Source organism: Ranitomeya imitator, chromosome 2 (assembly GCF_032444005.1).
Source record: "Ranitomeya imitator isolate aRanImi1 chromosome 2, aRanImi1.pri, whole genome shotgun sequence".
Classification (NCBI taxonomy): Eukaryota; Metazoa; Chordata; class Amphibia; order Anura; family Dendrobatidae; genus Ranitomeya; species Ranitomeya imitator.
The window spans coordinates 311,845,649-311,917,737 of record NC_091283.1 but is presented as its reverse complement, the minus strand read 5'-3'; the positions used below and the strand labels follow the sequence as shown (position 1 = coordinate 311,917,737).

The 72,089-nt window shown below is 44.4% G+C and overlaps 2 protein-coding genes across 2 annotated transcripts; both read left to right on the top strand.

Annotated features, from left to right (window-relative positions):
- The first annotated feature begins 23,365 nt into the window (after window positions 1–23,365).
- On the top strand, window positions 23,366–26,549 carry LOC138666461 (oocyte zinc finger protein XlCOF7.2-like). Its single transcript, XM_069754684.1, has 4 exons — window positions 23,366–23,612; window positions 23,695–23,818; window positions 23,894–23,991; window positions 26,514–26,549. The coding sequence occupies exons 1-4, from the start codon at window positions 23,391–23,393 to the stop codon at window positions 26,547–26,549; spliced, it is 480 nt and encodes a 159-aa protein (XP_069610785.1). The 5' UTR covers window positions 23,366–23,390.
- Window positions 26,550–42,455: 15,906 nt separating this feature from the next.
- Window positions 42,456–68,015, top strand: LOC138666460 (gastrula zinc finger protein XlCGF57.1-like). The gene is made up of 2 exons (XM_069754683.1): window positions 42,456–42,588; window positions 61,371–68,015. Exons 1-2 carry the CDS (start codon window positions 42,456–42,458, stop codon window positions 62,633–62,635), a joined length of 1,398 nt encoding a protein of 465 aa, XP_069610784.1. The 3' UTR covers window positions 62,636–68,015.
- The last annotated feature ends 4,074 nt before the right edge of the window (window positions 68,016–72,089 follow it).

Sequence of the window (72,089 nt, the reverse complement as noted above, 5' to 3'; positions counted from 1 at the left end):
CAGCCATTGTCTGCTCAGGGAACTCTCCTGGAAGAGGTGGCAGACGAAGAGGAGGAGGAGGAGGATGATGGGGGTGAATATTTATGGGAGGATTCTTCTCAGGGGGCATTACAAACTGGTGGCGTGCAAGGTCAGGTACAGGGTTTTTGTGGGAGACAAGTGACGTTGATTTGCAAGAAAGTGCTCCTCAACCCAGCACAAGCAGTGAATTGACACCTGGAACATTGGCCCACATGGCTGATTATGCCTTGCGTATCCTAAAAAGGGACCCCCGCATTATAAAAATGATGACCGATGACGATTACTGGTTGGCCTGCCTCCTGGATCCACGATATAAAGGGAAATTACAAAATATCATGCCACATGAGAACCTTGAGCAAATATTGGTTACAAAACAAGCAACTCTTGTAGACCGTTTGGTTCAGGCATTCCCAGCACACAGCGGCGGTGATGGTTCTCACACGAGCTGTAGGGGGCAACATGGCAGAGGCGTTAGAGGTGCACAAATCAGAAGTGGTGTTGGACAGAGGGGTTTTATGACCAGGTTGTGGAGTGATTTCTCAATGACCGCAGACACGACAGGTACTGCTGCATCGATTCAAAGTGACAGGAGATAGCATTTGTCCAGTATGGTTATGAACTATTTTTCCTCCCTTATCGATCTCCCTCACAGGTCATTCCCCTTTGATTACTGGGCATCTAAAATAGACACCTGGCCTGAATTGGCAGAATATTACAGGAGCTCGCTTGCCCAGCTGCTAGTGTGCTATCAGAAAGAGTCTTCAGTGATGCTGGTTCAATACTGACGGGAAAAAAGGACTTGTCTGGCTACCCAGAATGTTGATGATCTAACCTTCATTAAAATGAACCAATCATGGATTTCAAATTATTTTGCCCCACCTTCCCCTGCTGACACGTAGCTTGCCTGAAAAAATGTCTTGCTTTTGGCCTCCTCTTACTGAGTGCTCCAATTCCTCCATTTGCAGCTGCTGAATGTCCACCATAGGCCATTTTTATACCTCCCTAAATGTAAAGACACGGAATACAAAACAGGCACAATCTAGCATCCCCTCTACACATGATGTATCAACCAAATATACGTGAGTGGTAACTAGCGCCTGTATACGGAATGTCACAGGACACACCTACACTAGCAGAAGCAACAAACCACAAAAGAAAAGGTGCACAAAATGTCCAAAATAGACAAAATCTTTATTGAATATATGCATATTAAAACAAGGAATGCAAAAGCAGTGGGTAAAAAATAGCAGCAGATGTCATGTACAAAACGCATGGAGCAAGACCACAGAACCCCCACAAATCAGCACTAAACTACCTCCCTAAATGGGCTGACTCCCCCACAGAGCCGTGGTCACCACTTGGCGCAAGCACCCGTGTGAGTGCCGTTTGCCTGGACAGGTGGGTGAGCCCTGGCACAGGGTCCCTCATAGTACAATGAAGTGTCTCTGACGGTGGTGGTGCACACCCAACGTCAGACACACCGTCGTAATATGAGGGGCCCTGTGCCAGTACCCCCGCCCACGAGAGAGTGTTCCCCCCCAAGCTCGATCAGTGCTCTACCACTTGCAATACTTACCTCTCCCTGCTCCACCACTGTGTAGTCTGTGCTGTTAAATCCTTCAATGGCACTGCCAATACAAATATGTTGAAATGATAGATGATAGTTAAAATATACAGAGGCCCTGGCCTCCATTTAGACCAGTTAATACTTTGCGCCTACCACCACTGTCTGCTACTCAGCAGAGGAGCCCACCCCAGTACCTAGCTATGCCGCTTGTTTAGTCCTGTTACCAATTTTGAACTGGTTTTAGCCTACTTTTATATTTTAGGCCTACTAAAGTCAGTCTGCGCTACTCAATACAGCTGTACTCCATTGAACAAAGCTAAGCCACCTGTTTACTCTTGTTACCAATTTTGAACTACTTTGAGCCTACTTTTTTATTTTAGGCCTACTAAGTCTGTCTGCGCCACTCATTATAGCTGTCCTCCATTGAACAAAGCTAAGCCGCCTGTTTACTCCAGTTACCAATTTTGAACTGCATTTAGCCTACTTACTTATTTAGGCCTACTAACTGTGTCTGCCTCCCATTACAGTTGTCCTCCACTGAACAAAGCTGAGCCGCCAGTTTACTCCTGTTTCAAATATTAAACTGCATTTGGCGTACTTGTTTGGTTGGACCTACTAGCGGTGTCTGACGCTCCTTGCTTTTCTCCTCCACTGAACAAAGGTGAGCCTCAATTTTCATCCTGTTTCAGATATTAAACTGCATTTGGCCTTCTTGTTTGGTTGGGCCTACTAACGGTGTCTGCCGCTCCTTGCTTTTCTCCTCCACTGAACAAAGGTGAGCCTCAATTTTCATCCTGTTTCGGATATTAAACTGCATGTAGCCTACTTGTTTGGTTGGGCCTACTAACGGTGTCTGCCGCTGCTTGTTGTTCTCCTCCACTGTACAAAGCTGAGCCTCAATTTTCATCCTCTTTCAGATATTAAACTGCATTTGGCCTTCTTGTTTAGTTGGGCCTACTAACAGTGCCTGCAGCTCCTTGCTCAGTGGGCCCCCCCTGCTTGCTCAGGATCGCAGCACTTGCAAAGTTGAAATACTTACCTCTCCCTGCTCCACCGCCGTGACGTATTCCGCTTTTCCCGGGCCCACGAAAATCTTGAGCCAGCCCTACCCCCCCACAACTTTAGCCAAATGAGCCCCTGTTTTCAATGCCTAACTATTATTATAAAGTAAATTAAGATTGACAAGCTTCAGTAATACGAATTGATGTTTTTGGCATTAAAATGGACACTGTAGGTGTTTTCCTGTCCTCCACTCACTGCCAACTTTGATTCCCCATTGACTTGCATTGGGTTTCGTGTTTTGGCCGACCCCCGACTTTTCGCAATAATCGGCCGATTTCACCCGACCCGACTTTTGAGAAAGTCGGGTTTCGCGAAACCCAAAACGATCCTAAAAAAGTAAAAGTCGCTCAACTCTAGTGCACAGCTTTACACCACTATACCTGTGACTGCAGAAACTTACTGATCACCAGTTCACATCTCATATAGGAAACTACTGACACAACCAAGTAAAAACATTTATAAATGATTTATTAAATGGTAAGAACTTTTTCATTCATTTCACATACATGTTTATTCATTCATTTAGGTGACCTCCCTTAACTCGTAGGTACTTTTTAATATAATTAATGTACCGTATATACTCGAGTATAAGCCGACCCGAGTATATGCCGACCCCCCTAATTTTGCCACAAAAAACTGGGAAAACTTATTGACTCGAGTATAAGCCTAGGGTGGAAATGCAGCATTTACCGGTGAATTTCAAAAATAAAAATAGATCATTATTTCCCCATAGCTGTGCCATATAGTGCTCTGCACCGTTCATTATTGCCCCATAGCTGTGCCCCATATAGTGCTCTGCACCGTTCATGATTGTCCCATAGCTGTGCCCCATACAGTGCTCTGCACCGTTCATAGTTCCCTATAGCTGTGCCCCATATAGTGCTCTGCACCGTTCATTATTTCCCTATAGCTGTGCCCCGTAGAGTGCTCTGCACCGTTCATTATTTCCCTATAGCTGTGCCCCATATAGTGCTCTGCACCGTACATAGTTCCCTATAGCTGTGCCCCATATAGTGCTCTGCACCATTCATAGTTCCCTATAGCTGTGCCTCATATAGTGCTCTGCACCGTTCATAGTTCTCCCTATGGGAGGTGGAGCCGCCTATTCATTTCTCTAATGAGCGGTCCCACGTGACCGCTGAAGAGGGGAAGAAGCTGCAGCACCGAAGACCGTGGGACGGCAGGGGGAGCGCCAGGATCGCTGGGACTAGGTAAGTATGCCTCAGCGCCCTCACCCCCTCACCCGCTGACCCTCCCACCACCTTGACTCGAGTATAAGCCGAGAGGGGCACTTTCAGCCCAAAAATTTGGGCTGAAAATCTCGGCTTATACTTGAGTATATACGGTAAGTGTTTTTTGTCTTTTTATAAACCATAATTTATCTTTGTTTAGTGGACTTTCTCATGAACTTTGACATATCGTGCTTTGTTGAGCTTTTTTTTTTTTTTTCAAAAAGACTGCATATAAAATGATCCAATGCAGAAGCTAAATGTCCTGAGCACTGGATCTGCTGTACCACAAATTGACATTTTTCCAGTTTAGCAAATAAATGGCTGTCGGGTGGCACCTGGAGAACCTGTCTGACATACTCAGAGTGCTCCTCCAGAGTATGTGAGTAACTCAATATATCATCCAGGTAAATTACCAAAAATCTACCCACCAGTTTAATTAATTCAATTTTCAAAGACTGCCAAAGCATTGGGTAATCCGAATAGCATCACCAAATTTTCGATATGACCCTCAGGTGTATTGAATGCGGTTTTCCATTCGTCACCATGGCATTATATGCCTCTCTCACATTGAGTTTGTAAAATCCTTTATATGTAGATAATTGGTTAAACAGGTCAGGTATAAGGGGTAAAGGATAGGGATTGTGAACCGTGCTTGTAGTAATCTCTCTAAAATCCAAGCATGGACGCGGCCCTCCATCCTTTTAACACAATAAAACCTCTCGGTGAGTGGAGAGGTGGATGGTCGTATATGAGCCGGACTCTGGGGTTAAATAAATGAGATTTTGGCATTTTAGCTCCTGGTATGGAGTCGATAGCACAATCATATGCCGCCATATAGTAGACGTCCGGTAACTGGTGATAATTCCCTCATGTGTGGGGTCTCTTTGTCTCCAGAGAAATCACACGTTACAGTCTACACATAACACTGTGTAGAGAAGGCGGCGCGGGGTAATTGTGCCAGTAGTGAGGGGAAATAATGGCGGAAACGTCACTGACTGAGGAGAAGTTTCCATGTAGGGTCTACACTGCAGATATCATTCACTGAGGCCCCTGATCATGTGACCCCTGACTCCTCCCCTCCCGTGACCTCATCACAGGTCCTGTGCGCACAGAGCAGCCATATATGTGGAGTGCGGCTCTGCAGGTGGAGGTAGGTGCTGGAAGCTCCCCAGTAGTGTATCATCCAAACTGTAGCCCACTCGGTCGCTATGATGCCCATGAATTGAGAGGGCTCATGGGATTTGGTATTGGTCACCCTCTCCTTCCCATCATCACAATTTCAGCGATATCCACATTCCCATGACGGTGATACCGCTGAATAGATTAGTGAAGCAGAGAGTCAAAAGCTCCTGATCCACCATTCAGCCTTCACTTGTGAGTCTGAGACTCCGTGCACTGCAGGCACAATGATGTTATTACATCACACCTGTAGTGTGGAGAATCAGTACTCACACTGCACAGACTGGAGCAGCGCTCCTCAGGAACAGGGTTGGGTGAGTAGTGTGAGTGTTTGGGCTCTCATACTGAATGTATGGCTGGTAGGGGCCATTATACTTAGTAAGGGGCTGTGCTGGACTGTACATGCCTCCATACTGACTGGGGGTCCTTATTTTCTGTAGCAGGTTGTGGGGGCCGTCATACTGTGTGGGGGCCATCATACTGTGTGGGAGACCTCATACTAAGGCTAGGTTCACATTGCGTTAGTGCAATCCGTTTAGCGCATACGCTAACGGAATGCGCTAGCGCAATGTACAAAAAGGGATTGCGTTTAGCGATCCCTCTAGCGCAGATGCCCGATCTGCGCTAACGAGAAACGGACCTCGAACGCAGCAAGCAGCGTTCGGGGTCCATCAGAAAATAACGGGACATCTCTAACGAATGCCAAAAGTGGCATACCTTAGCGATGCGTTAGATACATTGCGGTCAATGGGTGCGCTAACAGATTCGTTACATAGCGTTAATTGCGCCATGTAACGGATTCCGTCAGCGGACACCCACTAACGCAATGTGAACCCAGCCTAAGGCTAGGTTCACATTGTGTTAGGGCATCCATGCAAGCAGCGTCCGAGGTCCGTCACAAAAGAGCGGCACATCGCCAGTGCGTGCCGAAAATGGCATGCGCTAGCGATGCGCTACAGGCAGAAATCACATTGCTGTCAATGGGTGTGCTAACGGACCCGTTGCACGGCGTTAATTGCGACATTTTCGCCGTGCAACGTAATCCGTTAGCCTTAACCCATTAACACAATGTGAACCCAGCCTAAGCTACATGGGCACACTTAGAACAAATTCCTTATGATGAGATAGGGATAAATAAGTGAGAAGTTCAGACCTTTGGTCTATATGATTGCCATTCTCCTGAATTGATATGGCGTTGTGTGCCAGGAGGGAGACATCAGATAGTACGTTCTGAAGGTAGGCAAAGATATAATGGCAGTGAGAATCTGGACTCCGGGCAGGGAGCCTAGCGGAAACAACGAGTAGGAAGAGGTCCTTAGCTCAGGTTTGCTGGACTATTGTGGCTTGTAACAAAAGTTATGTACCGTCACATGTAACCAGAAAGTTCCTGACTCTGCATAATGCAGAAAAATCATTCATGCAGTGTTGTGCCTGGTATCTGATGTATATACCTCTCATCAAGTTCTTATTAAGCAAAGGAAAGTTTATTTTTGGACTTTGGTCTCAGTTATTCATCTCCATAACATCTGGTCCGGACCTGACAAGTACAACAGAAGCATGCAATCTGCAGAGTCAGGAGATATGACGCCGCCAAATGTGTGTGTGTATACAGTGGGGCAAAAAAGTATTTAGTCAGTCAGCAATAGTGCAAGTTCCACCACTTAAAAAGATGAGAGGCATCTGTAATTTACATCATAGGTAGACCTCAACTATGGGAGACACACTGAGAAAAAAAAATCCAGAAAATCACATTGTCTGTTTTTTTATCATTTTATTTGCATATTATGGTGGAAAATAAGTATTTGGTCAGAAACAAACAATCAAGATTTCTGGCTCTCACAGACCTGTAACTTCTTCTTTAAGAGGCTCCTCTTTCCTCCACTCATTACCTGTAGTAATGGCACCTGTTTAAACTTGTTATCAGTATAAAAAGACACCTGTGCACACCCTCAAACAGTCTGACTCCAAACTCCACTATGGTGAATACCAAAGAGCTGTCAAAGGACACCAGAAACAAAATTGTAGCCCTGCACCAGGCTGGGAAGACTGAATCTGCAATAGCCAACCAGCTTGGAGTGAAGAAATCAACAGTGGGAGCAATAATTAGAAAATGGAAGACATACAAGACCACTGATAATCTCCCTCGATCTGGGGCTCCACGCAAAATCCCACCCCGTAGGGTCAGAATGATCACAAGAATGGTGAGCAAAAATCCCAGAACCACGCGGGGGGGACCTAGTGAATGAACTGCAGAGAGCTAGGACCAATGTAACAAGGCCTACCATAAGTAACACACTACGCCACCATGGACTCAGATCCTGCAGTGCCAGACGTGTCCCACTGCTTAAGCCAGTACATGTCCGGGCCCGTCTGCAGTTTGCTAGAGAGCATTTGGATGATCCAGAGGAGTTTTGGGAGAATGTCCTATGGTCTCATGAAACCAAACTGGAACTGTTTGGTAGAAACACAACTTGTCGTGTTTGGAGGAAAAAGAATACTGAGTTGCATCCATCAAACACCATACCTACTATAAAGCATGGTGGTGGAAACATCATGCTTTGGGGCTGTTTCTCTGCAAAGGGGCCAGGATGACTGATCCGGGTACATGAAAGAATGAATGGGGCCATGTATCGTGAGATTTTCAGTGCAAACCTCCTTCCATCAGCAAGGGCATTGAAGATGAAACGTGGCTGGGTCTTTCAACATGACAATGATCCAAAGCACACCGCCAGGGCAACGAAGGAGTGGCTTCGTAAGAAGCATTTCAAGGTCCTGGAGTGGCCTAGCCAGTCTCCAGAGCTCAACCCTATAGAAAACCTTTGGAGGGAGTTGAAAGTCCGTGTTGCCAAGCGAAAAGCCAAAAACATCACTGCTCTAGAAGAGATCTGCATGGAGGAATGGGCCAACATACCAACAACAGTGTGTGGCAACCTTGTGAAGACTTACAGAAAACGTTTGACCTCTGTCATTGCCAACATAGGATATGTTACAAAGTATTGAGATGAAATTTTGTTTCTGACCAAATACTTATTTTCCACCATAATATGCAAATAAAATGTTAAAAAAACAGACAATGTGATTTTCCGGATTTTTTTTTCTCAGTGTGTCTCCCATAGTTGAGGTCTACCTATGATGTAAATTACAGACGCCTCTCATCTTTTTAAGTGGTGGAACTTGCACTATTGCTGACTGACTAAATACTTTTTTGCCCCACTGTGTGTATATATATATATATATATATATATATATATATATATATATATACACACACACACACATTTGGCGGCGTCATATCTATATATATATTTTTTTTACTTTTCCTTTAAGTTGTAGGGCCCAATTACATCTATTGCTGTCAGACCTGTGATTTCTGTCTAATAGAGTACAATAAATATGTTAGGGATTAGACTTAACTAACATTGTACAGTGACTCTGTTTTCCATATAGTGATGGATATTTCTTGTAGCTGTGATATTTTTTTTCACTTTAAACTTTTTTTTAACCCTTTGATGGACGCCAATACGTCTTTTAACAGTGGCAGTTAAGGGTCCTTATTCCTCAGCACTGCTTTTTAATGGCGCTGAGAAATAAGTGTAGAGCGCCCCCCAGCACCAGAAAACCCCCTGCTACCTACCCGGATCTTCCTGCTCTATTATTATTATTATTATTGTTATTATTATTTATTTATATAGCACCATTAATTCCATGGTTCTGTACATGAGAAGGGGTTACATCAAAATACAAATATCACTTACAGTAAACAAAACTAACAATGACAGACTGATATAGAGGAAAGAGGACCCTGCCCTTGCGGGCTTACATTCTACAGGATTGTGGGGAAGGAGACAGTAGGTCGATGGTTGCAGTAGCTCCAATGGTGTTGAGGTGGCCGTGTGGTCTTACAGGCTGTAAGCTTCCTTGAAGAGGTGGGTTTTCGGGTTTCTTTTGAAGGATTCAAAAGTAGTGGATAACCAGATGTGTTGGGGCACTGAATTCCAGAGGATGGGTGATATGCGGGAGAAGTTTTGGAGGCGATTGAGTGAGGAGCGAATAAGCATGGAGGAAAGGAGGAGGTCTTGGGAGGACTGGAGATTACGTGAGGGAAGATATTGAGAGATTAGTGTGGAAATACACGAAGGAGAAAGGTTATGGATGGCTTTGTAGGTCAGTGTTAGTAATTTAAACTGGATACACTGGGAAATTGGGAGCCAGTGAAGAGATGTGCAAAGAGGTGAAGCAGGAGTGTAGCGAGGAGAGAGATTAATTAGTCAGGCAGCAGAGTTAAGGATGGACTGGAGGTGTGCGAGAGTGTTAGAAGGTAGGTCACAGAGGAGGATGTTGCAGTAGTCGAGGCGGGAAATGATTAGGGCATGCACGAGCATTTTGGTAGAGTGTGGGTTGAGGAAAGGACGTATTCTGGAAATATTTTTGAGCTGGAGGCGACAGGAGGTGGTGAGAGCTTGGATGTGCGGTTTGAAGGACAGGGCGGAGTCAAGGGTTACTCCGATGCAGCGGATTTTGGGGACAGGGGAAAGTGTGATTTCATTTATTTTGATAGATAGATCAGGTAGGGAAGATATGCGTGATGGAGGAAAGATAATGAGTTCAGATTTCTCCACATTGAGCTTGAGGAAGCGAGAGGAGAAGAAGGAGGATATGGCCGATAGACACTCTGGGATTCTGGAGAGCAGAGAGGTGACATCTGGGCCAGAGAGGTAGATCTGATTGTCATCGGCATATAGATGGTACTGGAAGCCATAGGACCTTATGAGTTGTCCCAGGCCGAGTGCATAGATTGAGAAGAGTAAGGGTCCTAAGACAGAGCCTTGGGGGACTCCAACAGAGCCCCCTGCGAGATGAAGAGGTAGTATGGGAGTCGGAAACGCTAAATGTGCAGTTGGCAAGGTATGAGGAGATCCAAGATAGGGCAACGTCTTTGACCCCAAAAGAAGAGAGGATCTGTAGTCGGAGGCAGTGGTCAACTGTGTCGAAGGCAGAGGACAGGTCTAGGAGGAGGAGTATAGAGAATTGTCTGTTAGCTTTGGCTGTAAGTAAGTCGTTAGTAATTTTGGTCAGGGCAGTTTCAGTGGAATGGTGGGGACAGAAGCCATATTGTAGGTTGTCGAAGAGAGAGTTAGATGCAAAGTGAGAGGAAAGTTCAGCATGGACATGCTGCTTAAGGAGTTTGGAAGCAAATGGGAGCAAAGATATGGGGCCATAGCTGGACATAGCGCTTGGGTCAAGGGATGGCTTTTTGAGGATAGGTGTGATTGTGGCATGTTTGAAGGCAGAAGGGAAGGTACCAGAAGTTAGTGAAAGATTGAAGAGATGGATTAGGGATGGGATTAGTGTGGTGGTGAGGTTGGGGAGGAGGTGGGATGGGATGGGGTCAAGTGCACAAGTGGTGAGGTGTGATTTGGAGAGAAGATGAGCAAGCTCCCCTTCAGAGATTTTGGAGAGTGAAGTTATGGGGTTTGGGCATTGGTCTGGCATACAAAGGGGTTGTGGTGGTTGGACAACAAAGACTTGCCTTGTTTGGTCTATCTTATTTTTTAAGTGCGTGGCAAAGTCCTCTATCCCCTGGCCCTCCATGTCATCTTCCTGGAAGAAAATGGCAGGCGCATGCGCAGTGCCCCTACCAAGATCTGCCGGTAGATACCCAGCAACAATAGGTGATTTTTCTATTTGTTCATTTTGATCCCTGTGATAAGATCTCTCACAGTGATAAAAGAGTAAATCAAACCCCCTTAGTTAGATAAAAATAATAAAATAAAAAAATTGAAATTTTTTCCATTCTTTGCAGTTAGGGTTAGGGATAGGGTTGGGGTTAGAGCTGGGGTTAGGGTTGTGTTGGGGTTAAGGTTGGGTTGTGGTTGTGGTTAGAGCTAGGGGTGCGTTTGGGTTAGGGTCAGAGTTAGAATTCGGATGTTTCCACTGTTTAGGCCCATCCGGGGGTCTCCAAACGCGACATGGTGCCCGCCATCGATTCCAGCCAATTTTGCGTTCAAAAAGTCAAACGGTGCTCCCTTCTAAGCATTGCCATGAGCCAAAACTGTGGATTTCCCCCACATATGCAGTATTGGTGTACTCGGGAGAAATTGCAAAACAAATTTTGGGGTCTATTTTCTCCTGATTCCTGTGTTAAATGTTAATTTTTTCCTTACACATTGCTTTGTTCTAAAAACGTTAATAAACTTCTTCAATGGGGTTTTGAGCACCTTGAGGGGTGAAGTTTTTAGAATGGTGTCACTTTGGCGTATTTTCTGTCATATTATCCACTCAAAGTCACTTCAAATGTGATGTGGCCTCTACAAAAAAATGGTTTTGCAAATTTTGTTTGAAAAATGAGAAATTGCTGGTTAACTATTAACCCTTATGACTTCCTAGCAAAATTAATTATGTTTCCAAAATTGTGCTGATGTAAAGTAGACATGTGGGAAATATTATTTCTTAACAATTTTGTGTGACATGACTATGATTTAAGAGCACAAAAATTAAAATTTTAAAAATTGCTAAATTTTTGCCAAAAGTTTGTTTTTTCAATAAATTAATGCAAGTCATATAGAAGAAATTTTACCACTAACATGAAGTACAATAAATCATGAAAAAACATTTTCAGAATTAGTGGGATACATTAACCCCTTAATGACAGCCAATACGTCTTTTAACTGACCTGAGATATAAGAGAATAGCCTCCCCATACAGGTGACTATCCAGCAGCTGTCGGCTGTACACTATAGCTGACAACTTGCTTTATCAGCCCCGATCACTGTTTGCCCCATCCAAATCTGTTTAACCCCTTAGATGCTGCTATCAATAGTGACTACATCATTATAAATGGATAACAGAGTGTGGGGGCTTCCTCTTTATCCAAATTGGTGCCCTCAGATCATGATTGCATGGTCCTGATGTTTGCCATGGCAATACATGACCAAATTGTGGCCTTAGAGTCTGCCGGCTCTAGTAATCTGTTCAGAAGTTAGAGGCATTTAGGTGGTAAAAACACACATTTTCATTTCTGTCATACCACTTTGCATTAATTCCTGTAAAGCACCTGAAGGGTTAATAAACTACTTGACTGCCGTTTTCAATATGTCAGGGGTACTGTTTTTAAAATGGTATCATGTTTGGGGGTTTCCCAATATATGAGACCCCTAAAGTCACTTCAAACATGGATAAGTCCCTAAAGAAATACATTTTGTAAATTTCCTTGAAAAAAATTAAAAATTACTGCTACATTTTTAAACTTCCTAAAATGCTAACAAAATAAAATAACATTTTACAAATAGTCCTGATGTAAAGCCGGCAAGTGGGAAATGTTATTTATTAATGGCTTGCTGTGGTATGACCATCTGAATTAAAGGGATAATCATTCAAATTTAGAAAATTGCAAATTTTTTAACATTTTTCTCCCATTTTTTATAAATAAACACAAAACATATTGACCTAAATTTACCATTATCATAAAGTATAATGTGCCACGAAAAAACAAATCTCAAAATCACTGGGATTTGTTGAAGGGTTGCAGAGTAATTACCACATCAATTGACACTGGTCAGATTTCAAAAATGTGGCTCCGTCACTAAGGGGTTAAAGTGTTCCAGAGTTATTACCTCATAAAGTGACAGTGGTCAGAATTGTAAAAAATGGCTTAGTCATTAAGGTCAAAATTGATTTGGTCACTAAAGGGTTAAACACCTATGATTAGCGTGATCACACAACATCCAAGCCTCTGACGGCTCCGGTGATGCCCTGTACTACTGTAGCGCCGGGTATCATCACTGCCTGTCAATGTAATACTAACGGCCCCATACACATGAGGTAAGTGTTGGCAGAACGGTCATTTGGCAGACGGCTATCTCTCCCGACTCCCCCATACACACAAATATTCCAGCTTTCCTGTGGTCTGTATGAGAGAGTCGCCTCCAGACTCCTCTAGCGGAGGATTATCTACAGGAAGAACAAATGGATTAGCCTCTGAAATTCAGTATGCCAGATCCTTCTCTGCCCTGACATCATCTGTAGGGAGGCCCCAAAATACATTATATGGTCTGCCAAACCCCCGAAATCAGTGCTTTCATGGAACTTTAGTCTAATGCGTTTGGGGGCATTAAAAGGTAACTTATTGGACGCTGCCTCTGGCCCGGCCTAATAGACCTTCATACATTGCAGCTCAGACACCATTATTAGGCATGTAAGTATCGTAGTAACTAGGCCGCCCCATACTATCGAGTACTTGGGGGCGAAGGGGCATTCAGCCGAACTCTCACACCTTAGATGCCATGCTTGCTTTTGACAGCCGCAAGTGGTTAAACTGCCAGGGTTTTTGTTGCAGCTGAACCTGTGCTGTCCCTGCGGTTTACATCTATTCTCTGGTACCAAAAAGAGTTAGTTTTTTTAAATAAATGTTTAATATGTTATAAAATGACAAAATGTGTCTTCTGCTTTTTGTATGTTATTTCCTTTTTACAATAATTGTTGATGCCAATTTTCTTTTGAAACATTTTAATATCTGATTCTTTGCTGTTTTTTTCCTGTAATATACAGTAGGAAAGCCTAAGGCCAGAAATAAACCCCATAAAACACTGTACATGGAGACTTTGGTATCAGATCATTTCTGTCCGCGGTGTTTGTGGAAACAAAAGATCTTTTATAAAAGCCTCAAACTTCTGTGTGTGAATCAGACCTGAGATCTAACGCGATAGAAGATTACAGTGCGGGGAAGATGGGAAACCTTCATATAGACGGCTGGTGGTGATGGAGTCAGTGACGGACTCTGGAGAAATCTGTTTCTAGAGCCGTAGTAGAAGATGAAGATGTCGTCCTCATCATGAAGTAGTTATTTCTCCTGTCACGTGTAATGAATATCTCCTGCAGTATTGCTAATGCCGATTCCAGTGTCGGTAAATGAGACGAGAATTAGCGTTATGGAAGATGAGTCTATGAGGAACGTATTCAGCTGCCGACTCCGAGGAAGAAACTGCTTGTTGTCTGTGGCCTAAAATATATAGGTTTTATTAGTAGATGTAAAGAAGGAAACTAAATAATGTAAAATAATAAATCTCCTCATATGTTTCCCTTGTTATCTTCAGAAATTATATTATTACACAGGATTTTTATGATGTTACATCGGCTCATCTTCTCATTCAGGTCTCTACAATATCAGATCGTCTCAGTGAAGATCTACATAAATTTTTTTTCTTATTTACCCATCAAGGATTGATATGGACAGAGACAAGATGGCGGAGAGGATATTACACCTCACCCTAGAGATCATCTTCCGGCTTACTGGAGAGGTGAGAGATTCTGATGACGTCACATTACATCATTCTTATCTATGGGAATAACAGATGGACAGAACTGGAGAGGTGAGGACTAGGGTTGAGCGAAACGGATCGGTCATTTTCATAAGTCGCCGACTTTTGGCAAAGTCGGGTTTCATGAAACCTGACCCAATCCCTGTGTGGGGTCGGCCACGCGGTTGGCGACCTTCGCGCCAAAGTCACGTTTCATATGACGCGTTCAGCGCCATTTCTCAGCCAATGAAGGTGGACGCAGAGTGTGGACAGCGTGATGACATAGTTCTCGGTCCCCACCATCTTAGAGAAGGGCATGGCAGTGATTGGCTTGCTTTCTGCGGCGTCACAGGCTATAAAGGGGCGTTCCCGCCGACCGCCATCTTACTGCTGCTGATCTGAGCATAGGGAGAGGTTGCTGCCGCTTTGTCAGCAGCAGGGATAGCGTTAGGCAGGGAATATAAACCCCCAAACCGCTTGTGCTGTAGCGATTTCCACTGTCCAACACCACCTTTTCCTTGCAGGGACAGTGGAAGCTAGATTTCTGTGCATCAGCTCTGTAGCTTATAAGGCTGCCTTATAAGGCTCCCTGATAGCTGCATTGCTGTGTGTACGCCGCTGTGCAAACCAACTGCTTTTTTCAAAGCACAAATCCTGTTGTTCCTTCCTTTCTGCACAGCTATCTTGTTTGTTTGTCCACACTTTTGTGTGCAGCAGTCCTTTTTATTGTTGCCTGCCATACTTTTCTGAGATTACTGTAGAGAGATAGTAATTGTAGTACAGTCCCTTTTTTATATACTGTATATATATCTTCAAGCCACTTTCTGCCCCTGAAACTGTATAGTGTGAAACAGTGGGCCTGTATTTTTTCTGCACTGTCCCACACCTAAAAAGGGAGATTTATATTGCCAATCAGTGCATCTGTGCCAGTCCAGTCTGTTGTATCTGTCAATCATTTTCTGCCACAGAAATAATACTGTAAAACAGTGGGCCAGATTTATTCACTAGTCTTCCATATAAAAACAAAAAGGGGAGATTAATATTGGCAAATCTGTGCATCTGTGCCAGTCCAGTCTGTGGTATCGGTCTGTCATTTTGTGCCACTGAAACAATACTGTAAAACAGTGGGCCAGATTTATTCACTAGTCTCCCATCACCAAAAAAAAGAAGGGGAGATTAATATTGGCAAATCTGTGCCAGTCCAGTCTGTGGTATCGGTCTGTCATTTTGTGCCACTGAAGCAATACTGTAAAACAGTGGGCCAGATTTATTCACTAGTCTCCCATAAAAAAAAAAAAATAAGGGGAGATTTTTATTTCCAGTGTGTGCATCTGCGTCAGTCCTGTTGTTAGTGGCATATCTGTCAGCCACTGTCTGCCACTGAAACTGTGTACTGTAATACAGTGGGCCTGATTTTCCCTGCAGTCTCACACACCTATAAAGGGAGATTTAAATTCACAACAATTTTGCGTCCACCTTGTAACTGGCTTTACAGTACCAAATACCGTTTGTTAGTTTGGTTACATATTTCCAAGAATGAGGAAGTCTGGTGGAAGAGGTCGTGGCCGTGGGCGGTCATTGCCAGCTGGTAATGATGATAGTGGTGGTGGAGCATCAGGTGGTCATGGGAAAAGAAATATAGCACCTAAGTCTTGAGTTGTTCAGCCACCGTCATCGTCTGGCTACACAAGGCCTCGAACACTCCCTTTTCTGGGAGTAGGAAAACCGCTTTTAAAGCCGGAGCAGCAGGAACAAGTTTTGGCTTTCCTTGCTGCCTCTGCCTCTAGCTCTTTTGCCTCCTCTTCGGAAAGTGCAAAATGTAAATGCAGCGTGTCGTCAGTGGATGTTCCCGGTCAGGGACAAGTCGCTTCCTTGCGTTCTTCATTACAAGATGAATCGGACATGGAGTGCACAGATGCACAGCCAGATTATTATGCTGTTCCTTTGACTCAGATCACAACATTGCCCTCGCAGTGTACTGATCCAGAATCTGACCCAGATGTGACTATGGAGCCCCGTCACGAACGCTATAGCAGCGGCTTACACGGTGACACAGAGGAAGGTGCACAGGACATAGAAGAGGAGGTCATAGATGACCCAGTTGTTGACCCTGATTGGCAGTCATTGGGGGAACAGGGTGCAGCTGGCAGTAGCTCTGAAGCGGAGGAGGAGGAGCCACAGCAGGCATCAACATCGCAACAGGTTCCATCTGGCAGGCCCGTATCTGGCCAAAATCGTGTGGCAAAACCAAAACCAGTTGTAGGAAAGCGTGGCCATCCGGTTAAAGTAGCTCAGTGTGCAATGCCTGAAAAGGTATCCGATAGTAGGAAGAGTGCAGTCTGGCATTTTTTTTAACCAAGATCCAAATGATCAGTGCAAAGTCATCTGTAAGAAATGCTCAAGGACCTTCAGCAGAGGTCAGAATGTTAAAAATCTAAATACAAGTTGCATGTTTAGACATTTAACCACCATGCACTTGCAAGCCTGGACTAACTACCAAACGTCCCTTAATGTTGTTGCAGCCTCTCACAATGAAGCTAGTCAGCAACGCTACATCCCTTCCCTCACTGTAAGCCCACCGTTTACCACACCACCTGCAGCAAATGTGGAGGTTTCGTTGCAAGGCGAAAGCAGTCAGGGAATCACCAGGTTCTTGATAGGAACCACTGTATGTAGGCCAACAGCAAGAATACCATCACCAACCCTCTCTGTCTGCCATGTCCACCGGCACCCCCGCTAGTTCCACCATATGCAGCTCTCCAGTCCAGCTCACCCTACAAGAGACTCTCATTAGGAAAAGGAGCTAGACTAATCTCGTTAGAGATGATGCCCTACCGGTTAGTTGAAAGCGAAGCTTTCAAAGCCCTGATGGACTACGCTGTACCACACTACGAGCTACCCAGTCGACACTTCTTTTCAAGAAGAGCCATCCCACACACGAGGTGTCCTATTATGGAACAGCTAGTGGCAAGCGTCAGCAGGCTGTATTGGCAATGAAGTGTTTGGGCGACAACAGACACATTGCGGAAGTTCTGTCTGAGTTCTTCCATCAAGAAACTCAGTCATGGCTGAGCAGTGTACATCTTGAGGCAGGCAAGGTAGTGAGTGATAACAGAAGGAATTTTATGGCTGCCATAGCCCTTTCACAACTGAAGCACATTCCTTACCTGGCTCACACCTTAAACCTGGTGGTGCAGTGCTTCCTGAAAAGTTATCCGGGGTTACCCGACCTGCTCCTGAAGGTGCACAGACTTTGCTTGCACATCTGCCGTTCGCCCGTACACTCCAGCCGTATGCAGAACCATCAGCGATCTTTAAACCTTCCCCAGCATCGCCTAATCATCAATGTTGCAACAAGGTGGAACTCCACACTGCACATGCTTCAGAGACTGTGCGAACAGAGGCGTGCTGTTATGTATTTGTGAGAGGATACACATACATGGGCAGGCAGTTGGATGGCAGACATGGAGTTTTCAGGTGTGCAGTGGTCGAAGCTACAAGACCTCTGTCAAGTCCTCCAGTGTTTTGAGGAATGCACACGGCTGGTTAGTGCAGACAACGCCATAATAAGCATGAGCATCCCCCTAATGTGTCTGCTGATGCAAAGTTTGACGCACATAAAGGAGCAGGCGTCTGCAGCCGAGGACGAGGGAAGCCATGATGACAGTCAGCCATTGTCTGGTTAGGGAAGTCTACTGGACAAGGTGGCAGGCGAAGGGGAGGAGGACGAGGAGGATGATGGGGATGAGTATTTTTTGGATGAGGAAGCTTCTCAGGGGGCAATAGAAACTGGTGGCGTTGCAAGACCAGATTCAAAGTTTTTGAGGGAGGCAAGTGACGTTGATTTGCCCGAAAGTGCTCCTCCACCCAGCACAAGCAGTGAATTGACAACTGGAACATTGGCCCACATGGCGGATTATGCCTTGCGTATCCTAAAAAGGGACCCCCACATTATAAAAATGATGACCGATGACGATTACTGGTTGGCCTGCCTCCTGGATCCACGCTATAAGGGGAAACTGCAAAACATCATGCCACATGAGAACCTTGAACAAATATTGGCAACCAAACAAGCAACTCTTGTTGACCGTTTGATTCAGGCATTCCCAGCACACAGCGCCGGTGATGGTTCTCACACGAGCTGCAGGGGGCAACAGGGCAGAGGTGTTAGAGGTACACAAATCAGAAGTGGTGTTGGACAGAGGGGTTTTATGACCAGGTTGTGGAGTGATTTCGCAATGACCGCAGACACGACAGGTACTGCAGCATCAATTCAAAGTGACAGGAGACAACATTTGTCCAGTATGGTTACTAACTATTTTTCATCCCTTATCGATATTCTCCCTCACCCGTTATTCCCATTTGATTACTGGGCATCCAAATTAGACACCTGGCCTGAATTGTCCGAATATGCATTGCAGGAGCTCGCTTGCCCAGCAGCTAGTGTGCTATCAGAAAGAGTATTCAGTGCTGCTGGTTCAATACTGACCGAAAAAAGGACTCGTCTGGCTACCCAAAATGTTCATGATCTAACCTTCATTAAAATGAACCACTCATGGATTTCTAATTATTTTGCCCCACCTTTCCCGGCTGACACCTAGCTTTCCTTTAAAAAGGTCTTGCTTTTGGACTGGTCTTACTGAGTGTTCCAATTTCTCCATTTGTAGCTGCTGTATGTCAAGCATACGACATGTTTACACCTCCCTAAATGCAAGAACGCAGCTAGGGCATATAATAGAGTAGGCCGTGTCTATATCCTCTGGATCAAAAGTAGAAATAGCTGTGGAGGATATCCACTAAATAAAACATAACTTTTAATATATACATGAATAAAAGCCTCGGATCCTAACAAACACATATATAGACATTACACAATGTGCTCAAGTGAAACAGTGCTCAAGATAAAAATTTGGAGCGGTCTTACCAATTAGACGGACATATCAATATCCCCTCACATTTCTGTAGGGGGAGTGGTTCCAAAGATAAGCATCAGACTGAAGGGTAGGGAAAAGATGTGTCGTTACTGTCCTCCCTGTAAACCCCCCCAAGAGCTCCTGTCCTGACAAGGACAGGCCCCAAGTAGGTCCTGCTATGGACACCCACCAACCAGAAAAAAGTAAAATAAATACAATGTCTCTTTATCTCCCAACGCGTTTCAACTCCACTGGGGGAGAATCATCAGGGGAGTTCTATTCAATACAAAACAGTGACCAGTGGGTCTGTTAGATAGTCCAAAAAGAAGGTTCTGTCATATGGAATCCGTACAGGTCCATATAGAGTCCGTGCAGATAAAGGTCCCGCAGTGGCAGAGAGTCCTAATACACAGTCCCCATATATCGACTGTGTCCGCAACCTGGAGTAAGTCCCTGAATTATTTTGCCCCACCTTTCCCGGCTGACACCTAGCTTTCCTTTAAAAAGGTCTTGCTTTTGGACTGGTCTTACTGAGTGTTCCAATTTCTCAATTTGCAGCTGCTGTATGTAAAGCATACGACATGTTTACACCTCCCTAAATGGGCTGACTCCCCCCCACGTGGCCGTGGTCTCGCCACTTGGCAAAAGCACCCGTGAGAGGGCCGTTTGTCTGAAGAGGTGGGTGTGCCCACTTTTGGTCGATGACACTGGCACCAGGTCCCTCATAGTACAATGAAGTGTCTCTGGCAGTGGTGGCGCGCACCCAACGTGAGACACACCGTTGTAACATGAGGGGCCTTGGGCCAGTACCGCCGGGCACGAGAGAGTGCCCCCCACCCCCCAGCTCAAACTGTGCTCTACCACTTGCAAAATTATCTGTCACTGCTCCACCGCTGTTTAGTCTATGCAGTGAAATCCTTCAATGCCTGGCACTGACAATACCAATTTGTTGATAAGTATGATGCTACTTAAAATATTCAGTGGCCCTATCCTACATTTACACCAGTAAATACTTTGCGCCAAATAACAATGTCTGAAAGTCAGCAGAGGAGCCCACCCCTGTACCTAAGTATGCCACCCTTTTTTGTTTGTTTTTTTTTTTTTTGCGAGACATTAACATCTATGTATTATTTGGAGTACTGTTTCAGACGCTCCTTCCAATTGTCCTCCGCTGACCACACCAATGCTGCCTGTGTACCCCTGCAAGATAATTGAAACTGCATTGAGCCTACTTTTTTATGCTAGGCCTACAAAGTCTGTCTGCGGTCCCTCCTTCCAATTGTCCTCCGCTGACCACACCAATGCTGCCTGTGTACCCCTGGAACCTATTTAAAAGTGCATAGAGCCACCTTTTTTATGCTAGGCCTACGAAGTCTGTCTGCGGTCCCTCCTTCCAATAGTCCTCCACTGACCACACAAATGCTGCCTGTGTACCCCTGCAAGATAATTGAAACTGCATTGAGCCTGTTTTTTTTTTAGGCCTACTAAGTCTGTCTGCGGTCCCTCCTTCCAATAGTCCTCCGCAGACCAGACCAATGCTGCCTGTGTACCCCTGGAACCTTTTTAAAAGTGCATAGAGCCACTTTTTTTATGTTAGGCCTACTAAGTCTGTCTGCGGTCGCTCCTTCCAATAGTCCTCCGCTGACCACATCAATGCTGCCTGTGTACCCCTGCAAGATAATTGAAACTGCATTGAGCCTATTTTTTTTATTTTAGGCCTACTAAGTCTGTCTGCGGTCCCTCCTTCCAATTGTCCTCCACTGACCACACCAATGCTGACCGTGTACCCATGTAACCTTTTTTAAACCTGCATCGAGCCAACTTTGTGGTGTAAGGCCTACTAGCAGTGTCTGGCTGCGCCACTCAATACAGCTGTCCTCTTAAAAAAAAAAAAAGGGACCTGCAATTATCAGGTTTTCAGACTATCGGAATTTTAAAACTGCAGTGGGGCTACTAGTTTGGTTGGGGCCTACTAACAGTGTCTGCTGCTCCAAGGTGTTCTCCTGGTTGCCTTTCCTGAGCTTCTATGTTCAGGCTCTTGTTAAATAGTTGTTAAATGGAACAACTGCAGTGGGGCTACTAGTTTTGGTTGGGGCCTACTAACAGTGTCTGCCCCTCCAAGGTGTTCTCCTGGTTGCCTTTCCTGAGCTTCTATCTTCAGGCTCTTGTTAAATAGTTGTTAAATGGAACAACTGCAGTGGGGCTACTAGTTAGGTTGGGGCCTACTAACAGTGTCTGCTGCTCCAAGGTGTTCTTCTGGTTGCCTTTCCTGAGCTTCTATCTTCAGGCTCTTGTTAAATAGTTGTTAAATGGAACAACTGCAGTGGGGCTACTAGTTTGGTTGGGTCTACTAACGGTGTCTGCCGCTCCTTGCTGTTCACCTTGTTGCCTTTCCTGAGCTTCCATTATCAGGCTCTCATTCAGTAGTTGTTAATATAACACTGCATTTGGTCTACTAGTTGGGTTGGGGCCTACTAACGGTGTCTGCCGCTCCTTGCTGTTCTCCTGGTTTCCTGTCCTGAACTTCCATTTTCAGGCTCTCGTCAAGTAGTTGTTAATATTACACTGCATTTGGCCTGCTAGTTGGGTTGGGGCCTACTAATGGTGTCTGCCGCTCCTTGCAGTTCTCCTGGTTTCCTGTCCTGAACTTCGATCTTCAGGCTCTCGTTAAGTAGTTGTTAATATTACACTGCATTTGGCCTGCTAGTTTGGTTGGGGCCTACTAACGGTGTCTGCCGCTCCTTGCTGTTCTCCTGGTTTCCTGTTCTGAACTTCCATTTTCAGGCTCTCGTTAAGTAGTTGTTAATATTACACTGCATTTGGCCTGCTAGTTTGGGGTTTGGGCCTACTAACAGTGTCTGCCGCTCCTTGCTGTTCTCCTGGTTGCCTTTCCTGAGCTTCCATTTTCAGGCTCTCATTCAGTAGTTGTTAATATAACACTGCATTTGGCCTACTAGTTGGGTTGGGGCCTACTAACGGTGTCTGCCGCTCCTTGCTGTTCTCCTGGTTTCCTGTCCCAAACTTCCATTTTCAGGCTCTCGTTAAGTAGTTGTTAATATTACACTGCATTTGGCCTACTAGTTGGGTTGGGGCCTACTAACGGTGTCTGCCGCTCCTTGCTGTTCTCCACCACTGAACAAAGCAGTGCCGCCTGTTTACTACTGTTACCAATTTTGAACTGCATTTAGACTACTTACTGATTTGGGCCTACTCACTGTGTCACCCTCTCATTACAGTTGTCCTCCACTGAAAAAAGCAAGCTGTTTAGTCCTGTTACCAATTTTCAACTGCTTTTAGCTTACTTTTGTATTTGAGACTATATCTGTGTTTCCTCCTTATCCTGTCCATTGCCCAGCAAGTGCTAGATGACTTTGCTGGTACATTGACCCAGACCGCTACATTCCCCTTGCACGCTACACAGCCAGATTCTGACCCTGCTGAAAGTGAGGTTCCCCTTCACGCATACTATACCACCTTTACACGGGGACAAAGAGGAAAGTGCAGATGAAAGTGCAGGTTCCTTCATCAGGTGGGGGGGGAAACTCGTTGGCGACGTAACTGGCACAGGGCCCCTCACAGTACACAAAAGTGTCGCTGCCGGTGGGAGGCGCCCCCGCCGTGCAAAAACACCGCCGTACTTTGGGGGGCCCTGTGCCAGTGCCAATGCGAACGAGTGGGCCCTCCCTGCTCGCTCAGGATCACAGCACTTGCAAAGTTGAAATACTTACCTCTCCCTGCTCCACTGCCGTGACATGGTCCACGTTTCCTGGGCCCACTAAATACTTCACCCAGCCATACCCCCACAACTTTAGCCAAATGACCCCCAATGTCCAATGCCTAACAATTATTATAAGGTAAATTAAGATTGACAAGCTTCAGTACCAAGAATGGATGTTTTTGCCATTAAAATGGGCACTGTAGGTGTTTTACTGGCCTCCACTCACTGTCGACTATGCTTCCCCATCGACTTGTATTGGGTTTCGTGTTTCGGTCGATCCCCGACTTTTCGCGATAATCGGCCGATTTCACTCGACTCGACTCTTGAGATAGTCGGGTTTCGCGAAACCCGACTCGACCCTAAAAAAGTAAAAGTCGCTCAACCCTAGTGAGGACTCTGGAAATGTCTGTAGTGAGATTTATTAATGGGTCTCTCCATAACCAGGATTACACCGTAGTGAAGAAGACCTCTAGTGAGCACTGTCAGGACCCTATGTTGAAGGGATGGGAAAGACCCCTGAGCCAAATCACAGGACCTTCACCTCACACCCTTATGCATGAGAATATCAATGACCAGAAGATTCTAGAACTCCTCTACAAGATGATTGAGCTGCTGACTGGAGAGGTGACACTGCTGGAAATGCTGGGACATTATACAGTAACGCTATGAAGGGATCGGGGGATGACGGTATCATTGTATGTGTCAGGTTCCTATAAGGTGTCAGGATGTCGCTGTCTATTTCTCCATGAAGGAGTGGGAGTACTTAGAAGGACGCAAATATCTGTACAAGGACGTCATGATGGAGGATCCCCAACCCCTCATATCACCAGGTAATAGGACTAAATACACACAGCCAATAATTATCTGTATGTAAAGAATGAATTCAGTGTATGTGTTTCCTCCAGATCTATCCAGTAGGAGGACAACACCAGAGAGATGTCCCTGTCCTCTTCTTCCACAGGACTGTAAACAAGAAGATCCAAATTTTCCCCAGGATCATCAGGTAGATGGAAAGAAGGTGTCATGAGATCTCCCCTATGATATGTAGACAGCTGTGAAGGTCTTGTGCTCAGTCTTGTTTTATTCACCAGTATTATATGTTCTATACTTGTGTATTGAGAACAATGGAGATGTCAGGATTAGGGCTGATCATACAGTGGGGAAAATAAGTATTTGATACACTGCCAATTTTGCAAGTTTTCCATCTACAAAGAATGGAAAGGTCTGTAATTTTTTTCGTAGGTACACTTCAACTGTGAGAGACAGAATCTAAAAATAAAAAAACAGAAGATCACATTGTATGCTTTTTAAATAACTACTTTGAATTTTTTTTGCATGAATTAAGTATTTAAACAGCTACCAATAAGCAAGAATTCTGTCTTTCACCTACCTGCTAGATTTTCTTTTAGAAGCCCTCCTACTCTGCACTCATTAACTATATTATTTGCACTTATTTGAACTCGACATCTGTCCACACACTCAATCAATCACATTCCGAAATTTCCAACATAGCCAAGACCAAGGAGCTGTCTAAGGACACCAGGGACAAAATTGTAGACTTGCATAAGACTGGAATGGGCTACATGGCAATAGGCAAGCAACTTGGTGAGAAGACAAAAACTGTTAGCTCAATTATTAGAAAATGGAAGAAACAAAAGATTACTGTCAATCTTCCTTGGTCTGGGGCTCCATTGAGGAACTTGTCTCGTGGGGTAAGAATGATTCTGAGGCAGGCCAGGGATCATCCCAGAACTACATGGGAGGACCTGGTCAATGACCTGAAGAGGGCTTTGACAATAGTTTCAAACGTTTCTGTGAGTAATACACTAAGACATCATTGCTAAAAATCCTGCAGTGCACACAAGGTCCCCCTGCTAACACCAGCATATGTCCAGAGCTGTTTGAAGTTCGCCAATGACGATCTGGATAATACAGAGTAGGCATGAGAAAATGTCACATGGTTAGATTAAACCAAAATAGAACTTGTTGGTATCAACTCTACTCGCCGTGTTTGGAGGAAGAAGGATAAGTAGAACTTTAAGAGCACTGTCCCAACTGTGAAGCATGGTGGAGGAAACATATTTTGAGGGGTGTTTTCTGCAAAGGGTACAAGACTACTGCATCATATTAAAGAGAGGATGGATGGGGTCACGTATCGTGAGATTTTTGCTAACAACCTCCTTCCCTCAGTAAAAGCATTGAAGTTGGGTCTTTGCTGGGTCTTCTATAATGGCAATGACCCAAAACACACAGCGTAGGGCAACTAAGGAGCAGCTCTGTAAGAAGACAGTGGCCAGTCTCCAGATCCTGAAATATTAAGACGCTATAGGTCTCGGAAAATGGTGCCTTTTTGATTTTTTTTTCATCACTTAAATAACAACCTATACATATTTGGTACCTACGCACTTGTACTGACCTGGAGAATCATAATGTCAGGTTGGTTTTAGAAATGTAGTGAACATCGTAAAAAAAAAAAAAAGTTGTGGAATTGCACTATTTTCCAATTTTACAGCACCTTGAAATTTCTCCTGTTTTCCAGTACACTATATGGTAAAACCAATGGTGTCATTCAAAAGTACAACTAGTCCCACAAAAACAAAACCTCACATGGCCATATTTACTGAAAAAAAAGTTATGATTTTGGGAAGAAGAGGACCACAAAAACGGAAAAACCCAAGGTGGTAAAGGTGTTACGTAAAATTCCTACAATGTGATTTTCTGGATTTTCTTTTCAGATTCTGTCTCACAGTAAAAGTGTACCTACGATAAAAATTAAGAACCTCTCCATTCTTTGTAGTTGGGAAAACTTGCAAAATTGGCAGTGCATCAAATACTTATTTTCCCCAGGACCCCGAAGAAGCCAGCACGAAACGCGCATTGGGGCTCATCCAGGTGCACACAAGCGCTGTCTTACTCCATGGGTGAGTTACTTTTTTGCCTTGTATAGTCATCCACACTATTCCTTTGGAAACTTTGTAAAGGTTGGCACTTTCCTATTGCTAGGCATCCATCAATGATTTCATGTTGGTCCATCTATGTCCTATTTTGGACTTAAAATCGCTCACTTTGGCTCTCAAATGTAAATTTCACATAGTGGCTGGCAAACCCCTCCCATAACTTTATTTTGTGTCCTTTTGGCAATTTGTACTTAACTGTTTGGTTATATATGCACTTCCATTTTTCTGTGGAGTTTTGACTAACTGTATGCACTGCAACATTGTGTCCTCACTATTTTCCTGATACTTGTTTTACTTTCAATATATAGTTTTTGTATATTGCTTGGTGTATTTTTGTCAACTATTGTAACATGTTTCATAAAATGTATACATTTTATATGAAATCTACATTTTGTTGGGGTTCATAGGCTCCATTTTTTTTTTTTTGACTATTTCCCCAAGGTTACTTGGGAGCTCCTCTCATAGACTATGGTTATTTATACCCATGGTTCAGGCTTCTATTTTTTATTTTCCCTGCTGTAGATGTGACTTGTCCATCTGCTTGTGACTTTTACAATATTTGTTTCAGGTTGAAGATCTGACCCATATTAATACTACAGAGTAGAGTTGAGCGACCTTGACCTTTTTAGAGTCGAGCCGGGTTTTGCGAAACCCGACTATGTCCAAAGTCGGGTCGAGTGAAATCGGCCGATTATGACGTAAAGTCGGGATCGACCGAAACACGAAACCCAATGCAAGTCAATGGGGCAGCATAGTCGGCAGTGAGTGGGGGCCAGGAAAACACCTAGAGTGCCCATTTTAATGTCAAAACCATCCATTCTTCTTAATGAAGCTTGTCAAGCGTAATTTACCTTATAATAATTGGAAGGCATTTGAAATTGGGGGTCATTTGGCTAAAGTTGTGGGGGGTAGGGCTGGTTCAAGTAATTAGTGGGCCCAGGAAATCTGGACCACGTCACGGCAGTGGAGCAGGGAGAGGTAAGTATTTCAACTTTGCAAGTGCTGTGAACCTGAGCAAGCAGGGGGGGCCCACTCGTTGGCATTGGCACTGGCACAGGGCCCCTCAAAGTACAGCGGTGTGTTTGCACGGCGGGGGCGCCTCCCACCGGCAGCAACACTTTTGCGTACTATGAGAGGCCCTGTGCCAGTGACGTCGCCAACTAGTATTCCTCCCCCCACCTGATGAAGGAACCTGCACTTTCATCTGCACCTTCCTCTTTGTCCCCGTGTAAGGTGGTATGGTATGCGGGAAGAGCAACCTGACTTTCAGCAGGGTCACAATGTTGTTGTGTAGCGTGCACGGGGAATGTTGCGTTATGGGTCAATGTACCAGCAGACTCATCTATCACTGGCTGGGCAATGGGCACGATGAAGTGGAAACACAGATATAGGCCCAAAGAAGAAAGTGGGCTAAATGCAGTTCAAAATTGGTAACACAGGAATAACCAGGGGGCATTGCAGTGGAGGACAACTGGAATGAGAGGCTGACACAGAGAGTAGGGCCAAATCAGTAAGTAGTCGAAATGCAGTTCAAAATTGGCAACCGTAGTAAACAGGCGGCACAGCTTTGTTCAGTGGAGGAGAACAGCAAGGAGTGGCAGACACCGATAGTAGGCCCCAAACCAACTAGTACGCCAAATGCAGTTGTTCCATTTAACCACAATTTAATGAGAGCCTGAAGATAGAAGCTCAGGAAAGGCAACCTGGGGAACACCTTGGAGTGTAACACACCATCTCTCTCCACCCCATACCCATTTTGTATGGCCTAATGCAGTGTACTTTTCTACAACTACTAAACGAGAGTCGGAAGACCGAAGCAATGGCAAGGAAACCTGGGGAACACCTTAGAGTGTAACACACCCTCTCTCTACACCCCATACCCAATTTGAAGGTCTAATGCAGTGTAGTTTCCAAGAACTACTAAACGAGAGCCGGAAGATCGAAGCTCAGGAAAGGCAACCTGGGGAACACCTTGGAGTGTAACACACCCTCTCGCTACACCCCATACCCAATTTGAAGGCCTAATGCAGCGTAGTTTCCAACAACTACTAAACGAGAGCCGGAAGATCGAAGCTCAGGAAAGGCAACCTGGGGAACACCTTGGAGTGTAACAAACCCTCTCTCTACACCCCATACCCAATTTGTAGGCCTAATGCAGCGTAGTTTCCGACAACTACTAAACGAGAGCCGGAATATCGAAGCTCAGGAAAGGCAACCTGGGGAACACCTTGGAGTGTAACACACCCTCTCTCTACACCCCATACCCAATTTGTAGGCCTAATGCAGCGTAGTTTCCGATAACTACTAAACGAGAGCCGGAATATCGAAGCTCAGGAAAGGCAACCTGGGGAACACCTTGGAGTGTAACACACCCTCTCTCTACACCCCATACCCAATTTGAAGGCCTAATGCAGTGTAGTTTCCAAGAACTACTAAACGAGAGCCGGAAGATCGAAGCTCAGGAAAGGCAACCTGGGGAACACCTTGGAGTGGAACACACCATCTCTCTACACCCCATACCCAATTTGAAGGCCTAATGCAGCGTAGTATCCAACAACTACTAAACGAGAGCCGGTAGATCGAAGCTCAGGAAAGGCAACCTGGGGAACACCTTGGAGTGTAACACAACGTCTCTCTACACCACGGAAGGGATGATTCTTAGGAAGGAAGGCTGTTGGAAATAAGCATTGCGCGTCCGAGGGTGATTAGATTCTTATTAGGTATATACTCACCCTCGGACGCGCCCTGCTTCTTTATTTGGAATGAATGTTTATTTGCAATGTGGTGTTGACTTTCTCTATTATTTTGGTAATTAATGATTTTATTATTTTCATTATTTTGCATCTTCTCGGCAATAATATAAAGAAGACGCGACAGGACAACACTCGGTGGATGCCATATGTGTGTTTTCAATTTAAAAAACCTTTCAGTTAACTACTTGCAGGAGAAAGTAATTGTAGCTGGTGGCCATTTTTAGTACTGTACCAGATTTTAGCTGTTTGTTTGTTTTTAATGTCAAAATGTCTGCATTTGATATCTCACCAGTATTTTCTTTTTTATAAGCAAAATCCTTTTTTTTTTATTTTATGATGTTGGTTCAAGGGGTACACGGGCAGCAGTAGACAGGTCAGTGGAGGCCTAGTGGAAGGAGGGACCGCAGACAGGCTTCGAAGCCCTAACATAATAAATTGGGCTGCCTGTAGGCAATTTAAAATTGGTTCCAGGGGAACACGGGCAGCAGTAGACAGGTCAGTGGAGGCCTAGAGGAAGGAGGGACCGCAGATGCGCCAATGTTTCCCCCATACCAAATTTGTAGGCCTAATGCAGTGTAGTTTCCAACAACTACTAAACAAGAGCCGGAATTTCGAAGCTCAGGAAAGGCAACCTGGGGAACACCTTGGAGTGTAACACACCCTCTCTCTACACCCCATACCCAATTTGAAGGCCTAATGCAGTGTAGTTTCCAACAACTACTAAACGAGAGCCGGAATATCGAAGCTCAGGAAAGGCAACCTGGGGAACACCTTGGAGTGTAACACACCCTCTCTCTACACCCCATACCCAATTTGAAGGCCTAATGCAGTGTAGTTTCCAAGAACTACTAAACGAGAGCCGGAAGATCGAAGCTCAGGAAAGGCAACCTGGGGAACACCTTGGAGTGTAACACAACGTCTCTCTACACGACGGAAGGGCTGATTCTTAGGAAGGAAGGCTGTTGGAAATAAGCATTGCGCGTCCGAGGGTGATTAGATTCTTATTAGGTATATACTCACCCTCGGACGCGCCCTGCTTCTTTATTTGGAATGAATGTTTATTTGCAATGTGGTGTTGACTTTCTCTATTATTTTGGTAATTAATGATTTTATTATTTTCATTATTTTGCATCTTCTCGGCAATAATATAAAGAAGACGCGACAGGACAACACTCGGTGGATGCCATATGTGTGTTTTCAATTTAAAAAAACTTTCAGTTAACTACTTGCAGGAGAAAGTAATTGTAGCTGGTGGCCATTTTTAGTACTGTACCAGATTTTAGTTGTGTGTTTGTTTTTAATGTTAAAATGTCTGCATTTGATATCTCACCAGTATTTTCTTTTTTATAAGCAAAATACTTATTTTTATATTTTCTGATGTTGGTTCCAGGGGTACACGGCCAGCAGTGCCCTGGTCAGTGTAGTAGTAGTTGAAAGAATGGACCGCAGACAGGCATCGAAGGCCTAAAATAAAAACACATGGCTGTAGGCAATTTTAAATTGGTTCCAGGGGTACACGGACAGCAGTGGTGTGGTCAGTGGAGGCCTAGTGGAAGGAGTGACCGCAGACAGGCATCGAAGGCCTAAAATAATAACACATGGCTGTAGGCAATTTTAAATTGGTTCCAGGGGTACACGGGCAGCAGTGACCTGGTCAGTGTAGTAGTAGTTGAAAGAATGGACCGCAGACAGGCATCGAAGGCCTAAAATAAAAAAATTGGGCTGGCTGTAGGCAATTTTAAATTGGTTCCAGGGGTACACGGGCAGCAGTGGTGTGGTCAGTGGAGGCCTAGTGGAAGGAGTGACCGCAGACAGGCATCGAAGGCCTAAAATAATAACACATGGCTGTAGGCAATTTTAAATTGGTTCCAGGGGTACACGGACAGCAGTGGTGTGGTCAGTGGAGGCCTAGTGGAAGGAGTGACCGCAGACAGGCATCGAAGGCCTAAAATAATAACACATGGCTGTAGGCAATTTTAAATTGGTTCCAGGGGTACACGGGCAGCAGTGACCTGGTCAGTGTAGTAGTAGTTGAAAGAATGGACCGCAGACAGGCATCGAAGGCCTAAAATAAAAAAATTGGGCTGGCTGTAGGCAATTTTAAATTGGTTCCAGGGGTACACGGACAGCAGTGGTGTGCTCAGTGGAGGCCTAGTGGAAGGAGTGACCGCAGACAGGCATCGAAGGCCTAAAATAATAACACATGGCTGTAGGCAATTTTAAATTGGTTCCAGGGGTACACGGACAGCAGTGGTGTGGTCAGTGGAGGCCTAGTGGAAGGAGTGACCGCAGACAGGCATCGAAGGCCTAAAATAAAAACACATGGCTGTAGGCAATTTTAAATTGGTTCCAGGGGTACACGGACAGCAGTGGTGTGGTCAGTGGAGGCCTAGTGGAAGGAGTGACCGCAGACAGGCATCGAAGGCCTAAAATAATAACACATGGCTGTAGGCAATTTTAAATTGGTTCCAGGGGTACACGGACAGCAGTGGTGTGGTCAGTGGAGGCCTAGTGGAAGGAGTGACCGCAGACAGGCTTCCAAGGCCTAACATAACAAACTTGGGCTGGCTGTAGGCACTTTTAAATTGGTTCCAGGGGTACACGGGCAGCAGTGGTCTGGTCAGTGGAAGTCTAGTGGAAGGAGTGACCGCAGACAGGCTTCCAAGGCCTAACATAACAAACTTGGGCTGGCTGTAGGCACTTTTAAATTGGTTCCAGGGGTACACGGGCAGCAGTGACCTGGTCAGTGTAGTAGTAGTTGAAAGAATGGACCGCAGACAGGCTTCGAAGGCCTAACATAACAAACTTGGGCTGGCTGTAGGCACTTTTAAATTGGTTCCAGGGGTACACGGGCAGCAGTGGTCTGGTCAGTGGAAGTCTAGTGGAAGGAGTGACCGCAGACAGGCTTCCAAGGCCTAACATAACAAACTTGGGCTGGCTGTAGGCACTTTTAAATTGGTTCCAGGGGTACACGGGCAGCAGTGGTCTGGTCAGTGGAAGTCTAGTGGAAGGAGTGACCGCAGACAGGCTTCGAAGGCCTAACATAACAAAATTGGGCTGGCTGTAGGCACTTTAAATTGGTTCCAGGGGTACATGGGCAGCAGTGTATGGTCAGTGGAAGTCTAGTGGAAGGAGTGACGGCAGACAGTCTTCGAAGGCCTAACATAACAAAATTGGGCTGACTGTAGGCACTTTTAAATTGGTTCCAGGGTAACACGGCCAGCAGTGCCCTGGTCAGTGTAGTAGTAGTTGAAAGAATGGACCGCAGACAGGCATCGAAGGCCTAAAATAAAAACACATGGCTGTAGGCAATTTTAAATTGGTTCCAGGGGTACACGGACAGCAGTGGTGTGGTCAGTGGAGGCCTAGTGGAAGGAGTGACCGCAGACAGGCATCGAAGGCCTAAAATAATAACACATGGCTGTAGGCAATTTTAAATTGGTTCCAGGGGTACACGGACAGCAGTGGTGTGGTCAGTGGAGGCCTAGTGGAAGGAGTGACCGCAGACAGGCTTCCAAGGCCTAACATAACAAAATTGGGCTGACTGTAGGCACTTTTAAATTGGTTCCAGGGTAACACGGCCAGCAGTGCCCTGGTCAGTGTAGTAGTAGTTGAAAGAATGGACCGCAGACAGGCATCGAAGGCCTAAAATAAAAACACATGGCTGTAGGCAATTTTAAATTGGTTCCAGGGGTACACGGACAGCAGTGGTGTGGTCAGTGGAGGCCTAGTGGAAGGAGTGACCGCAGACAGGCATCGAAGGCCTAAAATAATAACACATGGCTGTAGGCAATTTTAAATTGGTTCCAGGGGTACACGGACAGCAGTGGTGTGGTCAGTGGAGGCCTAGTGGAAGGAGTGACCGCAGACAGGCTTCCAAGGCCTAACATAACAAAATTGGGCTGACTGTAGGCACTTTTAAATTGGTTCCAGGGTAACACGGCCAGCAGTGCCCTGGTCAGTGTAGTAGTAGTTGAAAGAATGGACCGCAGACAGGCATCGAAGGCCTAAAATAAAAACACATGGCTGTAGGCAATTTTAAATTGGTTCCAGGGGTACACGGACAGCAGTGGTGTGGTCAGTGGAGGCCTAGTGGAAGGAGTGACCGCAGACAGGCATCGAAGGCCTAAAATAATAACACATGGCTGTAGGCAATTTTAAATTGGTTCCAGGGGTACACGGGCAGCAGTGACCTGGTCAGTGTAGTAGTAGTTGAAAGAATGGACCGCAGACAGGCATCGAAGGCCTAAAATAAAAAAATTGGGCTGGCTGTAGGCAATTTTAAATTGGTTCCAGGGGTACACGGGCAGCAGTGGTGTGGTCAGTGGAGGCCTAGTGGAAGGAGTGACCGCAGACAGGCATCGAAGGCCTAAAATAATAACACATGGCTGTAGGCAATTTTAAATTGGTTCCAGGGGTACACGGGCAGCAGTGACCTGGTCAGTGTAGTAGTAGTTGAAAGAATGGACCGCAGACAGGCATCGAAGGCCTAAAATAAAAAAATTGGGCTGGCTGTAGGCAATTTTAAATTGGTTCCAGGGGTACACGGACAGCAGTGGTGTGGTCAGTGGAGGCCTAGTGGAAGGAGTGACCGCAGACAGGCATCGAAGGCCTAAAATAATAACACATGGCTGTAGGCAATTTTAAATTGGTTCCAGGGGTACACGGACAGCAGTGGTGTGGTCAGTGGAGGCCTAGTGGAAGGAGTGACCGCAGACAGGCTTCCAAGGCCTAACATAACAAACTTGGGCTGGCTGTAGGCACTTTTAAATTGGTTCCAGGGGTACACGGGCAGCAGTGGTCTGGTCAGTGGAAGTCTAGTGGAAGGAGTGACCGCAGACAGGCTTCCAAGGCCTAACATAACAAAATTGGGCTGGCTGTAGGCACTTTAAATTGGTTCCAGGGGTACATGGGCAGCAGTGTATGGTCAGTGGAAGTCTAGTGGAAGGAGTGACGGCAGACAGTCTTCGAAGGCCTAACATAACAAAATTGGGCTGACTGTAGGCACTTTTAAATTGGTTCCAGGGTAACACGGCCAGCAGTGGCCTGGTCAGTGTAGTAGTTGTAGAAAGAAGGGACCGCAGACAGGCTTCGAAGGCCTAACATAACAAAAATGTCAAAACAATGGTATTGTCAGTGCCAGGCATTGAAGGATGTCAGCGCCTAGACTACACATTGGTGAAGCTGTGAGAGATAATTTTGCTAGTGGTAGAGCACTGTTTGAGCTGGGGGGGGGAACTGTCTTGTGGCCGGCGTTACAGGCACAGGGCCCCTCATATTACAACGGTGTGTCTGACGTTGGGTGCGCACCACCACCGCCAGAGACACTTTATTGTACTATGAGGGACCCAGTGGCAGTGCCGTCGACCAAAAGCGGCCACACCCACCTCTTCAGACAAACAGCACTCTCAAGGGTCCAAGCGCAAAGTGGCGATAGCACGGCCCCGTGTGGGGAGTTTGGCCATTTCGTGAGGTGGAAACATGTCGTATGCTGGACAATCAGGTGAAGAAAATTACGAGATTGGAAAAGTCATTCAGAATAGTCCACAGGCAAGACCTTTTCATAGGAAAGCTAGGTGTCAGCCGGGCAGGGTGGGGCAAAAGATTTTGAAATCCAGTTGTGGTTCATTTTAATGAAGGTTAGATCATCTACATTTTGGGTAGCCAGACGAGTCCTTTTTTCTGTTAGTATTGAACCTGCAGCACTGAATACTCTTTCTGATAGGACACTAGCTGCCGGGCAAGCAAGCTCCTGCAATGCATATTCTGCCAATTCTGGCCAGGTGTCTAATTTGGATGCCCAGTAATCAAATGGGAATGACGGTTGAGGGAGAACGTCGATAAGGGATGAAAAATAGTTTGTAACCATACTGGACAAATGTTGTCTCCTGTCACTTTGAATTGATGCTGCAGTACCTGTCCTGTCTGCGGTCATAGAAAAATCACTCCACAACCTGGTCAGAAAACCCCTCTGGCCAACGCCACTTCTGATTTCTGCCCCTCTAACACCTCTGGTCTGCTGGCCCCTGGAGCTCGTGTGAGAACGATCACGGGCGCTGTGTGCAGGGAATGCCAGAAGCAAACGGTCAACAAGAGTTGATTGTTTTGTTGCTAATATTAGTTCCAAGTTCTCATGTGGCATAATATTTTGCAATTTGCCTTTATAGCGAGGATCAAGGAGGCAGGCCAACCAGTAATCGTCATCGTTCATCATTTTTGTAATGCGTGTGTCCCTTTTGAGGATACGCAAGGCATAATCCGCCATGTGGGCCAAAGTTCCCGTTGTCAAATCTGCGGTTGTGCTTGGTTGAGGGGCAGTTGCAGGCAAATCTACGTCACTTGTGTCCCTCAAAAAACCAGAACCCGGCCTTGCCACGCCACCAATTTCCCGTGCCCCCGGGAAAGCTTCCTCATTAAAAATATACTCATCCCCATCATCCTCCTCATCCTCCACCTCCTCTTCGCCCGGTACCTCGTCATGTACACTGCCCTGACCAGACAATCGCTGACTGTCATCAAGGCTTTCCTCTTCCTCTGGTGCAGACGCCTGATCCTTTATGTGCGTCAAACTTTGCATCAGCAGACGCATTAGGGGGATGCTCATGCTTATTATGGCGTTGTCTGCACTAACCAGCCGTGTGCATTCCTCAAAACACTGAAGGACTTGACACATGTCTTGAATCTTCGACCACTGCACACCTGACAACTCCATGTCTGCCATCCTACTGCCTGCCCGTGTATGTGTATCCTCCCACAAAAACATAACAGCCCGCCTCTGTTCGCACAGTCTCTGAAGCATGTGCAGTGTTGAGTTCCACCTTGTTGCAACGTCTATGATTAGGCGATGCTGGGGAAGGTTCAAAGAACGCTGATAGGTCTGCATACGGCTGGAGTGTACAGGCGAACGGCGGATATGTGCGCAAAGTCCACGCACTTTGAGGAGCAGGTCGGATAACCCCGGATAACTTTTCAGGAAGCACTGCACCACCAGGTTTAAGGTGTGAGCCAGGCAAGGAATGTGTTTCAGTTGGGAAAGGGAGATGGCAGCCATGAAATTCCTTCCGTTATCACTCACTACCTTGCCTGCCTCAAGATCTACAGTGCCCAGCCACGACTGCGTTTCTTGCTGCAAGAACTCGGACAGAACTTCCGCGGTGTGTCTATTGTCGCCCAAACACTTCATAGCCAATACAGCCTGCTGACGTATGCCAGTAGCTGCCCCATAATGGGAGACCTGGTGTGCAACAGTGGCAGGTGCGGATGGAGTGTTTGTGCGACTGCGGTCTGTGGACGAGCTCTTGCTTCTGCAGGAGGACGAGGAGGAGGAGGAGGAGGGGGTGCGAACGGCTACAGACAACTGTTTACTAGACCGTGGGCTAGGCAGAACTGTCCCAAACTTGCTGTCCCCTGTGGACCCTGAATCCACCACATTTACCCAGTGTGCCGTGATGGACACGTAACGTCCCTGGCCATGCCTACTGGTCCATGCATCTGTTGTCAGGTGCACCTTTGTGCTCACAGATTGCCTGAGTGCATGGACGATGCGCTCTTTAACATGCTGGTGGAGGGCTGGGATGGCTTTTCTGGAAAAAAAGTGTCGACTGGGTAGCTCGTAGCGTGGTACAGCGTAGTCCATCAGGTCTTTGAAAGCTTCGCTTTCAACTAACCGGTAGGGCATCATCTCTAACGAGATTAGTCTAGCTATGTGGGCGTTCAAACCCTGTGTACGCGGATGCGAGGCTAAGTATTTCCTTTTTCTAACCATAGTCTCATGTAGGGTGAGCTGGACTGGAGAGCTGGAGATCGTGGAACTAGCGGGGGTGCCGGTGGACATGGCAGACTGAGAGACGGTGGGAGATGGTATTGTTGCCGCCGGTGCCCTAGATGCAGTGTTTCCTACTACGAAACTGGTGATTCCCTGACCCTGACTGCTTTGGCCTGGCAAAGATACCTGCACAGATACAGCAGGTGGTGCGCTAAATGGTGGTCCTACACTGCCGGAAGGGATGTTGCGTTGATGACTAGCTTCATTGGCCGAGGGTGCAACAACCTTAAGGGACGTTTGGTAGTTAGTCCAAGCTTTCAAATGCATGGTGGTTAAATGTCTATGCATGCAACTAGTATTGAGACTTTTCAGATTCTGACCTCTGCTTAAGGAAGTAGAACATTTTTGACAGATGACTTTGCGCTGATCAATTGGATGTTGTTTAAAAAAATGCCAGACTGCACTCTTTCTAGCATCGGATACCTTTTCAGGCATTGCAGACTGAGCTTTAACCGGATGGCCACGCTGTCCTCCACCAGGTTTTGGCTTTGCCACGCGTTTTGGGCAAGATACGGGCCCGGCAGATGGAACCTGTGGCGATGTTGATGCCTGCTGCGGCCCCTCCTCCTCCTCTGCTTCAGAACTGCTGCCGCCTGCACCCTGTTCCCCCAATGGCTGCCAATCGGGGTCAAGAACTGGGTCATCTAATAACTCTTCTTGTACCTCCTGCGCAACTTCGTCTGTGTCACCGTGTCGTTCGGTGGTATAGCGTTCGTGATGGGGCAACATAGTCTCATCAGGGTCTGATTCTTGATCAGCACCCTGCGAGGGCAATGTTGTGGTCTGAGTCAAAGGACCAGCATAGTAGTCTGGCTGTGGCTGTGCGTCAGTGCACTCCATGTCAGATTCAATTTGTAATGGGCATGGACTGTTAACTGCTTCACTTTCTAAGCCAGGGACGGTATGTGTAAAGAGCTCCATGGAGTAACCCGTTGTGTCGCCTGCTGCATTCTTCTCTGTTGTTGTTTTTGCTGAAGAGGACAAGGAAGTGACTTGTCCCTGACCGTGAACATCCACTAACGACGCGCTGCTTTTACTTTTACCAGTTTCACGAGATGAGGCAAAAGAGCTAGAGGCTGAGTCAGCAAGATAAGCCAAAACTTGCTCTTGCTGCTCCGGCTTTAAAAGCGGTTTTCCTAATCCCAGAAAAGGGAGCGTTCGAGGCCTTGTGTAGCCGGACGACGAACCTGGCTCCACAGCTCCAGACTTAGGTGCAATATTTTTTCCCCCACGACCACCTGATGCTCCACCACTACCACTACCCTCATTACCAGCTGACAATGAACGCCCCCGGCCACGACCTCTTCCACTAGACTTCCTCATTGTTTTAAAAACGTAACCAAACTAACGTTATTTGTTGCAGTCACACAACTTACACGGTGAGCTATAACTTCAGTATGATTTAGCTACCCCTTTACAGGTTGGTGAGACCACAGCGAAAATCAGGCCCAATGTTACACACTCTTTTTTTGGTGGCTGCAAATTAGAGAGATGCCCCACACGCAGGACTGTCACTGAAGCACAAATGTTAATATTAATGTCACACTATTATTTTTTTTTTATTTTTTTTTTTTTCAGGAACACTTTAGAAACCCCCCCAAAAAAAAAAAAAAGATTTTTGCAGGGAGAATTTAGAAAACAAATGTAACAAACTATATGCTTTCTATGGGCCACTGAGTGAGAGATGACGCACACAGGAATCAGGAGTGGCACACAAGCCCAGAGGCCAATATTTTTCTACCAATGATTGATGGAGTTATTTTCTCTGGTAGATTTTGGAACCCAAATCAAGGAAAAAAAATGTAGGCTTTCTATGGACCACAATTGGAGAGAGAGAGAGAGAGAGAGAGAGATGGCACACCCAGGAGTCAAGACTGGCACACAAGCAGAAAGGCCAATATTAATCTCCCACTGTTTTTTTTGTTTTTTTGTTTTTTTGTTTTTTTTCAGGGAGACTTTAGAAAAAAAAATAATAAAAAAAATATGATTTTATCAGGAAGAATTTAGAAACCAAATAAAATAAAATGATTTTTTCAGGGAGAATTTATAAAACAAATAAAAACAAAAATAGGCGTTCTATGGCCCACTGACTGAGAGATGACGCACACAGGAGTCAGGAGTGGCACACAAACCCAGAGGCCAATATTTTTCTACCAATGATTGATGTAGTTATTTTCTCTGGTAGATTTTAGAACCCAAATCAAGGAAAAAAAATATAGGCTTTCTATGGACCACAATTGGAGAGAGAGAGAGAGAGAGAGAGAGAGAGAGAGATGGCACACCCAGGAGTCAAGACTGGCACACAAGCAGAAAGGCCAATATTAATCTCCCACTGTTTTTTTTGGTTGTTTTTTTTTTTTTTTTTTCAGGGAGACTTTAGAAAAAAAAATAATAAAAAAAATATGATTTTATCAGGAAGAATTTAGAAACCAAATAAAATAAAATGATTTTTTCTGGGAGAATTTATAAAACAAATAAAACCAAAAATAGGCGTTCTATGGCCCACTGACTGAGAGATGACGCACCCAGGAGTCAAGACTGGCACACAAGCAGAAAGGCCAATATTAATCTCCCACTGTTTTTTTTTTTTTTTTTCAGGGAGACTTTAGAAAAAAAAATAATAAAAAAAATGTGATTTTATCAGGAAGAATTTAGAAACCAAATAAAATAAAATGATTTTTTCAGGGAGAATTTAGAAAACAAATAAAACCAAAAATAGGCGTTCTATGGCCCACTGACTGAGAGATGACGCACCCAGGAGTCAAGACTGGCACACAAGCAGAAAGGCCAATATTAATCTCCCACTGTTTTTTTTTTTTTTTTTCAGGGAGACTTTAGAAAAAAAAATAATAAAAAAAATGTGATTTTATCAGGAAGAATTTAGAAACCAAATAAAATAAAATGATTTTTTCTGGGAGAATTTATAAAACAAATAAAACCAAAAATAGGCGTTCTATGGCCCACTGACTGAGAGATGACGCACCCAGGAGTCAAGACTGGCACACAAGCAGAAAGGCCAAAATTAATCTCCCACTGTTTTTTTTTTTTTTTTTCAGGGAGACTTTAGAAAAAAAAATAATAAAAAAAATGTGATTTTATCAGGAAGAATTTAGAAACCAAATAAAATAAAATGATTTTTTCAGGGAGAATTTAGAAAACAAATAAAACCAAAAATAGGCGTTCTATGGCCCACTGACTGAGAGAGAGAGAGAGAGAGATGGAACGCTTAGTACTGGCACACAAGCCCAAAGGGCAATATTAATCTCCCTTTTTTTTTCCAGGGAGAATTTCTAAAACCCAAAAAAAAAAAAAAATAGGCTTTCTATGGCCCACTATTTGTGAGAGAGATGGGACGCTCAGGACTGGCACAGATGGCACGCTCAGGACTGGCACAGAAGCCCAGAGGCCAATATTAATCTCCCTTTTTTTCTGGTAGAATTTATAAAACCAAAAAAAAATTTAAATAGGCTTTCTATGGCCCACTATTTGTGAGAGAGATGGCACGCTCAGGACTGGCACAGATGGCACGCTCACAACTGGCACACAAGCCCAGAGGCCAATATTAATCTCCCTTTTTTCAGGGAAAATTTATAAAACAAAAAAAAAAAATAAATAGGCTTTCTATGGCCCACTATTTGTGAGAGAGATGGCACGCTCAGGGCTGGCACAGATGGCACGCTCAGGACTGGCACACAAGCCCAGAGGCCAATATTAATCTCCCTTTTTTTCAGGGAGAATTTATAAAACCCCCAAAAAAAATAAAATAGGCTTTCTATGGCCCACTATTTGTGAGAGAGATGGGACGCTCAGGACTGGCACAGATGGCACGCTCAGGACTGGCACAGAAGCCCAGAGGCCAATATTAATCTCCCTTTTTTTCTGGGAGAATTTATAAAACCAAAAAAAAATTTAAATAGGCTTTCTATGGCCCACTATTTGTGAGAGAGATGGCACGCTCAGGACTGGCACAGATGGCACGCTCACAACTGGCACACAAGCCCAGAGGCCAATATTAATCTCCCTTTTTTCAGGGAAAATTTATAAAACAAAAAAAAAAATAAATAGGCTTTCTATGGCCCACTATTTGTGAGAGAGATGGCACGCTCAGGGCTGGCACAGATGGCACGCTCAGGACTGGCACACAAGCCCAGAGGCCAATATTAATCTCCCTTTTTTTCAGGGAGAATTTATAAAACCCCCCAAAAAAATAAAATAGGCTTTCTATGGCCCACTATTTGTGAGAGAGATGGGACGCTCAGGACTGGCACAGATGGCACGCTCAGGACTGGCACAGAAGCCCAGAGGCCAATATTAATCTCCCTTTTTTTCTGGGAGAATTTATAAAACCAAAAAAAAATTTAAATAGGCTTTCTATGGCCCACTATTTGTGAGAGAGATGGCACGCTCAGGACTGGCACAGATGGCACGCTCACAACTGGCACACAAGCCCAGAGGCCAATATTAATCTCCCTTTTTTCAGGGAAAATTTATAAAACAAAAAAAAAAATTAAATAGGCTTTCTATGGCCCACTATTTGTGAGAGAGATGGCACGCTCAGGGCTGGCACAGATGGCACGCTCAGGACTGGCACACAAGCCCAGAGGCCAATATTAATCTCCCTTTTTTCAGGGAAAATTTATAAAACAAAAAAAAAAATTAAATAGGCTTTCTATGGCCCACTATTTGTGAGAGAGATGGCACGCTCAGGGCTGGCACAGATGGCACGCTCAGGACTGGCACACAAGCCCAGAGGCCAATATTAATCTCCCTTTTTTTCAGGGAGAATTTATAAAACCAAAAAAAAAAATAAATAGGCTTTCTATGGCCCACTATTTGTGAGAGAGATGGCACGCTCAGGGCTGGCACAGATGGCACGCTCAGGACTGGCACACAAGCCCAGAGGCCAATATTAATCTCCCTTTTTTTCAGGGAGAATTTATAAAACCCCAAAAAAAATAAAATAGGCTTTCTATGGCCCACTATTTGTGAGAGAGATGGCACACTCAGGACTGGCACACAAGCCCAAAGGCCAATATTAATCTCCCACTGTATTTTTATCAGGGAGAATTTATACACCCCACAAAAAAAAATACAGAAAAATGAAAAGGCTTTCTATGGCCCACTATGTGAGAGAGATGGCACACACAGGGATGGCACTCTAGCAGAAATGCCAAATTGCCAATCTTAATCTCCCACCAAAAAAAAAACAAAAAAAAAAACAGGGAATGTCCTACAATTACTATCTCCCTGCCTGCAGTAATCTCAGCCAGGTATGGCAGGCAGCTACTATCTCCCTGCCTGCAGTAATCTCAGCCAGGTATGGCAGGCAGCAATAAGGAGTGGACTGATGCACAAATGAAATAAAAAGTGTGGACAAACAAAAAAGATAGCTGTGCAGAAAGGAAGGAACAAGAGGATTTGTGCTTTGAAAAAAGCAGTTGGTTTGCACAGCGGCGTACACACAGCAATGCAGCTATCAGGGAGCCTTCTAGGGCAGCCCAATGAGCTACAGCGCTGAGGGGAAAAAAAAAAAAAAAAAAACTTCCACTGTCCCTGCACACCGAGGGTGGTGTTGGACAGTGCAAATCGCTGCAGCACAAGCGGTTTTGTGGTTAATGGACCCTGCCTAACGCTATCCCTGCTTCTGACAAAGCGGCAGCAACCTCTCCCTAAGCTCAGATCAGCAGCAGTAAGATGGCGGTCGGCGGGAACGCCTCTTTATAGCCCCTGTGACGTCGCAGACAGCAAGCCAATCACTGCAATGCCCTTCTCTAAGATGGTGGGGACCAGGACCTATGTCATCACGCTGCCCACACTCTGCGTTTACCTTCATTGGCTGAGAAATGGCGCTTTTCGCGTCATTGAAACGCGACTTTGGCGCGAAAGTCGCGTACCGCATGGCCGACCCCGCACAGGGGTCGGATCGGGTTTCATGAAACCCCGACTTAGCCAAAAGTCGGCGACTTTTGAAAATGTTCGACCCGTTTCGCTCAACCCTACTACAGAGACACATGTGAAGAATGATGAGCGGTGTAAAGAAGAGATTCCTACAGATAACCGCCCAGGTGAGTAGTAACTAGTGATGAGCGAATATGTTCGAAAAAACGATCACCAAACATAAATTCTGCATGAGTACGGCACATTCACATTTGTGATCGGAAACACGAGAAAAATTTTATAAAACCAGAAAAACATTGTTAACATTTAGTAAAAAGTGCGGAAAAATATTTGCATTGCCTAAAAAGTATTTTCAGTACTATAGCAATGATAATGGTTGTGTATCATAAGCATTTGGCACGTGTTTAATAAGGGGAGGGGTTTGCAGAGCTCAAAGATGCAGCGTTCTTGTAAGCAGCCATTTTTTTCCCTAGCTTTGTGTGCACATTGCGGCTAGCCAATCAGGGAGCACAAAACTCTCACAGTGTCCTGACACAACGGCTTGTGTCATTGTCTACTCAAATCACATGTCCCTCTTCATATAAGTAGCGGACATCTTGTTTTACTGCTATTTTGACACTGCAACAGCGCAGAGAGGCTGCGCCTGATGCTGATACTGTTAACAGCAAGATTGTAGCTTGTTAGTTGGTTATATATCAGTCAGATAGTGTAGCGAGCTAGTATCCAGTGTGGCTGCTATATTTACCTCCCAGCTTTTTTTTTCTCTTTTGGACATGACTGAGGTCCACAAAGAAAGCCAACAGAGCACGCATTGTGCACTGCATCTATTGTGCTCCATGCACGAGTATAGCATTCTAATTAATATTTTTTCACTAGCTAAATGTTAAAAAGCCTGCTGTATCCCACCTTGTCATTTAGTGCTGTGGTGATGTGAAACTGCAGACGTAAGGCACCTTAAAAAAAAGTTTTATTTTTTCTGGTGCTGAATGTGATAGAGCCCGCCGTATCCCACTTTGTCATGTTGTGGCGGTGATATGAACCTGTGTGCAGAGCTCACGTGCATTTAAAAAAGAAAATTATAATATTTTCTTTAGCTGAATGTGATACAGCCCACCGTATCCCACATTGTCATGTTATGGCGGTAATATGAACCTGTGTGCAAACCTCAAGCACATTAAAATACTTATTTATTTTTCTGTTGATAAACGTGATGCAGCCCGCTATATCCATTCTTTTCATTTAGTGGCATTGAAATTGTTCTGTACATTAAAATTAATTCTTTTTTTTTTACAAATCTAATACAGCAGCCGAGATTTGAGTTTGAAATTGTTTTGAGCCTATCTTCTAGATTATGTGCATCTTTGGCATCCAATTTTTCACGGGCATCTTTTGTACCTATTTCCAGATGTGCATCTGTTACACCTATCTTCTGACGAGCATCAAGCGCTCTCTGGCAATTGGTGTTGGGTAAACAAGTAATAGTTGTAGGCTAGATCCTGAATCTCGTACTTCCCATAGCTGTCCTGATATTGATCCTGTTGTACATTCCCATTCCCACCGTTATCATAGCCCTTTCCCTGATCAGTTCATGTAATGACACGTTGGCTATATTTCTCAAGCAAACCTGCACTCTACCAGTAGCAACTGTAGGAAAGAGGATGTTCCAATGCCACGGACAATCTTAAAGATTATACAGGCCTTATCCACACTAAAAAAAATTATTTTATGTTACTAAACAAATACAAAAGAGGAGATCTCACTTTGAAATTGTTTTAAGCATCTAGTCAATGTTATACAGGTCTCATCGATAGACCCAAAAAATGTATTCTGTTACTAATGTCATACTCCTACTGTTATGATCCGGTGACCTTGGAGCAGCATGAAAACTTTCACTGGAGTAGGTGGTAACTATACTGACCGCATATCCTGATCTTAATACCGCAACTAGAAGTAGCCGTGGGGTGTACCTAACAAGTCCTAGACACCTCGTCACAGCCGGAGGACTAAGTACCCCTAAGGATGGAAATAGGAATTCTACCTTGCCTCAGAGCAGAACCCCAAAGGATAGGCAGCCCCCCACAAATATTGGCTGTGAGTAGGAGAGGAAAGACACACACACAGTCAGAAAACAGGGTTTAGCACAAGAGGCCACTCTAGCTAAAATAGGAAAGGTGTTGTGAATTCTGCTCTTGGGCTCCCTCCGGTGGTTATGAGTGGTAGTGCTGCTGTCTGTGGATCGCAGCATTTATCAGGTGTGTTCACTTTTTGCAATTTGGACTTAGCTATTTAGTCCTGCTTGATCCTTTAGTCAGTGCCAGTTGTCCATTGTTTTTGGAGGATTCACATCCCTTTCTGGTCTCTCCTGTTTGCTGTGCTTTTCAAAAAAGATAAGTCCTGGCTTTGTTTCTGCTGTCCACATGCTGTGGGCCTTATAGTTCAGTGCATTTTCATGTTTTGTCTTGTCCAGTTTGTCTGTGAAAGGATTTTTTGCAGCCAAGCGGTATCTCTGGAGATGCAGATATACCCTCCATGTCTTTAGTCAGATGTGGAGTTTTCTATTTTCTGTGGTGGATATTTTCTAGTGTTTTAATACTGACCGCATAGTTCTCTGTCCTATTCTTTCTTTTTAGCTACTAAGGCCTCCTCTGCTAATCCTGATTTCAGTCTGCGTTTGTCATTTCCCTCTCCTCTCACAGTCAATATTTGTGGGGGGCTGTCTATCCTTTGGGGATTTTCCCTGAGGCAAGATAGTTTTCAGTTTCTATCTTTAGGGGAGTGTTAGGCACATCCCACGGCTATTTCTAGTTGCGCTGCTAAGTTCAGGGTCTGCGGTCAGTACGGGTACCACCTTCTCCAGAGTACGTCACATGCTGCTCCTAGGCCACCAGATCATAACAGTACAACTGGCCAACAGTGAGTTAATTGCATCTCAGAAGAAGGGAGGAAAGGTTTTGAGCCATTTTTTTTCTTTTCGTTTTGATTTTGTGGTCTCGTACATTCCTGGTACTAAGAATGTTAAGGCGGATGCCCTCTCTAAGAGTTTTTTTCCTGATTCCCCTGGGGTTCTTGAGCCGGTCGGCATTCTTAAGGAAGGGGTGATTCTTTCTGCCATCTCCCCTGATTTACGACGGGTTCTTCAGGAATTTCAGGCTAATAAACCTGACCGCTGTCCTGTGGGGAAACTGTTTGTTCCTGATAGATGGACTAGTAAAGTGATTTCTGAGGTTCATTGTTCTGTGTTGGCTGGCCATCCTGGGATTTTTGGTACCAGAGATTTGGTTGGTAGGTCCTTTTGGTGGCCTTCTTTGTTGCAGGATGTGCGTTCTTTTGTGCAGTCCTGTGGGATTTGTGCGCGGGCTAAGCCTTGCTGTTCCCGCGCTAGTGGGTTGCTTCTGCCTTTGCCAGTCCTTGAGAGAACTTAGACGCATATTTCTATGGATTTTATATCAGAGCTTCCGGTTTCCCAGAGGATGTCTGTTATCTGGGTGGTTTGTGACCGGTTTTCTAAGATGGTTCATTTGGTGCCTTTGCCTAAATTGCCTTCCTCTTCTGATTTGGTTCCGTTGCTTTTTCAGCATGTGGTTCGTTTGCATGGCATTCCGGAGAATATTGTGTCCGATAGAGGTTCCCAGTTTGTTTCTAGGTTTTGGCGGGCCTTTTGTGCTAGGCTGGGCATTGATTTGTCTTTTTCTTTCGCATTTCATCCTCAGACAAATGGCCAAACCAAGCGAACTAATCAGACTTTGGAAACTTATTTGAGATGCTTTGTGTCTGCTAATCAGGATGATTGGGTGGCTTTCTTGCCATTGGCTGAGTTTGCCCTTAATAATCGGTCTAGTTCTGCTACCTTGGTTTCGCCTTTTTTTGTAATTTTGGTTTTCATCCTCGTTTTTCTTCAGGGCAGGTTGAGCCTTCTGATTGTCCTGGTGTGGATTCTGTGGTTGACAGGCTGCAGCAGATTTGGGCTCATGTGGTGGACAATTTGGTGTTGTCTCAGGAGGAGGCTCAGTGTTTTGCTAACCGTCGTCTGTGTGTTGGTTCCCGGCTTCCGGTTGGGGATTTGGTCTGGTTGTCTTCCCGTCATGTTCCTATGAAGGTTTCTTCCCCTAAGTTCAAGCCTCGGTTTATTGGTCCTTATAGGATTTCTGAGATTATCAATCCAGTGTCTTTTCGTTTGGCTCTTCCAGCCTCTTTTTCCATCCATAATGTTTTCCATAGATCTTTGTTGCGGAAGTATGTGGTGCCCGTTGTTCCCTCTGTTGATCCTCCGGCTCCGGTGTTGATTGATGGGGAGTTGGAGTATGTGGTTGAGAAGATTTTGGATTCTCGTTTTTCGAGGCAGAAGCTTCAGTATCTGGTCAAATGGAAGGGTTATGGCCAGGAGGATAATTCTTGGGTTGTTGCCTCCGATGTTCATGCTGACGACTTGGTTCGTGCCTTTCATTTGGCTCGTCCTGATCGGCATGAGGGCTCTGGTGAGGGTTCGGTGACCCCTCCTCAAGGGGGGGGGTACTGTTGTGAATTCTGCTCTTGGGCTCCCTCCGGTGGTTATGAGTGGTAGTGCTGCTGTCTGTGGATCGCAGCATTTATCAGGTGTGTTCACTTTTTGCAATTTGGACTCAGCTATTTAGTCCTGCTTGATCCTTTAGTCAGTGCCAGTTGTCCTTTGTTTTTGGAGGATTCACATCCCTTTCTGGTCTCTCCTGTTTGCTGTGCTTTTCAACAAAGATAAGTCCTGGCTTTGTTTCTGCTGTCCACATGCTGTGGGCCTTATAATTCAGTGCATTTTCATGTTTTGACTTGTCCAGTTTGTCTGTGAAAGGATTTTTTGCAGCCAAGCGGTATCTCTGGAGATGCAGATATACCCTCCATGTCTTTAGTCAGATGTGGAGTTTTGTATTTTCTGTGGTGGATATTTTCTAGTGTTTTAATACTGACCGCATAGTTCTCTGTCCTATTCTTTCTTTTTAGCTAGTAATGCCTCCTTTGCTAATCCTGATTTCAGTCTGCGTTTGTCATTTCCCTCTCCTCTCACAGTCAATATTTGTGTGGGGCTGTCTATCCTTTGGAGATTTTCTCTGAGGCAAGATAGTTTTCCGTTTCTATCTTTAGGGGAAGTTAGTCCTTAGGCTGTGTCGAGGTGTCTAGGGAGTGTTAGGTACATCCCATGGCTATTTCTAGTTGCGCTGCTAAGTTCAGGGTCTGCGGTCAGTACAGGTACCACCTTCTCCAGAGTACATCACATGCTGCTCCTAGGCCACCAGATCATAACAGAAAGGATAGGACAGAGTTCTGTGCGGTCAGTATTAAAACCCTTCCAAAAATATCCACAGCAGATTATACAAAAAATTCCTCCATCTAACTAAAGACGTGGAGCGTATATCTGCAACTCCAGAGACTCCTACACACAGAGCAGGAATACAATAAAAAAAAACAAGCACACAGCTTGTGTGCCATAGAAAAAGAAACAGACACTTATCTTTGCTGAATTGGCAGCTAAGCAGGAGAAGCCAGACAGAGGTCCAACCTCTGACAACTGGCAAGGACTAATGAGTCCTGCAAACCTAAATATCCCAGTCAGAACTGCAATCAGCAGATACACCTGTCCAAGACTGCCGCCCAGGGACAACTGCATTACCACCTACAACCACCGGAGAGAGCCCAAAAGCAGAATTCACAACAGGAGACATGGCACTTTGAAATTGTTTGGAGCATCTAGTCAATATTATACAGGCCTTATCGACAGGCCCCCAAAAATTCTCATGTTACTTACGTCTTACGGTAGGGGACATCTCACTTTGAAATAGTTTGGAGCCTATTTTTTAAATTATGTGCATCTTTGGCATCCAATTTCTCACTGGCATCTTTTATACCTAGCTTGAGACACGTATCTGTTACACCTATCTTCTGACGAGCATCAAACGCTCTCTGGTAATTGGTGTTAAGTAGATGAGTAATAGTTGTAGGCTGGATGCTGGATCTTGTACTTCCCATAATCATCCTGTTATTGATCCTGTTGTACGTTCCCATTCTTGCCATCATCATGGCACTTTTCCTGATCAGTTCATGTAACAACACATCAGCCATATTTATCCAGCAAACCTGCACGTTACTAGCAGCAACTGTAGGAAAGAAAGCATTCCAACGCCAAGGACAATCTTTTAGATTATACAGGCATCATCGACACTAAAAAAATTTGCATTTCATGTTACTAACCGAACACAGAAATGAAGATCTCACTTTAAAATTGTTTGGAGCATCTATTCAATGTTATACAGGCCTTATTGACAGCCCCCCCAAAAAAAAAATTCTTCTTTTACTAACCTCATACAGTAGAGGACATGTCACTTTGAAATTGTTTATAGCATCTAGTCAATGTTATACAGGCCTCATCTGCACCGGTGTCATTGACACTGAAACAATTCTTTCTGCTGTGACTAACGTGATTAATCACGACATATTTCGCCTACTAATTTTGTGCCGCTGAAATTAAGCTGTGTGCAGAGGTTGTGCAGAGTTTTTTAATTGCCAAGAGTGTTTTACAACACTATCTGAGCAACATGACTGAGAAAAAGCGGGGTTGTGGAGGAATGGGGATTAGACTTGGTGTTCAAGGTGTATGTGGATTGAAGTTCATTCTCTGTCCTCCGTAGTACATGCCTGCACAAGGCAATCTTGCCTTGCGCAAGCGTGTACTATGGAGGACAGAGAATGAACTTCAATCCAATATTGCAGCCAGCATGCAGCCGGCGGGTAAGGAAAGGGTGAATCAAACACCCGAAAACTCCGCCCCTATGGCTGAAGATTGTTCCCTCCAAATTCAGGTGACAGAGTCCCTTTCACAATGGTTTGTGGAAATGTGAACATTCCTGGATGGGTGTCCATCTGCTGGATTGGGTGTAGTGAAAGACCTGTCGGTCCTTATTATGCTATTTCTACTGCGGTGAAATTGATGCCACTTTGGTGTCTGCCAATAATTTTTGGAAATGTGAACACTCCTGGTTGGGTGTCCATCTGGTGGATTGCATGTAGTGAAAGACCTGTTGGTCCCTATTATACTATTTCTACTCCTGGGAAATTGATGCGACTTCTGTGGTGTAAGGCCCTCATTTGCTTAAATGTGAACACACCTGGTTGGGTGTCCATTCGCTGGATTGGGTCTAGTGAAAGACCTGTCAGTCCCTATTATACTATTTCTACTGTGGTGAAATTGATGCCACTTTTTTGGTGTCTGCCAATAATTTATGGAAATTTGAATACTCCTGGTTGGGTCTCCTTCATGCGTGTTGCCTGTAGCGGTAGGCCTCTGAGACCGTAAGGCCTCCACTTCCTTGGACTTAACTACTCTTGTTACTAACCTTAAATTTCTCTGAAATTGGTAGTCTACAATACTGATATTTGTGCCACCTGAGTGTGGCTCAGCATGAAAGCAGGTAGAGGTGTTGCATGTGGTATCAGGGCTACCAGCAAAGGGGCCCTACACGGATCCCTCTCTGAACTCGTCTTACTGTGAAAGCTGTAAATGCTGTCCCAGACCCCGATACCTCATGCCTGGCTGATTACTGCAGTGCCATGCTAAAATCTGCACTGTGGGTAAATTGAGGCCATTTTCCTGGTGTCTGTCCCTCATTTGATGTGTTTTGGCAGCATTTGGGGCCGTTATAAGGTGTTGTACATATGTTTGTTTTTGCCTCCCATTGATGTGAATGGCGTTCGATTATGTCCGCCGAATATTCGACAAATTAATCAGTGAATATTGCAGATTGGCTAAAGTAATCCGAACTAAACATTGAAATATTTGCTCATCTCTAGTAGTAACCACTAAATGCTGAGCAGTCACAGATTCTTCTCAGTTAACGGCTGTGGCTGCTTTATCGGTGGTGTAGTCCGGCAGTATCAAAATCGTGTTATCAACAGAGACCACTATATTCTCTTCCATCCGAAAATGTTCAAATTACTTTGTGTAATTATGAAATCCCTTTTCTATGTAACTTACAACCTGGAGATCCACCTACCCCCTGGGATTAGGAGACGCTGACCCTTACCTGCCCAGATCTGTAAACTAGAAAGCTAAATGACAGCGTACGTAGAATGTGCTGACAAGTTAGATAATCACTTGAAGAAAAATATTATGATGGTTCTGTAAGAGAAAGCGGAGGGTAATGATGCTGTTGGCTTCCTAGAACCCTGATATCTTATTGGATTAATCTACCTTCTCTCCCTCCTGTGCTGCTGAATGTGCTCATATGGTCCCTACAAGATCAGGTCCAGTCTTTCTGGCCAAACTTCACTTTTCTGATCGAAAACATTAAATGTGCAGTGAGGCCAAGTGTGAATTTCTGACTTTTCAATTTCTTTTAAAACTCACTAACTTCAAACAGGATTGTGATAAATTACATAAAAAACATTACACCTGTGCCATAATATAACTCTAAGCTGTGTGTGCCTGCTGGCTGTAATATACCATATTTTTCGGACTATAAGACGCACCGGACTATTAGACGCACCCAGGTTTTAGAGGTGGAAAATAGGGAAAAAGATATTTGAAGCAAAAAAAAATGTGGTGAAATATTTAGTAACATAACATACTATTGTATGTGTTGTTATTATATATAATAGTAAATTATTATGTTGGAAGCTGCGGGTAGAAGATGGTGCTGCGGCACCAGTGTGGTGTCTGTAACATAGTAACATAGTAACATAGTTAGTAAGGCCGAAAAAAGACATTTGTCCATCCAGTTCAGCCTATATTCCATCATAATAAATACCCAGATCTACGTCCTTCTACAGAACCTAATAATTGTATGATACAATATTGTTCTGCTCCAGGAAGACATCCAGGCCTCTCTTGAACCCCTCGACTGAGTTCGCCATCACCACCTCCTCAGGCAAGCAATTCCAGATTCTCACTGCCCTAACAGTAAAGAATCCTCTTCTATGTTGGTGGAAAAACCTTCTCTCCTCCAGACGCAAAGAATGCCCCCTTGTGCCCGTCACCTTCCTTGGTATAAACAGATCCTTAGCGAGATATTTGTATTGTCCCCTTATATACTTATACATGGTTATTAGATCGCCCCTCAGTCGTCTTTTTTCTAGACTAAATAATCCTAATTTCGCTAATCTATCTGGGTATTGTAGTTCTCCCATCCCCTTTATTAATTTTGTTGCCCTCCTTTGTACTCTCTCTAGTTCCATTATATCCTTCCTGAGCACCGGTGCCCAAAACTGGACACAGTACTCCATGTGCGGTCTAACTAGGGATTTGTACAGAGGCAGTATAATGCTCTCATCATGTGTATCCAGACCTCTTTTAATGCACCCCATGATCCTGTTTGCCTTGGCAGCTGCTGCCTGGCACTGGCTGCTCCAGGTAAGTTTATCATTAACTAGGATCCCCAAGTCCTTCTCCCTGTCAGATTTACCCAGTGGTTTCCCGTTCAGTGTGTAATGGTGATATTGATTCCCTCTTCCCATGTGTATAACCTTACATTTATCATTGTTAAACCTCATCTGCCACCTTTCAGCCCAAGTTTCCAACTTATCCAGATCCATCTGTAGCAGAATACTATCTTCTCTTGTATTAACTGCTTTACATAGTTTTGTATCATCTGCAAATATCGATATTTTACTGTGTAAACCTTCTACCAGATCATTAATGAATATGTTGAAGAGAACAGGTCCCAATACTGACCCCTGCGGTACCCCACTGGTCACAGCGACCCAGTTAGAGACTATACCATTTATAACCACCCTCTGCTTTCTATCACTAAGCCAGTTACTAACCCATTTACACACATTTTCCCCCAGACCAAGCATTCTCATTTTGTGTACCAACCTCTTGTGCGGCACGGTATCAAACGCTTTGGAAAAATCGAGATATACCACGTCCAATGACTCACCGTGGTCCAGTCTATAGCTTACCTCTTCATAAAAACTGATTAGATTGGTTTGACAGGAGCGATTTCTCATAAACCCATGCTGATATGGAGTTAAACAGTTATTCTCATTGAGATAATCCAGAATAACATCCCTCAGAAACCCTTCAAATATTTTACCAACAATAGAGGTTAGACTTACTGGCCTATAATTTCCAGGTTCACTTTTAGAGCCCTTTTTGAATATTGGCACCACATTTGCTATGCGCCAGTCCTGCGGAACAGACCCTGTCGCTATAGAGTCACTAAAAATAAGAAATAATGGTTTATCTATTACATTACTTAGTTCTCTTAGTACTCGTGGGTGTATGCCATCCGGACCCGGAGATTTATCTATTTTAATCTTATTTAGCCGGTTTCGCACCTCTTCTTGGGTTAGATTGGTGACCCTTAATATAGGGTTTTCATTGTTTCTTGGGATTTCACCTAGCATTTTATTTTCCACCATGAATACCGTGGAGAAGAAGGTGTTTAATATGTTAGCTTTTTCCTCGTCATCTACAACCATTCTTTCCTCACTATTTTTTAAGGGGCCTACATTTTCAGTTTTTATTCTTTTACTATTGATATAGTTGAAGAACAGTTTGGGATTAGTTTTACTCTCCTTAGCAATGTGCTTCTCTGTTTCCTTTTTGGCAGCTTTAATTAGTTTTTTAGATAAAGTATTTTTCTCCCTATAGTTTTTTAGAGCTTCAATGGTGCCATCCTGCTTTAGTAGTGCAAATGCTTTCCTTTTACTGTTAATTGCCTGTCTTACTTCTTTGTTTAGCCACATTGGGTTTTTCCTATTTCTAGTCCTTTTATTCCCACAAGGTATAAACCGCTTACACTGCCTATTTAGGATGTTCTTAAACATTTCCCATTTATTATCTGTATTCTCATTTCTGAGGATATTGTCCCAGTCTACCAGATTAAGGGCATCTCTAAGCTGTTCAAACTTTGCCTTCCTAAAGTTCAATGTAAAGTACTATATGAAGATGCTGGAGGCTGAGTATAAGAATGAGGGCACAGGGCTTATATTTTCCAGCACTGAAAACTAATACTGGAGTGCTGGTTTGAGATGCCATTGGAGAACTATAACTCCCAGTATGTCCTGCAGATCCTATGGCATGCTGGGAGTTATAGTTCACTACAGGAGTGGCAGAGTGCTTTGTGTGTTGTAAAGACCAACCTTTTAATTGTGGCAGCCAGCCAGCCACACTGTGGTGAGTTAAAGAGCTGGAGCATCCCATGACTGCACACACAGAGCTCTCCCTGTTGTTGCCTCTCCACAGCACAGGTCATAAGAGGAAGCCAGCAGATTCTAGTGGCGAGACTGAAGGACCTGTGATGACATCAGAAGAGGGAGGGCTCTGTGCTGCCATGTGATGCTCCATCCCGCCCACTTCCTGACATCACACAGGTCCTTATGCCTCAGCATCCCGCACAGCCAGGCAGGTATGCGGCGATCTAGTCTCCCCCTGCCCCTGCTGCTGCCCCCTCCTCCACCAGACACAGATCTCCCCAGCTGCTGCAGGAATCTGGCACTGAGGAAACCATGTATGTTGCTGCTGAAGTGAAGAACTACCTGATCACTGCTCAGCTGACAGGTGGGCGGGGAAGCGGCTAATGATTATTCACTGCATTTTAATCATCGGGATCACATGGTTTCCCCAGAATCACAGTGGATCCCACTCGCGCTGCCCCCTCCCCTCATGGTACATCCGGACCATAAGACGCACCCACACTTTCCTCCCAAATTTGGAGGAAAAAAGTGCATCTTATGGTCTGAAAAATACGGTGCATTTATTCTTGCCTGCAGGAGATGTGTTGGCATGGCTCGAGTCCTGGTTTCATGGAATCACTCCATGACATATATTACATTGTTTTTAATCCTAAATCATTAAGATTACTGCACAATCTCTCCTGAAATGTCGGACACTAATGTTTTCTCCACTCTTCTGGTCAAGACTCATAGTAACTCCAATGGTCCACTAAAAATGAGTGGAACTCTGGTTTACCATTGGAGTTCCACCATTATACAAACGTTGTTGTTGGGGATGTGACATGTTTTTTTTATTTTTTATTTTTTTTTACAGGTTTAGGCCAGGGTCAGACCTAGCGTATCAAAATACGGTCTGTTTTTTACAGCCGAGATAAGCAGAAAAGTTCCCTGAACAGTGGTCCGTATGTAATCCGTTGGCAAGGTGTGGCAGCGTATTTTGCGCATGTCATCCTCCGTATGTAATCTGTATGGCATCCGTACTGCGTTTTTTTTCTCTTGACCTTCCAAAATGGACATTTAACAGTTTCGAGGCCTGAAATTAATTTAAATCATCATCAGCAATCCTATTTAAGGCCTCTGCAACAGGTGGCAGCCTCCAATCTGGCCATTTTGTTGCTTTGCTTCTGTTGGTGTGTTGGTGGTGCTTTGGCAACATGTCTGACCTACCGCATTTCACCCCAACTGAGCGTGTGTTATATAACTGGGTGTTGTCACGTCGCTTTGGGCAGCCATACCCACTGATAGTGAATCCGAGGATGAGGAGAAGAATGTGGGTCCATCCGCTTTTGAGGCAACACCTCACTAAAGGCCATTTTCACCGGCTATATGCATATCTGCGGACACATCCCAACAAATTTTTCCAGTATTGTCGCATGTGTATTGCGACCTTTGATATTTTGTTGGAGACAGTGCGACCTGGAATAACATTTCAGAACACCAGGATGTGGAAATGTATTTCCGCAGAAGAGCTTCTTCTCCTTACTTTATGGTATGTATTTGCCATCCTCACATACTCTATGTTGATGAGGTTTTTCTAATATAAATGTAATATTTAGTTTTGCTTAGCAGCTGAAGTAAATTGATTCATAATATATGTAAAAACTCAACTAAAATCTTAGTTTGAATATGTAGTTAATGTTAAATTCACATAGCCAGTGTTAATTTTTGAAGGAACTGTGAGCCTGGGTTGTTAGTTCCACGTAGTACTTGTGTTGTACAGGATTTTTTTAATGCATTAAAACCTTGTTAATTGTGATTTGTCTGCTTACAGCTTCCTGACAACTGGCCTTTCTTATGCCTCTCTACATATTGAATGTTTAATTGGGAGGTCAACTATCTCTGGCATAGTCCGAGCTAGGTGTGTGGAAATTTGGTCCAGACTACATGAACTGGTCATGCCTGTGCCCAAGATGGAAGATTGGATGCAGATTGCTTGTGGCTTTCAGGAGCATTGTGATTTCCCAAATTGTATTGGAGCCCTTGATGGGAAACACATCCGTGTGCGTAAGCTGCCCAACTCAGCATCCCAATTCTATGATTATAAACAGTATTTTTCTGTAGTGTTGTTAGCTGTGGTTGACAGTCACTACAGGTTTATAATTGTAGATAATGGGGCCTATGGGAGAACTGGAGACTCTAGAGTCTTCAATACTTCCATTATGGGTTGCCGGCTGCGTGATAACCAGTTGGACTTACCACCCCCACGTCAACTTCCAGGCTCCAATGTAGAAGCTGTGCCATATGTCCTTGTGGCAGATGAGGCCTTCCACTTAACAAGGCATGTCATGAGGCCGTATTACCATCAAAACCTGGACCTCCGGCGGCGTATATTTAACTTACATTTATCACGGGCATGGCAACTGGTGGAGGGCCCCTTTGGCATTCTTTATACTAAATGGCGGCTCCTCCAGTCTGCAATTCAGATGCGTAAAGCCAATGTAGTTATAAAAGCTTGTGTAGTATTACATAATTTCACCAGACTACATGAGTGCTCCTCAGCTGATGGTGCTGAAGGTGTGTTGGCCAATGTGGGTAGGCCTACACCACATGTCATTTCTCAGCGTTGTCCACTTTCAGGACTCAAAGTCCGTGATATTTTTACTAATTATTTTGTTTCACCTCAGGGTGCTACTCCCTGGCAAGATAATGCTGTCTATATGTAATAATTTCAAAATGTGGTTATATATAATTTCTTAGTTACTGTGTTGAATTTACTTAAGAGATGTTTTAATCTAATAATTATGTATGGTGTATTAATGATTGTTACAACAGACATAAATTGGCTTTTGAAAGGTTTTTTTATATAGCCAAAAGCCAAATACTTATTATCCAAAACCATATTGACCGCATATGGCTTTTGTGGCCATTTAAATTTGGCCTAACATATATACAACATATTATTCAGCTATCACAGCAGAAAAAACAATATTTTTCCAGAAAGAAAATATTTAACAAAAACAAACTTAAAGGTTTTGGAAAGTTCGTGGAGGTGATGACAGCAGTCCGATTTCTGGATCTTGCTGCCTTTGTTGCCCCAATTGTCCTTCACCCTGTGTGGGTACAAACTCTTGCCCCTGCTGGAGATACTGGCAATGCTCGGATTGTCCACTTGCCAAGTACCCATGGGGATTTTGAGTATGGGCCTCGTGAGGATTATAGAAGCCACGTGACTCATACCCCCCAATATGGCCATGTCGTCCAAACCCAGGTTGGGACCAGCCTCCAACACTGGGTCTGTACAAGTGACCATATTGGGAAGGTTGCTGGTAGGATGGCATTTGGATATGTTGTGGCAATGGTTGGTTTTGGGGGAAAGGGTTAGGGTGTAGGCACACGTGGAGGAGGTGCATCAGATCATTGTTGAGCATGCACTTGTGGGGTTGGTTGAAGATGCATGAGGTTACGGGGTGACAGCTGCCACCTCTCCCAAGTATTCAAACAACTCATATGGGTTATTGGGGGGGGTGCATGCATCAAGAAGGATCTGAAAGCCCCCTCTCACACGTAGCCTCACCTCACGGGGTAGGGGACAGAGGTACCGGGCCAGGCTGCGGGAATATGCCTCCTCACCCTCATCCTGGGCAGCCCTGGAAAGATAGTTAAGAACCCCCATATTAACATAGTAACATAGTAACATAGTTAGTAAGGCCGAAAAAAGACATTTGTCCATCCAGTTCAGCCTATATTCCATCATAATAAATACCCAGATCTACGTCCTTCTACAGAACCTAATAATTGTATGATACAATATTGTTCTGCTCCAGGAAGACATCCAGGCCTCTCTTGAACCCCTCGACTGAGTTCGCCATCACCACCTCCTCAGGCAAGCAATTCCAGATTCTCACTGCCCTAACAGTAAAGAATCCTCTTCTATGCCTATGCCTTATATTCACATGCCTCCTTGTTTCCTGTAGCTCTCTTCTTATGCGGCCACGGCAAGATATCACAGCAGGCTTTGGGGAGGCCTCCAGAGGGACAGTAGGGCTGCTGCTGTTTCCAGGATCTTCCTGGCTGATGGGAGCTGGTGCAACTGTGGGTGCTGGTGCAGCATCTGGGCTTGTTGATTGCGGAGCTTCTGGTGCTGCGGAAGATGGACCTGGAGGGATGCAGCTGGAAGGATCAGAAGATGGGCCAGCTACCTCTTCACCTTCCCCGACCAGATCAATGACGGCCTCTGAGTCGGACTCTGTCTCCCTCTCTGTGAGGTTCGACTAAGTTCTGTTATGAAAGTATGACAATAATAAAAGAAAATGTAATATATGAGCATAAAATACATATGTGTAATGTGGTGTGAGGTTTGAACTTACGGTCTCAGATCCACACTGGGATCCAGAAATGACAGCCGGTCGTAATAACTGTATTCTTTCTTGGTACGACCAGAAGCACCACTCCTGGCCCGTTGCTGTCTTTCTCGCCTTTAATGGTCCCTTATGCTGCGCCATCCTCTCATAACATCTTGCACTGCAATGACAGAGAATAAAATAATGTATAAGGCCATTGTGCACAGTGGTACAACAAGGTGTCAGAGATTTAACATAGTCATGTGGCCTAGTAAGCTGTATTGTTAAAAATGTTTATATTCATTACTAATAATTTGATTACAAACATCACAAGATTTAACCCCTTTCTGACCTTGGACGGGATAGTACGTCCAAGGTCAGATCCCCTGCTTTGATGCAGGGCTCCGCGGTGAGCCCGCACCAAAGCCGGGACATGTCAGCTCTTTTGAACAGCTGACATGTGCCCGTAATAGGCGCGGGCAGAATCGCGATCTGCCCGCACCTATTAACTAGTTAAATGCAGCTGTCAAACGCAGACAGCGGCATTTAACTACCACTTCCGGCCGGGCAGCCGGAAATTACGTCATCGCCGACCCCCGTCACATGATCGGGGGTCGGCGATGCGTCTCCATTGTAACCATAAAGGTCCTTGAGACCTCTATGGTTACTGATCGCCGGTGGCTGTGAGCGCCACCCTGTGGTCGGCGCTCACAGCACACCTGCATTTCTGCTACATAGCAGCGATCAGCAGATCGCTGCTATGTAGCAGAGGCGATCGAGTTGTGCCTGCTTCTATCCTCCCATGGAGGCTATTGAAGCATGGCAAAAGTAAAAAAAAAAAGTTGAAAAAAATGTTTAAAAAAAAAATAAATAAATAAAAGTTTAAATCACCCCCCTTTCGCCCCAATCAAAATAAATCAATAAAAAAATATCAAATCTACACATATTTGGTATCTCCACGCTCAGAATCGCCCGATCTATCAATTAAAAAAAATCATTAACCTGATCGCTAAACAGCGTAGCGGGAAAAAAATTCGAAACACCAGAATTACGTTTTTTGGTCGCCGCAACATTGCATTAAAATGCAATAACGGGCGATCAAAAAAATGTATCTGCACCGAAATGCTATCATTAAAAACGTCATCTCGGCACGCAAAAAATAAGCCCTCAACCGACCCCAGATCACGAAAAATGGAGACGCTACGAGTATCGGAAAATGGCGCAATTTTTTTTATTTATTTTTTTTAGCAAAGTTTGGAATTCTTTTTCACCACTTAGATAAAAAATAACCTAGTCATGTTAGGTGTCCACGAACTCGTACTGACCTGGAGAATCATAATGTCAGGTCAATTTTAGCATTTAGTGAACTTAGCAAAAAAGCCAAACAAAAAACAAGTGTGGGATTGCACTTTTTTTGCAATTTCACCGCACTTGGAATTTTTTTCCCGTTTTCTAGTACACGACATGCTAAAACCAATGATGTTGTTCAAAAGTACAACTCGTCCCGCAAAAAATAAGCCCTCACATGGCCAAATTGACAGAAAAATAAAAAAGTTATGGCTCTGGGAAGGAGGGGAGTGAAAAACGAACACGGAAAAACGAAAAATCCCACGGTCATGAAGGGGTTAAGGGGATAGTGTAAAAACATGTTAGTTACTGCAGTTTAGAATATTATTTGAGAAACATGAGTGAACTTACTTATTTGCTTCTGTCCTCACGTGGACGCTGCCCAAAATCCGCAAAAAACATGCCACATATGCTCCTCCATTCTGCCTCTTTTCTGGCCCAGTTCGAATAGTGGGCATCTCTCTGATCCCAGATTTCTGGCCTTTCTTGCACCAGGACTAGCAGCATTTCAACATTAATTAGGGAAGCCATGCTGCTGGAGACTCCGTTGAGGCGTGAGGCATTCTTCCAGGATGTGTCTCGCTTTTAAGCTAATTAGCATCTCTAAGCTTCCTGATAAAGGCTTGGCACATTTTCTGTCACCTGGAAAAGTCTTGCGTATTTCTCGCAAGTCACACGCATAGTCCGTGTGTAATTCGTATTTTTCTCGCCCCCCATAGACTTTCATTGGTGGATTTTTTGCGTAATACGCTGACAAATGCAGCATGCTGTGATTATCTCAGCCCATAAAATACAGCCGAGAAATATATGGATGCTGGGAGCTGCCCCATAAACATTGGTCCGTGTGCAATGCGTTGTTTTTGCGCCTCTCACTTGTCCGTATTCCTCTCTAGTGTGACCCCGACCTTATTCTGTATGATAGTTTGATTGTGGTGGGATCGGCCAGCCTCACTTATGTGAGTCTGTAACTCCCTGTTATCTTTTAAAAAAAGTCTCCACCACCTTTTCCAAATGCCAGAGACCTACATTTAAGACGCCTCAGCTCTGCACAATTTTAAAACGTTGTCTTGTAGGCTATGTGCACACAGTGCATTTTTGATGCGTTTTCGTAGCATTTTTTTCCGCTCGGAAATGGCCCAAAAAACTTTATGAAATCCTTATGCAAGCTTATTTCATGACAATCCTGAAGTGTTGGGCGCATAATCAGTAAATGTCCATGCGCATTTGCAGTGCGTTTTTTTTCTTCAGCATGTCAATTCTTTTTGCGGATCTGCAGCGTTTTTCACCTATTGACTTCAATTGAGTCAGCCAAAGCTGCAGCAAAAACACAGGTATAAAAATGTTTGTCAATTTGCTGAGTTTTTATTTTGCGTTTCACCGTCTTCCTGTGGTGCTTCCCATGCTGTCATCTGTGTGACTGCGTAAGAAACACTGGCGCCTTGGTTCTTATCGGCAGTATCGCAACCACTAGTAAGACCGCTGTCAGAGTGCCTAGGGGTCATGCAGGTATATGTCAGCATGACTTCACAGCTGTGACTCTCACCTGCGGTAACGTTACCACTGGTACTGTCAGTCTCAGCGCTCAGCGCTCAGGCTGGCAGATGTCAGCGTGACCCCGCAGCTGTGACAGTGACCCGCAGGTGTGAGCTATTGAGACTACTGCTCCCATCGGGCTATGTCTCCTGTCACTGATAACAGTGACAGCAGGTGTCGCAGATGGGAGATGTAGTCTCATCTGCAGGAGTCTGTGCTTACAGTTAAAAAAAAGAAAAAAAGGAAAATGCATACATAAAAACACTGTAAGGCTCAGAAGTGATGGGGAGATTTGACTTTGAGAGTGTGGATATTGCAGATTGGTTTATGGAAGAGATGTTGTTTTTCAAGAGCCACTAATAATGTTAAAACCTGTTTTTCCACTGACAGATGATGGGCCTGAGTGGGAACTTGTTTTCATGTAAAGAGGTTTTCTATTAGATTGGGAACTGTAATTTTATTGGTGAATAATTTAATATTTTTTACATAACTTGCCATTTCTATGAACAATTTAAGTTGAAGTGTTAAAAAGAAATCTAAAATTCAAGGATTTTTTATTGAAAAATAATAATTGATTTCATTCTTGGCAGATGGCTGCACCCGGAGATCAGAGGGACAGCTCACATCTTCAATTTGTAAATCGGATGATCTTGAGATCCCACAGGATACAATTGAAGTGAATGACATTACTCCAGATACACCATCATTCCTTCACCGCAAATATCTTTCATCTGGTTCTTTGCAACAGGTCCTATCTTCTGATTCATTAACAACTACTAAGGAAAATCAAAGTCACAAAAAAGGCATTCAAAAACAAACTGCTTCTAAAGCAAAAACGTCATTTTCACACTCAGAATATGAAAATAGTTTTCACTTCAAAAAGTCTTTACTTAAACATCAAATCATTCACACCTCAGAGAATCGATTTTCTTGTTCCAAATGTGGGAAATGTTTCATCCATAAATCAGATCTTGTTAGACATCAGAAAACTCACAGAGAGGAGAATCCCTTTTCATGTTCAGAATGTGGGAAATGTTTTACAGGTAAATCAAATCTTATCGCACATCAGAGAACTCACAATGGGGAGAAGCCTTTTTCATGTTCAGAATGTGGGAAATGTTTTGAAGGGAAATCATACCATGTTAGACACCAGATCTGTCACACAGGCGATAAGCCTTTTTCCTGTTCAGAATGTGGGAAATACTTTACACAGAAAACACATTTTGTTCAGCACCAGAGAACTCACACTGGAGAGAAGCCTTTTTCATGTTCAGAATGTGGGAAATGTTTTGTAGGGAAATCATACCTTGTTATACACCAAAGAACTCACACAGGGGAGAAGCCATTTTCGTGTTCAGAATGTGGGAAATGTTTTAGCCAGAAATCCGATGTTGTTAAGCACCAGAGAATTCATACAGGTGAGAAGCCTTTTTCCTGTTCAGAATGTGGGAAATGTTTTACCCAGAAATCAGATTTGGTTAAGCACCAGAGAACTCACACAGGGGAGAAGCCATTTTCGTGTTCAGAATGTGGGAAATGTTTTACAGGTAAATCAAATCTTATCACACATCAGAGAACGCACACTGGGGAGAAGCCTTTTTCATGTTCAAAATGTGGGAAATGTTTTAACCAGAAATCAGATTTGGTTAGGCACCAGAGAATTCACACAGGGGAGAAGCTTTTTTCATGTTCAGAATGTGGGAAATGTTTTACAGATAAATCCAATCTTAGCGCACATCAGAGAACTCACTCAGGAAAGAAGCCTTTTTCATGTTCAGAATGTGGAAAATGTTTTGTGAAGAAATCAACTCTCCTTAGTCACCAAAGATGTCACACAAGGGAGAGGCCTTTTTAATGTTCTTAATGTTTTCCACAGAAATCAACTTTAAATAAACATCAGAGAAGTCACACAGAAGAGAAGCCATTTTTACGTTGGAAACATTTTAACCAAAAATTGTATCCTCTTCAAGGGATTGTAAAATACTTAGACAACCCCTTGTAATTCCAGAGGCAATGGCCCTCGCTTTCCCAGCGTACATGTGAGGTTGTTACATCACAAGAGTCCTGTGCCCAATCAGTGTCGATTTCACTGTCCCCAGCATACAGAAGTATTGAACATCAACAGGAAGCCAGGGCTGCTGCTGCTCTCTTCTTCCTATTGTTCAATTTGTCCGACGGTGTGGACAGTGACTCCAGTGCTGATTGGGTGCAGTGCTCACATGACATAACAACCTCACATGAGCCCTGGGAACACAAGTGCGGACACCGCTTTTAATAGCGTCAGCACTGTATCTGAGTAGAAGTGTTTTTATTTTAACAGGACTACTCATCAAAAATGAGAAGGGGTTGTCCAAGTAATGGACAACTCCTTTAAACATCAAAAATCCCACACAGGGAAAAGCCTTTATCATACCTAGAGTGTGAAAGGTGAATTACTAGAAAATCATATTTTGTTGCCCATCAAAAATAACTCATATGGGGAAAAACTATATATGCTATTGACAAATTGTACAAAAACATATAACAGAGTCACATAATTACATGAGAAAGGAAAAATATTTTAGAACTTGCTGTACTTCTGGCATGAGAAATATTGCTAATAGGTGAGTACGTCTTATAGGCTGGGGGAAGTATCCTGTGACAGAGGAGAACACAGTGTCCTTCCTGATCACTGAGAGGAAGCCTCCAGCCTCACACTTATCTGACTGATTGGTAGGAGGGGAAGATACTGGGACCTTACAGAGGCTGCACGTCCTGGGTAAGCAGCCGAAGAATCTTCAACTCGTCTAGCTCAAGAACCTTTCAAATCATGTAATCAATCAAATAATATGGAAGGATTTGCAAAATAGGGTAATGTACTGTATATACAGTACATGTGTATGCAAATGTGCATTTGTAGCAGAGCTGTGTAAACATTAATATGTAGCAAAGCTGTGTGTATGTTTTACAACTAGAAAAAAACCCCCATAAAAAGATATATACTTTATTAGATCACAAAAAATAGAGAAAGTAAGTATAAAAAACCTACAAATAACCCATATCTAATACATACAGTCCTGAAAAAGGAGAGGACTATAATCCTCTACAGAGAGTCTTAGTACATATTGGTAGAATGTCCTAAATAGATAAATACAGATAACCCAATTGATATGTGGAACAGCAATTCGTGATATCAAAAAGCAACTGCAAGGGTGAATTGATGTAAGTGAAAATAACCCTACAGACTATTATTGAAACTTACAAGCTGATCCTACCTAGGTGCGGAGGTTGGCACCCTAAGAAATATCGAGAATGGCGCCCCCGCTCGTACGACGACTATCCCTGGTCTCCTATCCACTCCCTATAAGAGATAGGTACAGAAACAGAAGGCCAGATGGCTGTAAATAACTTGTGGAGATATGTGATCCCAATAAAACAGCAACACAGGCCCTCCCCTCAGATGTGATGTAAGACCAAGGGATAGAACTATATATATTGCAAAAAAACGGGGTACTATAGGACAAACAAAATGAATATACCAGTACTATGATTCCAGATGTATGGCAAAAGCCATAGTACAAGATATATAGTAAATACTCAGGACTGATTAGAAATAATACACATATACCATATAGATAAATAAAGCCGCGCCACCACAAACATCTAGGTATATATCACCCAGATACCATCAGCAATGTAGACAATGCAGCCAATGTAAAACACAGTGAAAACAATTATGATATACTCATCTACTGTATTAGAACGTCCACAGCTAGGGATCAATTCAGATGTAGTGGCAGGAATAGCGATAAACTTGCAGGCAACATCTCCAAAACACCTCTCGACGTGTTTCCCCCAAACATAACTGGGTTCATCAGGAGAGACCGGATAGCAACATGGCAGTGATAGACTGAAAAGATAGGGCTGCAGTAGATTACCTGTGGGTCCCACTTTTAAATACCCGCCCAAGTATGATGGTTTCCTGTTTAACGATGAAAGCACCACTGACGGACAAAAAGACCAAAGGCGCATTTGAACTTACATTACGCCTCCATAGAAAAGAAGAACATGGCGGCCCCCATATACACGTGGGGACGCACTCATGCTCTAGTCGCCGTGAGAAGCGGAAGCCAAGACAGGCAAACCACCCGAAACGGCGCATACGCCATAGGCTAGATGGTTAGTGGAGCAACAGATACTAAGTACGCAGGCGCCAAATATGGGGTAGAACACACCCCTACCTACCACGGCGCACGCGCTGAAAGCCAAAGGGCTTGGAGGCCGATAAAAGGGCTAATGCGCAAGCGCATGCCCTAAAGTGATACTATCAGTTGGCAGATAATTAATGCGCAGGCGCCAAACGGCGAAAACCAAACAACTTAGGAAGCGGTATGTAACCAGTGCGCAAGCGCAAAGACTGAACGAACGCTGTAGCGCCATACAGATCGCCAAGACGTAGCAACATGAAAGATAGTTAAAATGTAGCTACAGCGACTGATTGAGAAAGAGCGCACAGTGTAAAACGCCATACATAGATAAATAGGCTCCTACATCAAAAGTACAAATGATATTGCTCACAGAAGACAACATATATCTAGTGAAAATAAAAAATGGGAACCCAAACCAGGTACTGCACAAAAAGATACACACAACAGATAAATAATAATAATGATACATAACGGATAAACATATCCAAGTAAACAGACTGGCTAGTGATAGTGGATTACTACATCATAGGAAACAGCAATAATTCTGCTGCTCATTCAGACCATCCGGTACAAGAGTACGCAGTTTGAAAATCCATTGGCACTCCTTTTGAAGGAGTAATTTATCTAAATTACCACCATGAGGGTTACGCCGCACAACTTCAAGAACACAAAACGAGATTGCCCTACTGTCATTTAAATGGGCTAGTCTGACATGTTTTGCTATTGGTGTATCCCGACCATGTTTGATGTCACCAAGATGCTCACCAATACGCCTACGCAGCTCCCTCTTGGTTTTCCCGATGTAGTTGAGTGGACACACACAGGTGGCCATATACACCACCCCCTCAGATTTACAGTTGGCAAAATCTCTCATACAGTAAATCCTAGCTGATGTGGTACCTTTAAATACTTTTTCCTTCCTGACCCATGGGCAAAATTTACAATCCCCACATTTAAAAGTACCACAAGGCTTACGATCCAGCCAAGTGCCAGATGGTTTGGGTCGATCATAAAAACTGTGGACTAAACGGTCCTTGATGGATCTCCCCTTCTTATACGTGATCTGAGGAATAGATGGAACAAAGTCCTTTAGTTCAAGATCCGCTCTAAGGATCCCCCAATGTTTTCTTAGAATGTTCTGTACCACACTGGATTTGTTATCAAACATGCCAATAATTCTCGGGATTTTGGGTGTGTCCACTTTGGGTGGTGGGTGAAGAAGGTCATGACGGGCACAACCCGCTGCATGCCTCCACGCTCCGTCGAGCACTCCCCCAGGGTACCCCCTCTGGCCAAATCTACACCTCAGGTCAAAAGCCAGTGTAGTGAATTCATGATTATCAGAACAATTCCTCCTTATACGTAAAAATTGACCCTTGGGGATACCTTTACGCAAAGCTCCGGGATGAAAACTATCCCATCTGAGGAGACCATTAGTGGAAGTTGGTTTCCTGAAAGTCCTGGTGGAAATCCCACCTTTATGATTCTTTGATATGTTGAGGTCAAGAAAATTGATGGATTCCACCTGTATCTCCAATGTGAACCTCATATTAATTGTATTATCATTAATGCACAAAATAAATTGATTGAACTCATCAATTGTGCCAGTCCATAATATAAACACATCGTCGATAAATCTCGACCAAAACAAAATCTTAGGGAACCACCAGGCTTCTGCCACAAAAATAATAGTCTCCTCCCACCAGCCCAGGAAGAGATTAGCATACGATGGGGTACAAGGGCTCCCCATCGCCGTCCCCCTGAGCTGGTGGTAGGTACCCCCAAAAAAGAGGAAGCAGTTATGATTCAAAATGAACGACATGAGTTCCACCACAAAATTATTATGTGGAGCACATTGGGTAGACCTGGTGTTGAAAAAAAATTCCATCCCCCTGATGCCTGCCTCATGTGGGATGTTGCTATATAGTGCTTCTACATCAATAGATGCTAAATAGGTATTACTACCAATGTCAATATCCTCAAGTTTAGTAAGTAGATCCATAGTATCCCTCAAATACGAGGGTAATGCGATAACAAAGGGACGGAGGATCTTGTCAACATACGTCCCCACATTCTGACACAAAGAATCGACACCAGACACTATGGGACGACCTTTAAGGGGAGTAAGTCCCTTATGTATCTTGGGGAGACAATAAAAGGCAGGCACCAGAGGAAGGGAAGGGGAAAGAAAATCAAACTCGTCCTTAGTAATCAGTCTCAGGTCCAAACCTCTGACCAAGATGTCCATCAAGGTGTTGATATACTGCGGAGTAGGGTCCTTGTTCAATATTTCATAAGTCTCTTTATCCCCAAGTATCAGTTGGCACATAGACATATATTGATTATGGCTCATTATAACGATATTGCCCCCCTTATCGGAGGGCTTGATAACAATTTCTTTATTATTCTCCAATCCAGTTAGAGCCATCATTTCAGATCTAGAGAGATTAGAACGTACATCATTTCCCTTGTCATTGGGGTTTATCCTCAATAGTTCTTCCTCTACAACTTTGAGGAAGATATCCACAGAATCTAGTGCTCTAGTACTCTTCCGTTTAAGAGACATAAAAGGACCCAAACCATCAGTACGTTCATTATCCGCTAATAAATTCGTCAAAACATCAACGGCTTCCAGGTCCTCAGCTGCTATACCCAAATTTTCACACCTTTCTCTATCCTTACCAAGGTAAAATTTGTGCCACTTGAGTTTACGCGCAAACAGATTAATATCTTTAACCCAACCAAATGCATCAAACCTAGTTGTGGGAACAAAATTAAGGCCTTTAAGTAACACATTGTACTCATCATACGATAACTTATAGTCACTGAGGTTGACAATTTGATTGGACCCCACAGGACCTACACCATCCTGTTTCTCAGTGGGTATCCAAGTGGGGCCCTCTGCTCCAAAAAGCTGTGTGTATGTAAATGTTAGTATTTAGCGGAGATGTGTATGTATGTAAAATGTCTTTATGTTGCACTGGTGCTGTGTGTATATATGTGCGCTATGGAGTGTTAATGTTGGCGCTATGAAGCTATATGTGAATAAAACACATGGTGCAAAGAAACACTAACAATAGGTTTATTGCGTCCATATTTTACCTTTGTGCATCCCTTAACCAATATGGGTTTTTCCGTTTTTGATTTTTTTTGCTCCCCTTCTTCCCAGAGCCATAACTTTTTTATTTTTCAATCAGTATTGCTGTGTGAGAGTTATTTGTGAACAAGATGTGCTTTTGAACAACATCCTTGCTTTTACTATATAGTGTACTGGAAAACGGGAAAAAAAAAATCAAAGCAGTGAAATTGCAAAAAAGTACATTTCCACAAATGTTTTGTTGCTTTTTTCTTTATCATGTTCACTAAATGCTAAAATTGACCTCACGTTATGACTCTCCAGGTCGTTACGAGTTTAATACAAAATATGTATAGGCTCCTTTTTTATTTAAGTGGTGAAAAAAATCCCTAATTTGTCCAAAAAAAATTTGCGCTATTTTCCGAGATTCATAGTGTCTATACTCTTTGGGATCTGGGGCTGGGTTGGATGTATTATTTGCACGCTGAGCTGATGTTTTTATTGATACAATTCTGGGATGGATATGTTTTGATTTTCATTTGCTGCATTTTATTTCAATATTGCAAGGACCAAAAATATAATTCTGGCGTTTTGATTTTTCTTCTTGTTACACCGTTTACCGATTGGAGAAGGACGTAGATCAGGGGATTTATTATGATGGAATATAGGCTGAACTGGATGGACAAATGTCTTTTTTCGGCCTTACTATGTTACTATGATACATTTTTTATACATATTGCTAGATTGAGCAATTCTGAAAGCGGTGATACCAAATATGTATATTTTAACCGTTTTATTTTGAATAGGTCAAAAGGGGGTGATTTGAACTTTTTGTATCTTTTTAATATTTTTAAATCCTTGTTTTTTTACATGTTTCAATAGTGTTCTTAGGAGACTTGAATCTGTGATCATCCAATCGCTTGCGCTACATATAGCAGGGCTTTAGCCCTGCTGTCTGTAAGGCTGCCATCACACTAGCAGTATTTGGTCAGTATTTTACATCAGTATTTGTAAGCCAAAACCAGGAGTGGGTGATAAATACAGAAGTGGCGCATATATTTCTATTTTACTTTTCCTCTAATTGTTCCACTCCTGGTTTTGGCTTACAAATACTGATGTAAAATACTGACCAAATACTGCTAGTGTGACGGCAGCCTAACAAAAATGATCATCTGCTATGAGCCTTAGCCACAGGTGTCTCCTGTAGACTCCTAGTTGTTATGCCAACTCATCGGCGTGCCTCGATGTTTCATGGGCCATGATGGGTGTGATTTGTGACTCCCTTTTGGCACGGACATGTTAAATGCTGCTGTGAAAAATTGACAGCTGCATTTAACATGTTAACAGCCACTGGTGGAATGTGATTCCACCCGTGGCTGTTGGTGGGACACATGACATCAGAAAGCTTTCTTAAGAAAGCCTGGTAGGCAGGAGCAGTGGCCTTTAAACCAAACATTCCAGCCACATGCACTGAAAGATATTTGAGCTTGCGACAGTTACAATAACACATTAGGAACAGGGGCGTAACTACCAAGGTTGCAGGGGTCGCAGCTGCGACGGGGCCCGCAGTGGTTAGGGGCCCGGCAATTAGAGTAGCGTAGCTGTGGGTGGCCCCCCAGCTCCCCCCTCCGTAGCTCCGGTGGGCAGTTACCTTGTGCTGGTTGTATTCACACTTGTTCCCGCTGCTCTGGAGTCACCAGCACTGCGGCCAGTGCCCGCCTTCCCCGCGTCTCTGTGCTGTGCTCATGGCTAAGCTCTACTGTCTGCTCGGCATGGAGCTGAGGGAGCCAGTGCCCAGCAGAAAGGCTCAGCTGCTGCCCGGTGGAGGCTGGGTGCTGCCTACATGTATCCTGTGCACTAACAGCTTCTTCTCCAACCTCAGACCCTCAGAAACCTTTAACTCCGTACCTGCTGGGGCCAGACAAGAACCTCACAGAGAGGCAGGTGGGTGCTGGCTCATCATCCCCCCCTGGTGTCGTGATATAGATCCTGGAGACGTGTGCATAGAGGGGCCCCATGTGTGAGGTGACGGGGCAGAGACGGGGGCCACTTGTGTGAGGTGGTGGGGCAGAGAGGGGCGCCCCCTGTCTGAGGTGGCAGGGCAGAGAGGGGCCCCCTGTGTGAGGTGGCGGAGCAGAGAGGGGTGCCCCCTGTGTGGTATTGAGACGCGTGTGTACGAGGTGTAAGGAGCAGAGCCGAGTGTGTACGAGGTGTAAGGAGCAGAGCCGAGTGTGTACGAGGTGTAAGGAGCAGAGCCGCGTGTGTACGAGGTGTAAGGAGCAGAGCTGCGTGTGTACGAGGTGTAAGAAGCAGAGCCGCGTGTGTACGAGGTGTAAGGAGCAGAGCCGCGTGTGTACGAGGTGTAAGGAGCGAAGCCGTGTGTACGGACTGTAAATTTCCGAGTCAGGAAGAATGGTATATGGCTGTGGGCAGAGCCCAGCATGTGCACTGTGGGGGAGTATTGCGTGTACTTGCCAGCATCAGAATGTGCAGTGCACATGCTCCGGAGCCAACCAGTACACCCAATACACCCCCACACTGCACAGGTCCGGAAATGACGCACTGCAGCGTCATACCAGGAAGAAACAGCACACAGATTTCAAACGCCGGGAGTGCGCTTGGAATTAGAGCGAGGGAGGACACGAACGCCCAGAGTCTGCACTTCCGAAGACATCGCCCTAATTAGTATAGGGACATGTTAGTTATAAAATCATTTTTCTCAGCGATTACAGGGCAGTAATAGGTCAGACTATACAACATTGCAACAAAACTATAGTGTGCGAAATGCATAGGGAAAATGTGAATTTTGGTGGGAAATATTTTGGCGCGGGGGGCCCCATTTGAAAGTTCGCATCGGGGCCCCTCACTTTGTAGTTACGCCACTGATTAGGAATAAGTGTCCAAGGTATCAAATGCTCGCCAGCCTTCCGTAGATATCAAGAGCAGAAGATTCCCTGGCAGATGCTTCAGCAGACACAGTCCAATTAACATTGTGCACCTGTGCATTCTCATACTCAGCCAGGAGAGCTCTCCGGCTAAAAATTAGACGGAAAACTTCCAATTGAAGTCTAGACTCTGTGGCATTATTTTTGAGGGTGAATACCTCTTCAGGTCATCCCTGGAAGAGATCCTGGATAAGGCTGCAGACTCAAAGGATTCCCACAAACCAATGCTCAGCAATTCAAAAGGCCTTTTAGAACATCAAGAAAGAATATTCAGGGAGTTTTGTGACAAAGTGACACAAAATGGAAAGGGTCTAGAAGTAAAGGGAAGACCACACAGGGGGACACTGTCACGCCGTAAGCGGCGTTAAAGGGGCAGGACGGCGTACTGGGACCCGCACCTGTCCCTACCACTTTATTGGGGCCCTGGCTTTCCCTTATCTCGGGGGTACCTATGATGGTTAGGAGGCCCAAGCCGCCAGCGTATCCCTGTCTCCTGTGCAGGCCCCCCAGGGAGGAGGACTGCACGAGTGTATAAACACAATAACGGTATACAGACAAGGTAACTAAAAGTCTCAAACTCACCAAGTGCTCACACAACCACAGAGGGTACACATAGAAGGGAAGAGAAGGAGAAAACTAGGAAGGAAAACAGGTTTAACAAGCAACCAAAACAGCAGACACCAATCTCTGTAATAAACCTCCTAGCTCCAAATATCACTCTCCTTCAACCTCCAAGCCAGGCAGCAGAACTGATCACTGACACTAGCTGTAGTCAAGGCTGGGTCTATATAGAGGAGGAGATTACAAAAATCCACTTCAGCTGAGAGACCCAGCTCACAGCAGCTCAGCAAATAAGGTTAACTCCTGCACTGCTGGCACAAAGCAGCCGGGTCAAAATACAGGAGAAGAGCTTCTGTTCACTGTGTGTGAACAAGGCCCAGAGCGCTGCGGTTCTCTGGAACCTCTTTCTCGCGGTAGCCCTATGACAGGCAGTTTTTGATCCGGGTTCCCAAAAAAAACAGGAAGACTGATGCCAGTGCCCAGGTGTAAAATATTAATATAACAATAATAAAAAAAATTGATTACTTAATACATGCAGAG

Bases quoted from the DNA above. Each gene is read 5' to 3' on its own strand.
- LOC138666461 (XM_069754684.1), top strand. From the start codon at position 23,391: ATGTCTGTAGTGAGATTTATTAATGGGTCTCTCCATAACCAGGATTAC. The intron at 23,613-23,694 runs GTGACACTGCTG...TGTATGTGTCAG, and splicing joins TTGAGCTGCTGACTGGAGAG to GTTCCTATAAGGTGTCAGGA. The intron at 23,819-23,893 runs GTAATAGGACTA...TGTTTCCTCCAG, and splicing joins CCAACCCCTCATATCACCAG to ATCTATCCAGTAGGAGGACA.
- LOC138666460 (XM_069754683.1), top strand. From the start codon at position 42,456: ATGAAACCCCGACTTAGCCAAAAGTCGGCGACTTTTGAAAATGTTCGA. The intron at 42,589-61,370 runs GTGAGTAGTAAC...CATTCTTGGCAG, and splicing joins TCCTACAGATAACCGCCCAG to ATGGCTGCACCCGGAGATCA.